The sequence below is a fragment of the Rhinolophus sinicus genome, linkage group LG18 (genome assembly GCF_036562045.2).
Source record: "Rhinolophus sinicus isolate RSC01 linkage group LG18, ASM3656204v1, whole genome shotgun sequence".
Taxonomy (NCBI): Eukaryota; Metazoa; Chordata; class Mammalia; order Chiroptera; family Rhinolophidae; genus Rhinolophus; species Rhinolophus sinicus.
In genome coordinates, this window is record NC_133767.1 from 17,334,491 (window position 1) to 17,389,201 (window position 54,711).

The 54,711-nt window shown below is 51.2% G+C and overlaps 4 protein-coding genes across 8 annotated transcripts; 1 reads left to right on the forward strand and 3 right to left on the reverse strand.

Annotated features, from left to right (window-relative positions):
- Positions 1-265: 265 nt before the first annotated feature.
- On the reverse strand, positions 266-17,310 carry LOC109459858 (eukaryotic translation initiation factor 3 subunit C). Of its 3 annotated transcripts, none has more exons than XM_019754744.2 (21): positions 17,234-17,310; positions 16,964-17,103; positions 15,529-15,594; positions 15,227-15,416; positions 14,717-14,842; positions 14,476-14,530; positions 14,235-14,344; positions 13,738-13,865; positions 10,971-11,130; positions 10,761-10,864; positions 10,185-10,326; positions 9,869-9,994; positions 9,643-9,736; positions 8,673-8,863; positions 8,253-8,477; positions 3,482-3,845; positions 1,116-1,275; positions 960-1,025; positions 791-878; positions 534-696; positions 266-434 (listed from the first exon to the last, which is right to left on the reverse strand). In XM_019754744.2, the coding sequence occupies exons 2-21, from the start codon at positions 17,062-17,064 to the stop codon at positions 352-354; spliced, it is 2,742 nt and encodes a 913-aa protein (XP_019610303.1). In that variant the 5' UTR covers positions 17,065-17,103; positions 17,234-17,310; the 3' UTR covers positions 266-351. The 3 variants fall into 3 exon arrangements, with proteins under 3 accessions (XP_019610303.1, XP_019610304.1, XP_019610305.1); XM_019754745.2 differs by having other exon boundaries at positions 17,238-17,290; XM_019754746.2 differs by having other exon boundaries at positions 17,189-17,266.
- A 12,436-nt stretch (positions 17,311-29,746) lies between these two features.
- On the reverse strand, positions 29,747-38,281 carry CLN3 (CLN3 lysosomal/endosomal transmembrane protein, battenin). 2 transcript variants are annotated; one of them, XM_019754735.2, is made up of 15 exons: positions 38,156-38,281; positions 37,934-38,012; positions 36,899-36,995; positions 36,037-36,108; positions 35,582-35,661; positions 35,360-35,445; positions 34,784-34,856; positions 34,558-34,701; positions 33,653-33,768; positions 32,820-32,866; positions 32,669-32,737; positions 32,519-32,574; positions 32,290-32,383; positions 30,181-30,321; positions 29,747-30,098 (listed from the first exon to the last, which is right to left on the reverse strand). In XM_019754735.2, exons 1-15 carry the CDS (start codon positions 38,202-38,204, stop codon positions 29,979-29,981), a joined length of 1,323 nt encoding a protein of 440 aa, XP_019610294.1. In that variant the 5' UTR covers positions 38,205-38,281; the 3' UTR covers positions 29,747-29,978. The 2 variants fall into 2 exon arrangements, with proteins under 2 accessions (XP_019610294.1, XP_019610295.2); XM_019754736.2 differs by lacking the exon at positions 29,747-30,098 and adding an exon at positions 32,088-32,193.
- Positions 38,282-40,683: 2,402 nt separating this feature from the next.
- On the forward strand, positions 40,684-45,805 carry APOBR (apolipoprotein B receptor). Its single transcript, XM_074322887.1, has 4 exons — positions 40,684-40,809; positions 41,164-44,454; positions 44,537-44,808; positions 44,902-45,805. Exons 1-4 carry the CDS (start codon positions 40,753-40,755, stop codon positions 44,969-44,971), a joined length of 3,690 nt encoding a protein of 1,229 aa, XP_074178988.1. The 5' UTR covers positions 40,684-40,752; the 3' UTR covers positions 44,972-45,805.
- Positions 45,672-49,749, reverse strand: IL27 (interleukin 27). Of its 2 annotated transcripts, XM_074322914.1 has the most exons (5): positions 49,610-49,749; positions 48,182-48,354; positions 47,999-48,097; positions 46,978-47,136; positions 45,672-46,196 (listed from the first exon to the last, which is right to left on the reverse strand). In XM_074322914.1, exons 1-5 carry the CDS (start codon positions 49,638-49,640, stop codon positions 45,954-45,956), a joined length of 705 nt encoding a protein of 234 aa, XP_074179015.1. In that variant the 5' UTR covers positions 49,641-49,749; the 3' UTR covers positions 45,672-45,953. The 2 variants fall into 2 exon arrangements, with proteins under 2 accessions (XP_074179015.1, XP_074179014.1); XM_074322913.1 differs by having other exon boundaries at positions 47,999-48,354.
- Positions 49,750-54,711: the final 4,962 nt, after the last annotated feature.

Genomic DNA, 54,711 nt, shown 5'->3' on the forward strand with positions numbered 1-54,711 from the left:
TTACGCTCTCTCTGATATGTGCCCAGTCACTTCCACCTGCTCAATATATCCACCACCTTCTTTATACCCGTCCTAACTCATCACGTCACTACAATCGTCTGTTAAGTGTGAAAGAGCAGCAAGCTCTTTGGAGGCAGAGGGACGCACACGTCACCCCTGCATCCTGAGCCTGTGCCTGTCAGGTGGCGGAAGCTGAACAATATAACGAGAAAACGAATGTGCCCAACCCCCTCCGTGGTGACGTGCAGGCAAGAGGAGCCGCAACGACCAACTAAATAGACCTTTAATGCGTAGGGCGCGGTTTAGGACTTAACGGCTGAAGGTCTAGGCCACAGGGACGGAGCCTTGCCATCAGTAGGCCGTCTGGGACTGCTGCTGACGGTACCCACCCCGGCGCATGTAGCCCTCGTTCTTCCGGTAGCCATCCTTCTGGTCTGTAGGCGAGAGGAGGGGAGGGGGTGAGGGAATGCCCGGGGGAGGGCCGGTGGGAGGGGGCCAGGGCCCCGGCAAGGACAGGGGATGGCGGCCCTCACCTCGGAAGTAGCCACCGTAGGTTCCCTGCTTGTGGTCGAACACGCGCTCGTTGTTCTCTACCAGGCTGCCCAGCTTCTCCGCCAGCTGCAGAGCCAGGTTCTGCTGGGCAGTGGGCTCGGTGCGGTGCATCACCACCGTCTGCGTCGGCTGGTCCAGGGAGGCCTGGCGGAGTGACAGGGGCCGGGACACACGCAGCTCAGCGCCCTCCCCTCCCACGTCCTCGCGGCCCCACCACCCACTTCCCCCCTGGCCTCACCATCAGCTCCTCGTTGATGATCATCTTGCTGATGATGGAGTGCACAGTGGGCAGGTCCAGCTCAAACATGTCGGACAGCGTCTCCATGCTGGGAGGAACATGGCGGGCAGCAGGTCAGGGCCCTCGGCACAACGCGGGGGGCCCCCCTGCCCCTCGGGGCTCATCCTACCTGATGGAGTCATAGACGCTGCTGTAGGTGAACAGGTAGGTCCGCAGCGACTCTTCCTGGATCTTCCTGGCAGGAGGAGGAAGAGGAGACGTCTCGTTCAGGGGAGGCCCACCCAGTCTTCTCCTTCCTGCCCCCCTCGGCTCGCTGCCTGCTCACCTAACCAGCATGCTGCGGACTTTGTCGGCCTCGGGGAAAAGGTCCCACACTTTGCCGTTCATCTTCTCGTTGATGATAAAACTGTGGCAGGTCTTCCAGTCGCCCATCTTCATGGCCTTGGAAGCAGCAACCACATGTTCCCTCATGGACTCAGGGGGACCTGAGAGAGAGGGAATGAGGCAGCGCCCAGGGAACTTGGGGTTGGGGCTCCCGGCCCCAAGCACAGGCCAAGAGAGAAAAGCACCACATCAGGCCTCTCCTCTCTCTACTAAACAATCATGTGATCGTACAAGTCTCTTAATATTAGAAAAAAGTTACTTAGATTTAGACTAAATCAATCCATGGTGGGCTTCAGGGGACTGGTGAGCCCCTTGAAAATGTTAATAAATTGTGTATTTATCCTTCTGTACATTTTCCTAGAAAAAGGATCCATAGTTTTCATCGCATTCTTTCCCCCTCTTCTTCCGCCTGCCCCCCCCACTCCGGTTCAAGCCATCGTTTCTCAGTCTAGTTGTGTAGGACACAGCTCCCTGGCCCGTGCTGGTGTTAGGAGCCTTGCGCTCCCCTAGCTGAGGCATTCGGTTGCCAGTTATGGGTTGGTTGCTCACAGCAGCTCACGGCAGCTCATGCTGGCTGCTGGCCACTCACGGAGGCACATGGTAGCCCGCAGCAGCTCACGGCAGCCCAGCTCCAGGGAGAGCCGTTGTTCACAATCTTAGCTGTAGAAGGCGCAGCTCACTGGCCCATGTGGGAATCGAACCAGCGACTGCGGCATTAGGAGCAGGCGCTCCAGCCACCTGAGCCACCAGGCCGGCCCTCATTGGATTCTTATAAGGCTCTTAGACCTAAAAAAAAAACCTGACACCTCAACTGGAACAGTATTTACCCAACTCCCTTCCTTTTTATATCACCTTCATGGTTTTTGCCTTATCTATGTATCACACTGTTACCAGCTTATTTTTCTTTAGAGGGGCTCACTCCTTTTCCTTAGAAGATTTAGCCTCACTTTAAATTACCGCTGTGAAATCACAGGTTTGAGGTGCTGGTTCTGGACTCAGGCCCCCAAACACCGTCCTGAGAGACAAGCCAGGAAGACAGACATGGCCAGTAAGAGTAGCGGGAACTCAGGGCAGACAACAGAGTATGAGAGTCCCAAGGCTGGAGATGAATGGCAGGTGTGGGGACACGGGAACACAGCCGAACCCAGGACAGGGCCGAGCCCCACTGTGGACACGGTCAGGCTCACAAAGAAACGTATGAACAGGGCTAAGCTTCCATTCTATCACTTTTGAAAGAGGCACAGTTTGGGGCGCAAAGAATATTTCTCTACAAACCAAATAGCAGTGCAGAACTGAAACAAACTGGCTTTTGGCCCCTGCAGGTAGTAACAGACGGCGGGACTATGGTGACCCACAGATTTTCACTGGAAATTATCCAATGAAACCAAAGTATCACTATATAAGCCAAATAAAATTTGCCTAAGGAGCACCTGCATTTAACACGACCTCCCCCCACCCACACACACACCAGGAGAGGACAGATCTGTGAGGGGACGTGGCTGTGGCTAGGGAGTCTGGCTCACTTGCCAAGTCCTTCCATGCACCACCCCACAGGAAGGGTGCAATTCAAATTCCTTTCCCGGTGAAATCACAGTTCACTCAACCCGTGGCTCGATCGATCAGATAGTTCAGAAGCGAACAAGGAGCCAAAGGTAGACTCTTGAGGGCCAAGGGTCTAGCTGGTTGGCTAGAAAATAATGTGCACGAAGGGAAATAGGAAAAGAGGTTAGAGAGGCACAAATTAGCTGTGTTAAAAGTTGGGTAAGTCAGTCAACTTCTGTGCCTCAGTTTCTTAATCAAGAAAAAGGGGTAATAACAGTACCTACACCACAGGGCTATCACTAATGAAGAGCAAACGAATTGTTATTTATAAAACGCTTAAAGCAGTGCCAGACAGGAAGAGAGTACTATGGAAACTTACATTAAATAAGAAGTACTGTTGGCAGTGGGTGATGAGAGTTTAACTGAGAGGCTAAGGAGAATGAACTTTATCCTGCAGGCAATAAAGGACTCGTAAGGTGCGGGGGTGTGTAACACCGTAAATGTGGTAGGAAGATAATGCTGACAGAGAGACTGAAGGGAGAGCAACAGGAAGCAGCAGGGAGTTTGATCTGCAGGCCAGGACTACGCAGCCTAAGATAAGAGACCCCAGAGATGCTGAGTAAGGAGGACGCCTCCAGGAGACGTCATCACATCAAACAGAATCACCCTGCGGGAAGCCATTCCCTTCCGCTCCCCCTTAATCCTTGGTGAAAAGTAAGCAGGGAACAAGTGATTCACGCCCGGCCCCCCAGCGCCCTCACTCACCCAGCAGGGGCTGGCGCTCGCCCACCCGCAGCTGGTGGTGGAACTGCTTGCTGATCATGCGCCGGCGGGCGTCGCTCTCGTGAGCCGCCATGTACGGGATCTCCAGGAGCATGGCCGACACCAGGTACACGCACTCGAGCAGCTCCAGGTTGATGTGCAGGTGGAAGGGCACCTGGCGGCGCCGCTCCACCTTCTCCTGCTCCTGGTTGCGCTCCTGCAGGCTGCGCAGCAGCAGACCCTGGCCCAGCAGCTCCTTGGCGCGGCCGCTCGACTGGATGTCCAGCAGGGCGTTGTGGGCATCCTTGGTCAGGCCCTGCCGGAAGGCGCAGATGCCCAGCTGCACCATGGTGCGGTTGTACAGGATCTGGGGGCAGAGAGGGCAAGGCGCTCAGGGGCATGGCCACACAGCACGTCCTCCATTCATCCAAGCACACACACGACAAACGATACACTGAGGTGCCGACGCAACAGACAGACAAGTCCTGCCCACCCATGGGGTGGCGTGGGGGGGCCAAAGTGACCGGAATATGCAGGTGGCGCTAAGGAGAAAGTAACGCAGGAGAGGGAAGTAAGGCGGCTGTGTGGTGGGTGCTCACGATTCAGATTTTATACAGGACGACGAGGGAAGGCCTCATTTTGAAGGCAATGTTTAAATAAAGAACCAATAAAAAAGGAAGGAGCAAGTCATGCAGATTCGCTGGGAGAAGAGCACGGTGCAGAAAAGAAAAGCAGCCACGCCCAGGCCCAGTGCGCGAGGAACCAGGAGTGTGACAGGCGGAGCTGGGACAGGTGTGAGCACAGACCAGAGGACGGCACGCACTCCTCGTACGCCACGCGCAGGCTCTGAGCACATAAGCGACACAACCTGACTTAACGTAACACGGTTACTCCAGCCACTGTATTAGGAACAGCCTGAAAGGACACAAGGGCAGAAGCAGAGACGAGGACGATGCTGGCTTAAGACCAGAGGGGAGCAGAGAAGTGGTAAGTGGTCAGACGTAGATTCTGAACAGGAACGGCTGGGAACGCAGACGCAGTACGTGAGACAAAACCAGAACCAAGGATGAGTTCCGGGCTTCCGGCTGAGGCAGCTGGAAAGATGGACCTGCCACTAGTTAAGACGGAGGACTGCAAGCAGCACAGGTTTTCTCTCTTTTTTGGTGGGGGGAAGACTAAGTATTGACGACAACGAAAACATAGATGTCAGTATCAGTCATGAATGTAATGCAAAGATCCTTAAAAAATATTAGCAAACAAAATCTAGCAACACAAGAAAATGACACTATGTCATGATCAAGTAGGATCCCCCTTAGGAATGAAAGACTGATATAAAATCTAAAGTAATGCTCATTCACCTTATGAACAGAACAAAGGAAAAATAACTATAATTTCAATAAATGCAGAAAAAAGCTTTTGATAAAATTCAGCATCTATTTCTGACAAAAATTCTCAGCCAGGGCCGGCCCGGTGGCTCAGGCGGTTAGAGCTCCGTGCTCCTAACTCCGAAGGCTGCCGGTTTGATTCCCACATGGGCCAGTGGGCTCTCAACCACAAAGGTTGCCAGTTCAATTCCTTGAGTCCCGCAAGGGATGGTGGGCTCTGCCCCCTGCAACTAAGATTGAACACGGCACCTTGAGCTGAGCTGCCTCCCGGATGGCTCAGTTGTTGGTTGGAGCGCGGGCTCTCGACCACAAGGTTGCCAGTTCAATTCCTTGACTCCCGCAAGGGATGGTGGGCTGTGCCCCCTGCAACTAGCAAAGGCAACTGGACCTGGAGCTGAGCTGCGCCCTCCACAACTAAAACTGAAAGAACAACAACTTGAAGCTGAACAGAACCCTCCACAACTAAGATTGAAAGGACAACAACTTGACTTGGAGAAAAGTCCTGGAAGTGCACACTGTTCCCCAATAAAGTCCTGTTCCCCTTCCCCAATAAAATCTTAAAAAAAAAAAAAATTCTCAGCCAGCTAGGATCTGAAGTGACCCGCGATCAACTAGGATCAATCTAAGACGGGGTATCTACAAAAACTCTACAACTAACATTAGATTTAATCGTGAGATGCTGACTGCTTCCCTACTAAGAATGGGAATGAGACAAGCTGTCTGCTCTCATCATGATTTCTATCCAGCACTGCACTGGAGATCTGAGTCATTCACTGTGGCAAGAAAGAAGAGAAAAGAAGTCAAGTCATAAAGATTGGTAGATGAAAGGACAACAACTTGACCTGGAAAAAGTCCTGGAAGTACACACTGTTCCCCAATAAAGTTCTGCTCACCTTCCTCAATAAAACAAATAAAAAAAGAAAAAAATGAAGATTGGTAGAGTAAAAAAAAAGAAAAAAAGATTGGTAGAGTAATAAAATTGTCTCTATATGCAGATGACATAATTATTTCAGTAGAAAATCTTCAGGACTCTATAAAATAACTACAGTCATGTGTCACCTAACATTTTGGTCAATGACAGGAAGCACACAGGACAGTGGTACACCATAGAGGCCACGTGTGAAGCAGGCTGGACCACCTACATTTGTGTAAGCACACTCTGAGGTTCACACAACCACAAATTCACCCAACAACGCATTTCTCAGAACCTATTCCCATGGTCAAGCGGTACGTGAGTGCAAAATGGTAGGGCACAGGATACAAAAATTACTTGTATTTTTAGATACTGGTAGCTAACAACTGGAAAATAAAATCACATAATATTCAAGAATAACTTTTTAAAAGATGTATAAGACCTCCAACACTGCAGAGAGAAACTGAAGAAATTAAATGAAAAGAGAACATGTAAGACTGAAAGATTCAATGTTAAGATGTCAATTCTTCCAAAATTGACCTACAAGTTAATATAATTCCAGCAGGTGTTTTGTAGGAATTGACTGGTTGACTCTAAAGTTTATGTGGAAATGCAAAGGTCACAGAATATCCAATGCATTCTTTTTTAAAAAAAAAGACCCACTCCCTGACTTTGAGACTTACTACAGGCACAGTAATAGACTGACATAGGCTAGACAAAAACATGAATGAATGGAACAGAACACAGCACCCAGAAATACACTCACACCTACAGGGCCATATGGTTCCCACAAAGGCACTAAACAATATAACAGGGAAAGAATGCTTTTGACCCTGACTTCGTACCATATGCAAAAATCACAGATCTCAATGTGAAAGCTAAAACCGTAAGAACTTTCAAAAAACACAGAAAAAATATCTTCATGAAGTGCAAGTAGGGAAAGGTTTCTTTAGCTAGGACCCAGGAAATAATAACCATAAATTAAAACAGAACCTGACAAGTCGGTCCGGTGGCTCACGTGGTTGGAGCGCCGTGCTCCTAACGCCAAGCAAGGTAGCTGGTTCGATTCCCAGTGAGCTGCGCCCTCTACAGCTAATATTGTGAACAACAGCTCTCCCTGGAGCTGGGCTGCTGTGAGCAGCCCAAGGTTGATATGAGCTGCCACGGGCTGCTGTGTGCTGCCGCCGCAAGTGGCTGTGGGCTACCATGTGCTGCCACGAGCGGCCAGTGGCCAGCATGAGTGGCCGGCAGCCGGCGAGAGCTGCCGTGAGCTGCTGACACAACTGGCGACCGACTTCCTCAGCCGGGGGGAGCACAAGGCTCATAATACCAGCAGGGGCCAGGGAGCTGTGTCCTACACAACTAGACTGAGAAACAACGGCTTGAACCAGAGTGTGTGTGTGGGGAGGAGGCAGAAGAAGGGGGGGAAAAGAAAAAACCTGAGAAATCAGACTACACCAAAAGGAATGGTTAAGAAAATGACTAGGCAAAGCACAGATTGGGAGAAAACATTTAGAAAACTTCTTTCTGACAAGGTGGCATCCCGGATATAAAGAATTGCTACAACTCAATAATGAGATGAATACTTCAACCTTTAGGAAAAAACGGGTACAAGTTGACCAGACATTTCATGCAAGAAGATACGTGAAGGACAAATAAACAAAAAAGTAATCAATTTCAACAGTTATCTGGGAAACACAAGCTCACAGCACGAGCTCCCACTATGCAACCACCAATATGGCTGAAACTCAGAGGGCCTACAACACCAAACGTTATTGGTAGGAGTATGAAGTGGCATAAAACCACTTCTGAGTTTCTTAAACAACTGCCCGTCACCTACCCTGCGACAGCAGCAGTCCCCTCTGAAGTGTTCCCCTAAGAGGTGAATCCACACACTGACTTATACACAAACATCCACAGCAGCTTCATTTATACGAGCTGCAAACTGGAAACAGACCAGCTGTCTATCAAGAGGAAACAGATTCACCCAATGGAGTGAAAAAGACCAAATGAGACTGCTACTTAAAAACCGCCACCAGACAGTTCACCGTATGTTCTACACATACGTATTTAATTACTTTAACACATACACTTAAAGACACAGCTTTAATAGTCCTTCTATATGGAAATGTCCTCACAACACAGCCACAAACAAAATGAGTCGTTCCGCTGTTACACCCAACACATCACACGACACTTGGGTCCCTGTCTTTCCAATTAGCTTGACAACTCCGTAAAGGCTTTTTTCATCTTCTGAAACAAGACAATCTCCTAACATGCTGAAGCAGACACAGTAGGTAGAGTAAATGTTAGCTGAACCCAAATCTCTGTCCTGAGGGCTCCAAGCTGATGGAACAGTCTGGGATACACTGACATGCAGGAGGATGAAAGCGCGCCGGCACTGGAGGGCCAGAGCACAGGGCCCGGCCTGCTCCTCCCTTTGCCACTAGGGCCCGGGCGCCCGTCCTCGCCCCACCTGGACTGGAGGGTCCGCGTGCTGGATGTTGTCCTGCAGGTGGCTCATGAGCATGAGGTCACGGGCCTGGTACCAGCGGGAGTGCAGGGCATGGTGGTAGATGTGGCAGAGGATGGCACAGGTGCGGATGCGGTCCGTGCGGTCCTTGGCGTAGATGTACTTGCACAGTCTCTCCATCAGCAGGGCCGAGTCCTCCCCTTCGTTCTCTGCCTGATCTTGGTCAGACTGGGGGTGGGGCAGGGGTGACATCGGAGGAGGTGAGACAGGACAGGGGCCCTAAGAGGCTCCGGCTTTAGTGGCCAAAGGCGTGACCCCACCCAGCCTCACCCGAGTCCCCCTGGGCTCCAGCTGAGAATGGCAGCTTTGCCATCACATCCTGACGCGTCCCCCTCCCCCGACAGTGACACCGTCCGCACTCACCTTGGAGGCGCCCTCGGGGAGGGTGAGCTGCCGCTGATGGGCCTTGTAATCAAACTTGTAGTAGGTGTGGAGGATGCGCCTCAGGTAGACGCGGCACACCTCCTCCGTGGTGCCCTTCTCCTCCAGGTAGCGCTGCACACGGTCGATGATGGCGCACACGGCCGCCTCGTCCTTCAGGTGCTCCACGTACTCTGGGGGACAGCACCCACCCTCAGCTCGGCCAGGCAGCGAGCCCTCCCAGGCACCTGTGTGTCCTCTGCACCCACCAGGAAAGTCTGCTCGCTGGGCCCTGAAACGCCGTCTAGTCCCAGAACACGCACAGCTCACTGTCCCCCTGCCGGGCGTTCTCTTCTGCCAATTCCTCCCGACTAACTGCCCCCTTCCCCACTCTGACCTCCCCTCAAATGGCCCCTCAGGACGCCCTCTTCAACCCTTATCCAAAGCAGCCACCCCCCAGCCACTCGCTACCACAGGCCCCAGGTGGGATTTCGAATTCACACTTTGTATCAACTGCAATTACCCCGTTCACTTATGTGTTGAACCGCCTGTCCCCAGCACCGAGGGTAACTCCAGCAGCAAGAAGGCCTCCAGTGCCATGTTCCCCGTTACACCCGACTCGGCGGGCACATGCGGGCATTCACAGTTTACCCAGGAAATGTCCTGTATTTTCTCCACCCCGATGCCTCCAATCCCAGCTAAACAAGCCATGTGAACAGAGGCCACACCCCAATGATTCCCAAAGGGTCCTCCTCACACCACCTACGTCGGAACATGCTAAAAAGCAATTGGGGGGCCCCACCCAGACCTACTGAATCAGAAGCTATGGGAGGGGGGCCCCGTATCTTAGGTCCCCAGAGTGAACGCTGGGCTGAGCAAGGGCTGGCTCTCCAAACACTCTCGGTTAGCATAACCCTTAGCTTTCCTCCTGGCACGCTTCCTCTCACCGACGCCCACACTCGCTCAAGCTCACCTTGGGAGTGAGGGTCAGTGTTTTGCATTATTTTGGTAAATTCTTCATCCATTCGTTCCACCAGAGTCAGGATGCAGCCACGGACGCGCAGCGGCTGCAAAGGTAAAGGCGGAATCAATAAACCAACCCAGCCCTCAGCCCCCAACTTCACTGCTTCTAACTCCAGCGAGCCTTCGAAGCAGACAATGCACACCTCTCCAGTCAGCCCGCTAATTCCTCGCTTTACCTGGTCAGCATTACTGAGGTTCTCACTCTCTTCCAGAATGTTCTCGCCAATAAAGATGTTGGGGTTTGCGAACAGGATGTCCATCAGCTCGTTGATGCAGCCCAGGCACTTCTGCCACATTTCAGGCTGTCGAGACACCGACGGCAGGCAGAGGGTTGCGGGTGGATAAGCCAACGCCCCCCAAGAGCCCCTCACCAGGGACCCCTGGGGACTTCAGCTCCCACAACTGCTTCCACAGCCCCCGAGTTAAGCACACGAGGAACTCGCCCCTGCCCCACCAGCTCAGCCCTGGGGTGCTCCTCCGAGCTGCGCTCACCTTCATGTATGTGGCCAGGTTGGGGTTGTAGTCATAGAGAGAGGCGATGATATTGAACTTGATCTTGACAGTGACACCCTCCCCAAGGTTGTTTTCAGAAGCAATCTGAACCAGCAGCTGCAATAGCTCAATCTGGGCTGCCCTGGAGGGGTACAGAACGGGGCGAGGCCTCAGCGACAAGTCAAAAAGCTGCCTCCTGGCACACAGCATAGCCCCTCCAGACAAGTAAGGCAGCCTGGTTCCCAGGACCCCGTCTTCCCCGCTCCCATCCTACACAGAAACAGCACTAATGCTAACAATCTACCATCCCCTCCGTCACAGAATAACTCAACAAGGTGAGCCCTATTCCCACTGTACAGATGAGAAAACAGTCCTACAAAGTTAAATGACTGAGTCAAGGTCCAAGGGAGAGTAAACAGCAGAAAACGGACCAGTCTGTTCTAAGTATACCGTTCCTTCTGCTGTAGCCACACACAGGTCTTCCCCAAACAGCACTGTCCGCCCAACAACCACCGCCCTGCGTCTTAGGGAAGAGCTTTCACCCTGTGAGCCCACAGCCAGGCCCACGAAGCTCACCGATCTGTTCCCTTCTTGCCTCGTGCCTGCAGGATCTCATTCAGCTTCTTGATCACAACAGCGTGGGTGATCTCAGTGCCCTTGGCGAACATTTTCGGTTTCTCCTAGGCGACACACACCCTGTCATGGGCACACCGGCAGGAACCCATCGCGGCCTGACCTTTCCTCCCACCCCGACCAGACAGCAGCTGTCGCTCCCGCCAGCCTCACCTTCACGAGGGGGGCCCCCCCCCGGACCCGCTCCCACTCCCCGCCTTCGTTGTCTTCCTCCTCTTCATCCAGGCGCTTGGATTTCCTGTCGTGCTTCTTCTTGGCTTTGTCCTCCCGTTTCTTCTCAGCGGCCTTCTTCTCCTCCTCTGTGGCGGGGGCCCTGCCGGGAGACACGGGAGAGGATGAAAGAGCAGCCCACTCTCCACCTGAGGGGTCTTCCTCCCCTGAACAACGTCTCCTCCATTGCGTCCTGTGTCCAAGTTACTTTCTACAAGAATAACCTCACGTTAACCATCACCGAAGCACAGACACGTAAGCACCTGAATTTGCCAGACCACTTACCAAGGTCTGCCCCCACGTGACACCTACTAAGAAACTCGTCCGGAGGGAACCCCATGGCCTGGTCTAGTAAGGCAGAAATGCTAACCAGGCCACTGTAGACAAAGAAGCAGCCATGTCGCTCCACAGCGAACCTCTAAGGTTTCCAGAGAATCCGTAAGAAACAGTTGTTCTCTGATACTAGTAGCTGCTCTGTTCAGACGGACCTGGGAACAGCAATTGTTTTTTTTTTTGGCACTTTATCTTTTTACTGATTTTAAGCTGATTAGTTGGCAGCTGCTAAAAAGGCTTCCTGAGTTCTGAGTGGTTCTAGCACATTACTGAACGTGAGGGGATTGTGGGAACTTTGAATTCATAGCTGGCTGGTCAGAAGTACAGATGTTGAACCTGGGACTTGTAACTGGGGTCTGAGGAGGGGACAGTCTGGGGGATGGAGCCCTTCACCTGTGGGGTCTGCACTAACTCTGGGCAGTTAGGGTCAGAACAGAAATGAATTGTTGAACTCCTAGGTGGTGTCCACAGCTGGAGAACTGGTTAGTGTGAGAAAAATTCACACACATACAGTATCAGACGTGTTCGGAGTAAAAAGACATCGGATCCGCAATGCTTCCCCGACTTGGGCACAGTGTTCTCTGGAGCGCACAGTGAAAAAAAACTTCTCAACAAGAAAACACTAAGGAATTCAGTACCACCAAACCACTATTACAAAAAACGTTAAAGGACTTCTCTAAGAAAAAAAGACAAAAGAATATGAGTAATAAAATAGCAACAACTACATTCCTATCAATGATTCACTATAAATGGATTCAGTGCTCCAATCAAAAGACACAAGTGGCTGAATGGACAAGAAAACAAGGCCCACACATATGCTGCCTACGTGAGCCCACTTCAGATAGGAATATACAGACTAAAAGTAAAGGTGATTTCATGCAAACGGAAACCAAAAAAGAAAAAAGCTGAGGCAGCAATACTCTTAGCAGACAACACAGACTTTAAAACAAAGACTATTGCAAGACACAATGACCCAGTAATCTGAAAAACTCAAAGCACTATTTCAGAAAGCCATGTGTGTCCCTATGTTCACTGCAATATTATTACAATAGCCAAGACACGGAAGCAGGGTTAAGTGTCCATCGATAGATGAATGGATGAAGAGGTGGTAGGCACATACAATGGAGTATTACTCAGCCACAAAAGTGAATGATATCTTGTCACCTGCAACAACTTGGATGGGCCTAGAGGAGATTATGCTGGGTGAAACAGGTCAGAGAAAGACAAATACCACATGATCTCACTTACATGTGGAATCTAGAAAACAAAATAAATGAACAAAAACAGAAACAAACTCATAGATACAGAGAATATTTTGATGATCGCCAGACAGGAGGGTTGGGTGAAAAAGGGGAAAGGATTAAAATGTGCAAACTTCCAGTTAAAGAAACAGTCACAGGGATGTAAAGCACAGCACAGAGAGTATAGTGAATAACGCTGTGATAACTACGTATGATGTCAGATGGGTACCACTAGATTTATCAGGGTGATCACTTCGTAAGTTATGTAAATGTCTAATCACATTATATATCTGAAACTAACATAACATGTCAACTGTAACTGAAAAAAAGAAAAAGAAAAAAAGCTCCTCGACAAAATGCCTGTCTAGACCCCTGCAGCGTTAGGTACCGCCCCCTGCAGCAGCGTAACCCTAATGGTGGAAAACAGGAAAGCAGCCCCACGAGCAGCAGTGGTTCTGCCTGTTAAAAGAGCGGTGTTTCTCAGAGCTGTACATTTGACCCCCGTGCAGCACACAGGGACAGGTACTGCCCTGGCTTCAGGGGAGGAAACGGAGACAAGAAAGCTAGGTCACTTACCCAAAGTTGTAGAGCTACTAAAAGACTGCGGGGCGGGGACCAGAACCAAACCACAACCCTTCCGCTTCTGCAACTATCCCAGTACATCAGGAAGGCTTGCCACTGTCTATATACTAAGACGTTGCCAGGAGAGTGACAGCTACCACTGAGAGCTCACCACGTGCCCGTCCCTACATCGTTCCCTGGACCTTGCAGCTATCTGGAAGGCAGGGTTGAGTATCACCCCATTTTACAGATGAGAAAATTAAAGATTGGAAAGGTTAAGCAGCTTGCCCACTATCACACAGTTGATCGGCACCAAAGTGAGATTCACACCCAGTCCGCATGCAGTGAATAAAGTCATGGTTAAACAGCTGGACTCGGGAGCCTTCAAATCCCATCCTTAAGACCCATCAGCTTGGGGACCTTAGCCAACTAACGTACTTGACTCTGAGATCCCTCTGTGAAAAGGGAGCAGTGGGCATTTCCAACCTGAAAGGACTCCATGGAAGCCACCACTTTCAGAATGACAGGCACCGCACCACTCGCAACGTAGCCGGAGGCACCACTGCGTGTCTTACTTTTTAAGGAATCTTGAGGCCAGTACAGTCTGTTTCCCTTCTTCTTCCTCCGAGTCGGAATTCGAAGAAGTCGAACTTGTGTCCCATTCCTCATCATCCTCTGAATCTTCGGAGTCCTCGTCTTCATCCTCAGAGGACAAAGAGGATCAGTGGGAAGATGGGAAACGGACTGGCCTCTCTGCTCCCCTAACACGTCCCAGGGATTTACAGGAGCGGTTATCCACGGAATCAGGACAGTAACGAGTGGGACTGGGCCACCAAGACCCAGAGAGAAGTAGTGACTTGCCCAGGGGACAAATGGCTCCGCACTGGCAGAGCTGGGCCCAGAATTCTTCAGATTCTAGTATGCTCAGTGCTCTTATCCAGGAGGAAGCCTATTCTGACCCCCTGCACTGAACCCAACCCCCCCTAGGGTTCTGTGAGCCTCCTCTTCTCCCCAGGGACCCAAGAATGGTCCCTGGGAGGCAACTCAACCCTTCACCGGGACCACCTCTTACTTCCATCTTTTTGAGGAACTTGCGACTCTCTCCAGAAGGAGCTTCTGATTTCTTCTTCAGGAAAGCGGCAGCACTGACTCCATCCTCATCCTCATCCTCATCGGAAGAGCCTGGTGAGAAAGGTGAGAGACAAGAGCTGGGAGGGTGAAGGGCAAGGCTGCAGGACAACCAAGGAAGCAGGGCGAGGGATGCCCTAACTTTGGGCCCCCTCCCCATCTGCAGCGAGGGTCTCCTCCCTCACCTTCGGAATCCTCCTCATTCTTCTCAGCATCTTCATCTGCAGACAGCTCAGGGTTCTTGAAAAAGGGAAATGAGGACGTAATGAAGGAGGCCTGCCAGCCACCTCCCCCTCCTAAACCCCCACCCCAGAGTTGTGTCATGATGCCTCCTCCAGTCACACCTCCCATGTGCAAAGGCTTTTTTGTCTCAGTCACGGCATCACTGTCCCCACGGTTGAAAAAGTCTGCCGTTAGCATCCCCACCTGCTTGTAATTGGTAATATGGGACTCAAAATCCCGGTTGTACTTTCGGATCTTCTGGCGCAGCGTGCTCAAGGCCTTGGCGTTGTTCTTATTCATCTTCTTCTTCCCCTCCTTGTCTTCCCAGAGCTAAAGGGCAGAGGGGGAGGAAGGGAGCACAGAGACCTGAGACTAAGTAGAATTTCCTGAACTTCAGGCCTCACCACCACTTCCGAGTCTTGCTCTCCATATACCATCTGCTACTTCTTAATCCCACGCCTTATTTTTTAAAGAGCCTTTACGTATCACCACTAAAAAAGCACAATACCACAAATAAGAGGTAATATAAAAATAAATGTAATTAAATTCTCAGCTGAAACAATCCTCCTTGCACCATTCCTATTTCCTGTGTTCTGGGAAACGATGCATGGAAGGCAAGCGACCCAGAGGAAACGTGGTCCCTGGCGGTGGGCTGGAAGCAGGCCCTGGGTCCCCAATCCCTTCTGGACCCCACACCACCCACAGGCCTCACACCTCATTAAGATAGTCCTCCAGGTCGGCCAGGATGCGGACATAGAAGCGCGGGACGCCCTCCTTATCCACGATGCTCTTAGCCTTCCCATATGCTTTTCCCAGGAGCTCAAACTCTTCCAGGCACTTGGTGACATCCCGAATCTTCATGGCGTTACGGATGGTCCGGATGAGGTTGGTCAGCTCCTCAAACCTGGGTTGGGAGTCCAACAGCACATTGGACCAACCAGATACCACCATCGCCCACCAGGAAACCTGCCACCGCTCCACAGACGCCCCGTCACCCAGGCGACCCACGGCCTCACCTCTTGTCCTTGGCACTTCGAACCACTCTCTTGGTGTCTTCTTCATCCTCACTCAGCAACAGTGGCCTGTGTACAAGGAACGGGGCCCATTAACCTCCATTTCTAGTTCCCCTCTTTCCAAGGGCTCTGCTTGTCTTCTCAGAGGGGCACAGGTAGACCTGAGAAACTCAAGCTGCTCATACCACTATCCTGTTTGGTTCTTCCTCTTCAGCCTCATCATATAAACTCCATCTTCTAAGCTGACTTCAAGTATAAACAAATGACTATGCTTATGTACTGTGCCAGAAAACTAACTGTGTGAAGACAGTCACTAAGAAGTACTGAAAAAAGGTGAAAAAAGGGGTATTTTGGCCAGGCTTCAAGAGGGTGGTGCCTGAATTACTGTGTTTCCCCGAAAATAAGACCTAGCCGGACCATCAGCTCTAATGTGTCTTTTGGAGCAAAAATTAATATAAGACCCGGTCTTTTTTTAACATAAGATCGGGTCTTATATTATTAATATAAAACAGGGACCGGGTCTTATATTAATTTTTGCTCCAAAAGACTCATTAGAGCTGATGGTCCGGCTGGGTCTTATTTTCGGAGAAACACGATGAGTCCTAGAAAGCAAGGTTCCCTGGAGAGTGAGAGGCCAAGAACAAGGAAAGTCTGTACACCTCCCTGACCAGTCTTTTTCTTCCACACTGAGAATCCAGACCACAGACAGCATTCAGCTCATAATCTCTCTCTTCTTTCTCTCCATCTTATTAATTTTTCCAATTATTTTCTGTTACAGCAAGTGATGTTGGTTTTCCACTTGTGGCAGTGACATGAAATCATATTCACATGAGCATACATGTATGCGTGTGCATCTATATGTATATTTAAACAGACAAGCATGTAGTAAAAATAACGAAGGTGCCAGGTGCATGACATAAGTTTGAAAAACAACATCTCACTGTTTCAAAGGGTGAAAAGAATTTTAATTCGCAGAGAAGGGTGTTTCCGTGGAGATAAACATCAGGAGTAAAAAAAAAAAAACCAGATGTTTAAGAAGCACCAGCCCGTAGCGCCAGGCGGCTGGGCTTTAGGGTCACATCAAGCCAGCATCTTGTGAGCGGGATGTTTTGGTGCTTAGTATAATGGTGACTTTCGGAGTCCGATGCCGAGCGGAAGGGGGGTGGGGGTGGGGTACAAAGCCTGTGGACACGGAGGCCAGTTGGGAAGCTGATGCAACAGACCCTGCCAAGGGGAAATCGCTCCTCTGGGAGTGGACTCCTGCCATTCACGGCACCCTCAGCGGGAAGTCGCCCCTCCGACGCTGCTCCATCCAGTCCCTTCAAATCTCAGCGTTCTCGGACCCCCGCCCCCATCCACCTCCCTCACACTCGGCCTCCCCAGCCGGCCGACTCCCGCCCTCCGCGAGCGGCCCCCACGGCGCAGGCCCTCCGCTCACTGTTTGCCGTAGTTGCCCCCGACAGGTTTGGTAACTAGTTCCTCCCCGGACAGGGACGACTCGGACTCGCTGTCGGAACCGGTGGTGAAAAACCGCGACATGGCGACGGCGCTGAGGGGCTGCGGTGGGCGCGGCCGGACCTGCGGGAAAGCCAGAGTCCAGCGCCCCGAGAAGGGGCGCGAACCGCACCTCCCAACCTCCGCCCATCACCGTCCCCGCACGTACCGCCACCCGGGTCCCCCTCCTCGAAACACGCGGCCCAAGAAGTACCTGCCAGCCGAGCTTGCGACGCACACCGCGGAACGACGGAAACGCGGAAAGAGAAGGCGGGACCTTGGCGTCATTTCCGGGGGCGCTGACGAACTAGACGGTGCGACTACAACTCCCAGTGGCCTTCGCGGCACGCAAGGGGCGGGGACACGCCTGATGGAAGCTTACGGGGAAGGGCAGCGCCGCAAGATTCCCAGATCCCACGGCGCATCGTCGTCGTTTTTTATTTCTCACAGACGCCCAGCCTCACCTATCATTTGCGGAATCAGAATCTCGGGGCCGAGAGTTTGCTTTTTTAAAGCGCGCACGTGATGCTGATGAGCTGCTACGTTTTGAAACTAGGCTTAGAGCGAACTTAGCATCAGTCAGACTTTGGGTTCAAATCCCAGCTCCCTAACTGTACGTGTGAATTTAGGCAAATGTCCTAACCTCTCTGAGTGCTTCCGTCTCCCCAAGCTGTAAAATGACAATAGCACCGACTTCAAAGGGTGTTATGAGAATTAAATGACTTAGTATATGTGAAGCATTTAGGACAGCGCCTTGTACAAAATAAGTCTGTATACATAATTAGTATGCACTCATTATTCCACAAATAACTTGTGTACTGAGCATTTATTATGAACCAGCAGCAGTGTCTAGGCACTGGATGCAGCAGTGAACAAAAGAGGAAAGATCCATAAATTGACAAGGAATTCACAGAGTGGAGTGGCGTAATGAGCAAGTAAACAAACAGATAATTTCAGGTAGTAATACGCGTCATGAACACGTTAAAGCGACTGGTTAGACAGGAAGAGGATTTTGGATAGGAAAGTGAAGGCCTCTTTGAAGAGGTGGCATCTGAGCTGAGCTCCAAAGGCCAGGAAGGAGGGAGCCGTGCAGAAAGTCATCTAGCTAAGAACATTCCCAAATCCTAGGGAAGGGGAGCCGTGAGTGCGAAACAGGGCCTCGTGCAGAAATGAGCAGGGCCCGGTTCTAGGAATAAAGAGGCCAGTGTGCTATCAACACAGTGAGCAAGGCGTTAACAGTACAGACGCTGACAATTGTACATCGCCCCGCAGGTCCTTGTAGCCCTGTGACTTTGAATCCACGTGAATTGAAGAAACCATCCGCAGGGGTTTTAGCAACGCAGGAACTGGTTTACATGTGTAAAGGGGGTTTCATTTATTCAGCATTTGCTGCGTGTCTGGGCCTGTGTTTTAGCCTTGGAGGCACAATGTGCCCCTAAAGGAAAAGTGTGAATGAGCAGATTGAGGGGAAAGAAGGCCACTTTAGGTAGAGAAAACAATATGAACGAAATCTGGGGAGAGGAAAGCTCAGGGCGTGGTCAGTGGCTGGTATTATGGGGTGAGAATGTGGCAGGACCTCTCCACACCTCCTGGCGTGACTCCCTTGTCCCCTGTCTCCCTCCCTGCTTCTCCTCTGTCTGTCTCTCTGTCTCCTTTCCTCCCTCCCTTTCTCTCCCTATAGATCCAGTTGATTCTGACCGCAACCTCTTCGCTTCCCAGAACAGAAATGGAATGCCCTGAAATTGCCAAGGGAGCCTCAGGGAAAGGGCAGTGCAGGTTGAGTAAGACAAAGAGCAACATCACTGAAGATGAAGAAATGCAAATTCACGCTAAAGTAAAGCTACTGATTTTAGAGTGGTTTCCTGTTACTCTCAAGACCCCCATCATTTGCAAAGGAAAAATCATATCAAATTCTTCATTTTGGGGTTTTTTTTTACTAATCCTTTACTAAAGTCATTATGAAAATTTTCAATTTAACAGAGAGGGGGCTTTTTTCGTAAACTTTTTTTTTACCGAGTGTGACATAGATTTGGACAAGTGACAGATCATAAGTACACGGCTTGATGAGTTGTCACAAAGCCAGCACACCTGTGTAACCAGCGCCCACATCAAGGAACAACATGACCAGAGCCCCCAACCAAACTCCCTTCTGGTATTCCCCCTGCAGTCACTCCCCAGCAGGTTTCTTAAATTTCATTTTTTCTCATGAAATATTTCAAACATAGAGACAAAAATAAAAGCTATTCTAATGAACATCTATGTACTCATAACCCACCTAGGATTGTCAAAAGTTAATATGATACCACGTTTGCTATGGCTCATTTTTTTTAAAAATGAAAAAATAAAAATACTCTTGGGACATCCTAGGTAAATGGAGGTCTTAATGAACAAGGTTCCCTGTAGATCCACAAATATCTGTAAAGCACCTAGCATGTGCCAGATCCTTTCACATGATAGTCTCTCTTTGTTTTAAAAATAATACATGTGCATGATTACAAAATGTAAATGATACAAAAGAATATACAGGGAAAACAATCTCCTTCCAATGCCTGAGCTCCAGTTTCTCAGCTTCTGTCCCCAGAGGGAAATGATTATCGGTTTACAGTGTAATCGTCCAAATGTCTCTATACATAGATATAGGTACATAAAACGATATAGTTATATGTGTGTATGTGTAAGGATTATATAGGTAACAACATAAACAGTAGTACCCCCTTATCCATGAGGGAATACATTTCAAGACCTCCACTAGATGCCTGAAATCAATAGTACTGAACCCTATACATACTATTTTTTTTCTTTGCATAGATACCTATGATAAAGTTTAATTTATAGATTAGGCACAGTAAGAGATTGACAACAGTAACTAATTATAAAATAAAACAACTGTGTTTCCCCGAAAATAAGACTTAGCCGGACCATCAGCTCTAATGTGTCTTTTAGGAGCAAAACTTAATATAAGATCAGGTCTTATTTTAATAGAATATAAGACCGGGTCATATAATATAACATAACATAAAATAATATAATAATGTAATACTGGGTCTTATATTAATTTTTGCTCCAAAAGATGCATTAGAGCTGATGGTCGGGCTAGGTCTTATTGTCGGGGAAACACAGAATTATAGCAATATACTGTAATAAAAGTTCTGTGACTGTCATCTCTCTCTCTCAAAATATCTTATTGTCCTGTACTCACCACTCTTGTGATGAGATGGAGCGAGGTGAATGACGCAGGCCTTGTGACACAGAATCAGGCTACTATAAGTTTACTTGAACACAAGCAGTATGACATTGTGACACATGATCTGATAGCCTAGTTGGCTACTAAGTGACTAATGGGTGGGTAGTGTATACAGCGTAGATATGTCCTGGGTGGGATAGAGCAAGACAGCGTGAGATTTCACCATGCTACTCAGAACAGGGCACAATTTAAAACTTACGAATTATTTGTTTCTAGAATTTCCCATTTAATATTTTCGGACCACAGCTGACCATGGGTAACTGAAACTGCTGATAAGGAGGGACTACTGTGTATAGATATCCAAAATCAGATACATTGGATATCTGATCTATATATCTATATATATGTATCCTTATCTATACATTATACATATACACATGTATCTATATCTTTTTACATATCTATATCTATATATGGAGACAAATCGATAGATTTATCAATATCTATATATAGATATCTATCTATATCTGTCTATATTTACACAAATCATAGCATACTTTACTTTATATGCTTTTTTTAAAAAAAAAATCTTTTATTTATTTTAAGTGCGTTTTTCCAGGACCCATCACCTCCAAGTCAAGTAGTTGTTTCAATCTAGTTGTGGAGGGCGCAGCTCACACTGTCCCATGCGGGAATCGAACCGGCAACCCTGGTGTTACGAGCATTGCACTCTAACCAACTGAGCTAACCGGCCTCCCCTCTATGCTCTTCTGCATCCTATTTCGTTATTCATGTATCTTGTAGCTCATTCTCTAATGCATTTGGATCTATCTCTTTCTTGTACCACTGGTCAAGATTATTGTACCATCATATCATGAACCACAAAACGCATTTCCTCGGACTCCTACTGAGGAATTCTTCTTTTAAATACCTGCAAGGCAGGTATCATTGTCCTGACTTTAAAGAAGAGGATGTTGACATCCTAACAAGTGACTTACCCAAAGTTACATGCTAGCCTCTGTTCCAACCCAAACATTATTTTACAGTGGCCTAAATGACTGAGTTTTGCTGTTTTCGGGCCAGATCCTAACAACTTTTGAGTTGACACCATTTGGTCTCATGAGTAGGATGGATGGGATTGAGGGCAGCAGAGTAAAGAGAACCTGAGAATGTCTTTCTTTACGAGTATAACTAGGCTCTGTGACTGGAGCCAAGCAGGACATGGGTGTTTTTAATGGGTGACATTAGTTCATGCCTAGATTTTGATGGGGTTCTTCATTGTCCCAGAGCAGGAAGCACACCCTGAAGGGCTGTCTCTGGTTCATGTGAGTGTCACATTTCCTTTAGGAGATCGCTTCTCTCTGAGTTCCTGTAATAGTGCAACCAACAAGCAAAAAAGTGCAAGTCGTTACTGGCATTGGAATAACAATTACAAACACATAAAGGTATTCGAAACTCACAACAAACTTGGGGTAGGCAGGAGAAGCAGCTATTACTAACCTCATTTTACAGATGAGAAAACCAAGACTCTGAAAGGGCAGGTAATGACTAACCTGGTGACAGAGTGAGGTCCTGAAATTGACCAGAGCGGGACACATCGTAATTGTGAGAGGCGATGGAGAACGGAGTGTGGAGAAGAGAATGGGGTGGTATTAGGACTCCTCTCTGGGACTAAATTCACTAACTCCAGCCACTGAGGCCTCAGCTTTGGCAGACCCAATACCTCATTTATGAAACAAATATCTTGAAACACTTTATAAAATTCACAGGTCTTATAACCTCTGACACACACTATTTTTATTTTATTTTGTGTGTATTTTATTTTCCCAAATGGCACTGAGCTCCTTGAAGGCAGGGATAGCATCTTCTGCTATGTCTTAGTATACCCCCTCAGTGTATTTCACACAGTATGTTTTCAATAATATGTTCTTTTATTATCATCATCATCATTATTGAAAGACAACAGACATACAGCTAAGTGCACTGTTTTGACTTCTACCATCATCTATTAGTTTTGCTTGCTCTTGAGCTTCATATAAACAGAATGATAAGGTGTGTCTTTTCTTTCAGAAGCCTGTTGAGATTCGTCCATGTTACACGTACCAGTAGTTCCTTCTTTTTTGATTGTTGAGTAGCCTTCCATTTTATAACTATGCCACGATGTATTAATTCCCGTTGATCTCAGTTGTTTCCAGTCTGGGGCTATTATGAATAAAACTTTTATCAACCTTTTTTTACAAGTCTTTTTGTGGACACAAATACTTATCCTCTTGGTGGGATAGCTGGGCCATACAGTAAGTGCTTCGTCAGCTTCAGTAAATACTGCCATGTTCTAAGTGTATTTATAAAGGAGAAAAAGGAAAATGTTTTTTATTCAAAACATGTACTTAAGTATGTAAACGCTGAGGCATGAAAAGAAGTCAGAGATTTGCGCCTACTTGTAATGACATAGTTTGGATTTATGAGAAGACAATCATAATACGAACAAATGGTGAACTTTTTTCTTCACATTTGGCATTTTGAAATAAGCATGTCTATGTATACTTGGCATTTTTATATATAGTAGTCTCATCTTATCCATGGTTTCTCTTTTTGTGATCCACCCTGGTCTGAAAATATCACATGGAAAATTCCAGAAATAAGCAATTCATACGTTTTAAATTGCGCGCCATTCGGAGTAGCATGATGAAATCTCACGCCATCCCACTCCGTTCCGTCAAGACTTGAATCCTCCATTTGTGCAGTGTATCCACTCTGTATATACTACCTGCCCGTTAGTCACTTAGTTGTTGTCCATTATCAGATCGGCTGTTGCAGTATTGCAGCTCTTGTGTTTGTGACCCTTATTTTACTTAATAATAGTCCCAAAGCACAAGAGTAGTGATGCCGGCAGTTCAGATATGCCAAAGAGAAGCCATGAAGCGCTTCCTTTAAAGGCAAAAGTGAGTACAGTACAGTAAGATATTTTGAGAGCGAGAAACCACATTCACATAACTTTTATTACAGTATATTGTTATAACTGATCTATTTTATTATTAGTTATTGTTGCTAATCTCTGACTATGCCTAATTTAGAAATTAAACTGTATCACAGGTATGTGTGTATAGGAAAAAACATAATATATATAAGGTTTAGTACAGTCCACAGTTTCAGGCAGCCGTGGGGGTCTTGGAACACATCCCCTGGGAATAAGGGGGGACTATTGTATACTTACAATCACAGTGAAGGAGGCAGCTACAATGCAGCCAAAAACAGTGGGGTTTGCTACGACTGCTGCGTTAGTGCGGGATTTTCCACATATCATGAACAGCTCTTGGTAAAGATACAAACAAATCAAATACAGTCTTCCTTCCGTGTACCTGGTAGCTGAATTCCTGGAAAATTCCAAGCTATACTTTGGGCTCATACATAAAATGAAGTTCGATTCTTGGCCCGTATTGATGGCCCACACTAGATGTCTGTGTGGACACCAAAAAGACACTCAGGCACAGGACAATTACTCTTCATATAGGACCAGATTGCACATGGCAGGATGGCTTGGCCCTCACCCCTCTAAGGGCACTCACTGCCTCCATTCACTGTGAGATTCAAAACACCCACGAACTCCCAAAATGACCATAGGGGGGCAGTACCACTCCACTGAGAACCACGCTTCAAGACCTGTTCTGTCCAATCCAGTAAACCATTGCCACAATGTGGCTTATTATATTTAACTGAACTAATTAATACCAAATAAAATTAGAAGCTCCATTTCTCAGGCATACGAGACATATTTCAAGTACTTAAAAACCTCCTGTAGGGGATGGCCGGTTAGCTCAGTTGGTTAGAGCATAGTGCTAATAACACCAAGGTTGCTGGTTCGATCCCTGCATGGGCCATTGTGAGCTGTGCCCTCCTTAAAACAAACAAACAAACAAACAAACAACAAAACACCACCATAGCAAAACTACCCACAACGAAAAGGCCTGATCCAGATGGTTTCACTGGTTAATTCTACAAATAGTTATAGAAGCATTTACACCAGTTCTTCACAAACTCTTCCAAAAAAATAGAACAGGGCACACTTCCCAACTTGTTCAATGAGGTCTGTGTTACCCTGATACCAAAACCAGCCAAAAATGACACAAGAAAACTACAGACCAATATCTCTTATGAATATAGACACAAAAATCCTCAGCAAAGTCCTAGGAAATCTAATACATAGACTAGGACCAAGTGGATTTATTAGGAGTGCAAAGTCAGTTTAACATATGAAAATAAATTAATATAGTGCACCATATCAATAGAATAAAGAACAAAAAACACATGATTATATCAATAGATGAAAAAAAAACAACTCACAACATCTGACAACATCCAAAATCCCTCCATGATGAAAACATTTAACAAACCTGGAATAGAAGGGAAGTTCCTCATTATGATAAAGGGCATCTACAAAAACCCCACAGCTAACATCATACTTAATGACGAAAGACTGAAAGCTTTTCCCCAGAAAAAAGACAAGAACGTCCACTCTCGCCGCTTCTATTCAATGTTGTACTGGAGGTTCTAGACAGGGCAATTAGGCAATAAAGTGCAATAAAAGACATCCAGACTAGAAAGGTTTGCAGAGGACACCATCTTGTAAATAGACAATCCAAAGGATTCTACAAAAAACTATTTGAACTAATAAGTTCAGCAGACAAAAAAAAAAATCAATTATATTTTTATACACCTGTAATGAACAAACCAAAAATGAAATTAAGAAAACAATTCCATTTACAAAAGCACCAAGAGGGATAAAACACTTAGGAATAGATTTCATAAATAAGGGCAAAATTGATGAAAGAAAATAAAGAAGACCTAAATAAGTAGGAAGACATCCCATATTCATGAATCAGAAGAGTTAATGTTTTTACGATAGCAACACTCTGAAAATTGACTTACAGATTCAATGCAATTCCCCAATGAACTCACAGCCGGCTTCTTTGCAGCAATTGACTCATCTTAAAATTCATAAATCAATCTTGAAAAAGAAGAACAACGTTGGAGGATTCACACTTCCCAGTTTAAAAAACTCATTACAAACCTACAGTCATCAAGACAGTGTTTTACTGGCATAAGAGTAAACATGTCAATCAATAGAATCAAGCTGAGAGTCTAGAAATAAGCCCCCACATTTACAGTCAACTGATTTTCAACAAGGTACCAGAAAGAATCAATAGGGAACAGTCTTTTCAACAAATGGTGCTAGGACAAACAGATATCCACATGCAAAAAAATGGAGCTGGACCCTGTGTTGGGGGTCCCTAAGACCACACCTGTCTCTATGATTTGCTAGGAAGCCTCACAGAATTCAGCAGAGACCTATTGATAGTTACGACTTATTACAGTGGAAGGAAGCCAAGGAAAATAAGTGAAGAGAAAAGGAAGGCACATGGGGTCAAGTCCGGGGGAAACCAGGTACAACCTTCCACGGGACCTCCCCCGGTGGGGTCACACAGGATGTACTTAATTCCCCCAGCAATGAGTTGGGACAACACTTGTGAAATATTGCCAACTAGGGAAACTCACTAGAGACGCAGAGCCAGGATTCTTACTGTGGTGGGTCACATAGGCAATGTGCTTAGCAAGCACCAAAATTCCAGACCTCAGAAGGAAAGCAGTTGTTCAGCATAAACCATATTGTCTGCACAAACTGTGTAGGCAGTGCGAGCCACTCTTACCAGTTAATGGTGGGAAACCTCCTGAAATCAATGTTACTCAACTCTAGCCAATGGCCATTTTTGCAAGCAGGCCTTTACAAGGTTAGCACTTTGTGCAGGATGTATTTTCTATATATGAGTATTTCTTTAGGCTACTGTCATGCAGGGTGTCATGCGGGGTCTCTGGTCCCGCTCCCCATATAAGAACGCAGGACATGGTGAGGCCAAAAACGAACACCCGTGGAGCCATAGATAGAGTAGTCAGACCACTATATTCTCTATGGCGGCTGGGTTGGACACACAGGAAGCAGGAGCCACATGATCCGCAATCCAAGGTCCTCTTCTCTGCCAACCACCCTCACTTGCTAACTGCAATCCGCACTTGCTAGCTCAGCCACGGCAGTTATATCAGTGGCCAATGGCTAACTGGTTACAGCTGATGGCCAGCTAGTCACAGCCGACGGCCGTCTACTACCCAAGCCAAAACCTTTCCACGTGAGGCCGAGAGCCTGGAACCTGCTCTCTGGGACTCTGTCCCCACAGCTAGATTCTCAGAAGTGAAATTTGTAGGGATGAGCATTTTTTTCAGATTATTGATAGATCACCACATAGTTTCGGAAAGGTTTTTTGTTTTACCAGTTTATATGCTGTAGTCACACAACAGCCTCGCCAGCTGTCCCCCCGTGTCTTTCCTTAAGGAAAGAAGAGTCTGTGAGACTGTGCCTTTCTGGGACTCTGTTCCATCCTTGTGTTTACACCTTATGTCTGTCTGGTCCCCAAAAGATGGTTTGCAGCCAAAGACGGGTAAGATATCTCACGGGAGATACAACCTAAGCCAGGCGGAACCAAGTGGGAACCCCCAATGAGCTGCCTTAGAAAAATATGGGAAGGGGCCTTGCCTCCCCTTCCCCCTGCCTGGGAAAAGCCATTGCTGGCTCTGGCTTTTCCCTGGCACCTGTTTGTGAGAGAAGTCATGAGGACAATAAAGGTCAGTTCTCTCCACTTATCTCAACGGAACCGTTATGGAACTGTTACAATATGAGAGACTTGACCCTTAGAGGGAACATACCTTAATTAAGACATCGTGGGACCTTGTGCTTCGGCTGTTGACAGACAAAGGGTGATTGGAATAAACATTTTTCTGCTATGATGTATGAGTCTCACAGACCGTGTAAGAAACAATGTTACTTTCTTGTATTTGTATACCTATCAATAAAAACCTCCAGTTGGCCTTATTCTGGGCTCCACTTCTCTGAGACTGAGAGACCCCTGTCCTTCTGAGAGATTTAACTACATTAAGTCTCTGTTTGTTTCTTTCTTAAAAACTTAACCCAAGCCACCCCTTCTCACACCCTCACTGCCGTGTTGCGCTGGACGCGACAATATGCCAGTTGTGTTTCACAACCCCCTCCTCGGCCCTGGGTATAATTCCAAAGTCTTTGCCAAGTGAGCAAAAACATATTCAATCTAGATTATTTTTAAAATTACTTTTAACAAATTACTTTTAATAGCATTGTAGAGATACACTTCACCTACCATGCAATTTGTTTTCAGTATAATCCAAGATACGTGTAAGCATCACCACGGTTAACTTTACACCTTTATCACCTCAGAAAGCAATCCTATAACCTGTAGCTACCACCCCCTGCCTCTTTCACTTCCTGCTCCCCACAACCCTCAGAAACCACCAGCCTATTTTCTGCCTATAGGTTTCCCTATTCCTGGCATTTCATATGAATGAAATCATATAATGTGTGGTCTTTTGAGACTGGCTTCTTTCACTTAGCATAATATTGTCAAGGCTCATCCATGTATCACTTTATTCATTTTGACGGCTGACTATCATTCTGTTGCATGGGATATACAACATTTTATTTCTCCATTCATCAATGGTTAGACGTTTGGGTTGTTTCCATCTATTGGCTATTATGAACAATGCTGCTATCAATATTTGTGTCAAGTTTTTGTGTGGACACAATGTTTTTATTTCTCTTGGGTAACACCTAGGAGGAAAATTGCGGGGTCATTTGGTAATTGTTTAATCCTTTGAGGAACCTGTTTTCCAACGTGGTTGTACCATTTTACATTCCACCAGAGCACTCTAATTCTTCACATCCTCACCAATACTTGCTCTTTTCCCTTTTGCTTGGTTTTTTGGTTTTTTGATAGCCATCTAGTGGGTATGGAGTGGTATCTCAGTGTGGTTTTGATCTGCAGTTCTCTGATGGCTGATTTTGAACATCTTTTCATTTCCTCATTGGCCATTTGTATAATTTCTTTGGAGAAAAATGTCCATTCAGATCCTTTGCCCATGTTTAAATTAGGTTATTTGCCTTTTTGTATTTTGAGTTGTAAACGTTCTTTATAGATGCTAAAGTTCCTTATCAGATACATGATTTTCAAATATTTTCTCCCACTTTGTGTTTTCTTTTTACTTTCTTGATGGTGTCATTTGATGCACAAACGTTTTTAATTTTGGTGAAGTCCAATTTATCTACTTTTTTCTTTGGTTGCTTGGTGACGTATCTAAGACACGATGACCAAATTCAAGGTCATGAATTACCCCCATTTTCTTCTAAGAGTTAATAGTTTTAATTCTTACATTTAGGTCTTTGATCCATTTTGAGTTACTTTTTGTATATGGTGTGAGGTAGGGGTCTGTGGTTCTCAAAGTGTGGCCCTGGAATTGCAGCAGAGCAGTGTGCCCTGGGTGACAGGAATGTGTATTCTTGGTCCCCACCCCACACTCCCTCAGTCAGACCCTGGAGGTGAGCCCAGCAATCTGTATTTTAACAAGTCTGGCACACACTTAAAGAGAACCACCTACATGATATAATATAAGAGGTAAAGGCAGGATTCAAACCATAGCATGATCAAAGCTAACTTTTACCGAGTGCTGACTTTGCTTTCCCATGGTCTCATGTAACTTCCACAATCACCTTAGGATGTGTTGGTACTATTATTATCCCCATGTGACAGATTGGGAAACTGAGGTGTAGAGAGATGAAGAGACTAGCCCAAAATCGTGGAGCTAGTGAATGGCGAGCTGGGACACAAAAGTCAGGTTTCTCGGTCTCCAAAGCCCATTGTGTTAGCATTTCCCCAAGTGGGGGGCCACAAACATCACCGGTAGTGATGGGTAGTCTCGGGGCAGGTGCTGGGTGTTCATTTTAAACACCAATAGTTCCGTATTTCATGTGTCATAGAAAAACACACATAACTAGCATTTGAAACTCATGATTTCAATAGTCACACTGTTTCCCTTTAAAATAACTAAATTTATAGTCACTTGAAGAGAAAAATATGAACTACAGGTGTTATGCATAGACTCGGCAAATATGACAGAGATGGTAACAGTGAAGCATGGGAACCACTAAGCCCACTTCAGTTACTTCAAAAATATGTTAACCCTTTGTACCTTCTACTGTATGTAAATTGTACCTAAAAAGGATTGCAAAAATACTGGATTCCAGTTAATAATGTACATGCTGAAGCATGTAGAGGGAAGTGCATGCAAGCCGGCCTCCTACTTTGAAGGCAAAAATAGGATGGACTGATGGACAGAGGGCGGGATCCGTGACGGAGCAGCTACGGCTCCGACATGGTCATTGCAGACCCCAGGCGGTGCGTACGAGTCCTCACTGTACAAATTCTTTCAATTTCTCTGCATGTTTGGAAACTTACATGTTGGAGAAAAATGTATATAGATTGTCTCATGGTGAACGAATGAATAAATAAGTCAAGACTCAAAGACTAGGTAGAAATCTCCTGAAATGCTTTCTTTACACTCTCTTGTATATTTCCAAAGTGGGCTTGTACTCCTTTTATAAGAATACCTTTTTCAAGGAGAGAAATGGCATCAATTGATAAAATAGGCCTTTATTCCAAGGGCAGAATGCCAAGAAGACACTGCCCAAGGTCAGCTGCTCGTCCAGGGATCTCGGCACTTTTGTACAGCCCAGCCCCCCGCCGTGCGGGACGCCTGTGGGCAGAGTTCATGGGTGGGCTGTGGGCTGTGCGCAGGGCTCTGACCTGCCTGCTGGTCAGTGTGGGCCCTGGTTAGTGTATCCTGTGTCCCAAGAAGCCCAGTGTCAGGAGAGTTGGCAGAGGAAGTTGTGCAGAGGGAGGACCACGAGTCCTGACAGGGAGATTCCCAAGGTGTCGGAGACACAGGCGGCCGCCATGGCAAATTCCCGGTGCCGGTCACTGGTCTGGGGAGGTGGGGTCAGGGGTGAGGCTTCGGTCCCATGAACCCCCGAGGAGCCGCCCACAGCCCCTCTGGCTGGTACTGACCTCCAGGGCGATGTTGTGGAAGGTGTTCACGTAGGCAGCGCCCCCCAGGAAGCCCTCGTACAGAATGATCAGGAAGACGAAGTAGATGCTGGGCAGGAAGCTGAGCACCACGTCCGCCAGCAGGAAGGCCAGGTTGAGGCACTGCGGGGTCAGGAGGGGGTGGGCTGAGCCGGGGCCAGGGCTGGGCGGGCGGGGAGGGAGGCTGCGTCCTATCCAGGGGCCCCGGGTCTGATGAGGGAAGGCTGGATCAAATCCCAACACCCCACGGGCCCACAGACCCTGGCATCTGGGGCCCGCCTCCTCCCTCCCCCATCCCAGCACTGCAGGTCTTGTGGGTCTCTCGCCCTCCCCCATGGCTCTGGTCATTCCTTCCCTCACTTGGGATGTCCTGGTCATCACAGCTCACAGCTCAGCTTAGATCAGGGTCACTTACACCTGTGATCTCATTCTCCTCCCAACGGGCTCCCCACTGACCCCTCCTCCCCAGCCCTTTTTCCACACTGAAGTGACAGGCCAGTGGTTCTCAACTGGACTTGATGGTGCTACCAACGGGACAGCTGACAATTTCTGGAGATGTTCTTGGTTGTCTCAGCTGGGGACAGAGGGTGCTACTGGCATCTAGTGGGTGAGGGCCAAGGCTGCCGCTCCACACCCCACAGTGCCCAGGACGACCCCCAACAAAGAATGATCCACCCAATGCCAACAGTGCCGAGGCCAAGAAGCTCTGGCTTAGATGCCCTCTTCTCTGCTCTCTTAGGAAGCCTCTCTGACTTCACCCACGGGCATGTATAGGTCCCCCCTCTGTACCCCAGTTCCTCAGGGGGCCCCTGAGTGCAAGGGTTGCCACCACCTGCTTAACAAACATGAGGACCATCTGGGGACCCTCAGAGCTTCTAACTCAGAGATCTGCATAAAAGCACACACCCTGTCAATAATACCAACGGGACCAGCCAAACCCTGCCGACACTTCATCTATAGCATTAGACTAGACACTTTTGTCGTGGAATTAAATGGTTACAAGCCACGATTTCTATGAAACAGCCTTGGTTAAAATGATAGCTAAAACCGAAAGCTACATTTCAGCAGCGTCTAATGAAAAACCCTAAGAACTCTGACATAATTTGGGACTTTGGGATGGCAGTACTGCTTAAAGAAATAAAGAAGAAAGCAGATATTTACATGCTGTTGCCATAACATTAAAGTGTCATCTATACTTAGTCTAGGTCTCGTCATCATAGATTTAAGTTTATTAAAAGGGGCCAGGAACTTTCCTACAATGGTTGAAAGTTTATCTTAACAGTTACCTTTGGGCTGTAGAAACAATGAATGCTGGTTAGGTAAACCTACTTTGCTTATTAGACTGTGGGAGGGATGCTGTCTGTTCTCTTAGAGCTGTAGGTTACTTTTGCCATGGGCAGTTGAATGTGCTCACCCGCCCTGAGATATATAATCTGTTGAGTACAATGTCACTGATTCTATAATTAACCATGCAGAATTAAAAAAACAAAACTGTAGGGCCGGCCAGTCTGCTCAGTTGGTTAGAGCACGATGCTCATATGACCAAAGTTGCTGGTTCGATCCCCACATGGGCCAGTATGAGCTGCGCCCTCCACAACTAGATGGAAACAACTACTTGACTTGGAGCTAATGGGTCCTGGAAAAACACACTTTAAAAAAAAAGATTGTACATTTTCTTAGTGTTACAAATGTTATTTGAAAGCCTGTGTCTCTGCATGAGGCTTGTGCACATAGTCAGTAAATAAGTAATTCTGATGAAAACATGCTACAAAATCTCGTTCTTTCATTCTTCTCATCTCTCTTTCTTACAACTCTGCTGAGAAGTGGACATCGGCTGTGCCCGATTTACAGATGAGCAAACCAAGGCTCAAACTGGTTCAGATACTTGCCCTACGTCCCACAGCTACTGAATACAGAAGTCGGATTCCCATCCAGGTTTGCCTGGCTCCCGAGGACACACTGGACAGGAGCCCTGCTCACCTTCAGTTCCCCGTGCTGAGAGAACAGGACAGTGAGCAATAAACACTTCCTGATGAGGGAGGGAAGCTGGGAGCCAAGGCAGGAAGGGAGTGAGGGCCAGGTGCTTGGTACCTGCAGCAGGGCCAGGGCCCAGGTGAAGCGGATGTGACAGCAGCGAAGAGAAGAACGGGAGACAAAGACACCGGCCTGATACAGCATCTGGTACCTGAGACAGGGGCAGGGGTCAGAGTAAGCCCCTCTGCTGCCTCCTCACGGGGCAGCCCCTCCAATGCCAGGCCCCGTCATCAGGGGGCCCTCCCAGCACACTGTGCATCCCGCTACCCACCCTCACTGTTCTCACCAGCGGTACTGCTGCGCGTGACTCAGGGACGTGTTCCGGAAGAAGAGGAGCTCAAACTGCAGCCAGGACCAGACAGAGGAGATGGACAGGGACACATGAGCCCTCGGCTCGGCCTCTATTCCCCCACCCCTTCCCACAGCCCTCACTCACAAGTCCCTGATTGATAAAATACTCAGCGAAGTAGACCAGGACCAATGGGATGATATAGCACAGCAGGCCCTGAGGAATCAGAAGACACAGTGTAAGGCTGGGAGGCGGGCACGGGCTGCAGGCGGGGCTAGGCCACGGCCACCCTCCATACCTTGAACACAGTCCATCTTTCCTGAAGGGAGAGGGTTGAGCTGGCATCTGCAGAGGAGCAGGGAGAGAAGGGCAGGTGAGGCTGGCACACTGGCCAGCAGACGGGTACTGGTGGGACAGAACCAGCCGGCACAACAGTGTGAATGCACTGGACTGTACAATTAAAAACGGTTCAGCTGGCAAACTTCATGCTATGTATATTTCACCATGGTTTAAAACAGAAAAGGATTGGCCAGAGGAGACCTCATCACAGCTCCCGGATAGCTTGACGGCCGTACATCTCCACCCCGCTGCCGCCCTGGCCCCTTCTTCCGGTTTCTTAAACACCCATCCAGGCTTGTGCCATCCAGGCCCTCACCATCTGCTGTGCCCTCTGCCTGGGACCTGCTCACCCCCCGTGTCCGCAGGGCTGACTCCTTGTCATTCAAACTTCAGCCCAAGGACACCTCCTCAAAAAGGCCTTCCCTGACCACCTTCTCCTCTCCACTTCCACCCAGGTGTCATTTTCTAGCACATCCCTGTTGGAGGTGCTTCCAGCACTTACCAGTATGGGAAAAGCATGGTTCCGAATTCAGTGATTTGGTTACGAGTCTGCCTCACTTCCTTACCTCGCTCGCCCCCTCCCCACACACACACTGGAATGCCTGGCACATAGGAAGAACTCAACAAGTATTTCTTGAATAGATGAATGCAATCGCTGTTACGGTAACCTGCAGACACCTACTTCCCCCAAATGTCCACTATAGAGAGGAAAAGACTAAAGCTGAGAGAGAGAGAGAGAGAGAGAGAGAGAGAGGCCGCCCGCCTGCAGGGAAGACCTCACGTGTCTCCCACCTGGCTTTGACTCTTCTGGGGCCTCACTGCTCATCAGAGGCTGCCGAGCTGCCCTCTCTGCCTCTTCTTCCCCTCCAGGGTCCTGGGGCTCAGGAGATGTGAGCAAGAAGAAATAGCTAGGAGTAGGCAGAACAAAGATGAGGTCACAGAGCCTGTCAGGCGGGCAAGGCCACGCCCTCCCAGGGCAGCCCCTGCGTTTCTACTCTCTCAGGCACCGTCCGCCTCCAGAGAGCTCCAACGGGAAAACGCCTCCTTCTCTGGAGCTGAAATTTGTCTCCTTGTTGCTTCTGCCCCTTCTTTAATGCCTGACTCACACCAAGCAAGTCAGCTGTTTTCTTGACACTAGTATTCGAAGGATTGCTCTAGCTACCATTTATGAGGTTTGCATTCTGGGCTAGGCCAGAACTCCCCAAATTTCAGCCACTTAGGTTTTGCCTTCATGCTATTTGTCGTATGTACGTTCTTCTGGTGTATAACATTTTTTTACTCAATGTTTTCCTGTGTTGATTCCCTTTTTCTATGTGGCTTTGTTCTGAGCAAAAATGTGTGAAGCCAGAGGTGTGAAGGGCTAGTTAAAACCTTTTCCTAAGATACATAAAATCGATAAAGTCCACCCCCGACCCCTCCAATCACCTCGGGAACTGCACTGCGTCACACCTATCCCCTCATAAGGGGAAAGACCATCATTTGAGATATGGGAAAACAGAGGGTAAGAGGGGTAATGCAACGTGTCCCACACCACAGAGCTAACAAGTGGCAGCTACAGACTCAAACCCAGGCCTCTCAGAGTCCAGGCTGTACCAAGAGTCCATCCCTCATACAAGGCTGTCGGGAATCTGAAGACCGGGATCCTGATCTAGTTCTCCCTCCTGGAATCCCTCTTCCTCCCGCCCAGGGCAGCTCACCTGGCCAGGAGCAGGGCGGGGATGCCCAGCATGGACAGCAGGGTGTGCTGCGGGGAGAGGCCAGCCTGCGTGAGGCCCAGGTACGACAGCGCTCCCAGCAGCCCCGCTCCGCCCGTCCCTGAGGACCACCAGGAGATCACAGCCCTGAGAAGGACAACACAGTCTCTAAGAAGGCCCGAAGCCAGCAGGGGGACTCCTCTCCCGACTCCCCATGTTGCTGGCTTACCTGGGATAGAAGGCGGTCAGTGAGAGGAAGGTGACCTCCCCCAGTCCCGAGGAGACGCTGGCCAAGACCACGCCTGGGGGAGGACAAGCAGGACAGTGGCATCCCCAGCCTTTCCCCAGCAGTCCCGATCCCCTCAGGCATCTGGCCACAGTCTCTTCTGCATTAGCTCAGCTCAGAGGGGCTGGAAATAGATGCTTAGACGGACGGGCGGGGCTCCAGATCTGCAGCAGAACCAACCCCACCCCCACAGGCCCTCTCACAGGGAGAGGTACCTCCATCCGCCAACTCATCAGACCAGAAGCCAGAACTCAACCTGGACGCCTCCTCCACCCCCGTCACGAAGTCTTGGTTCCTCTGCCCATCTCAGTCTCCACCTAACCCATCCATTTCCCCCCAGCTCATCCACTGCCTACCCAAATTGACCTCATCTCCCATTTCCTACTTGTGCAGTCCTAGAAGCTTCTGAGGCTTACAAAAAGAACCCCTTTCCTCCAGGGAGATGAGGAGACGACCCCCACATATGCTCTGTTGTGGGTCCTCCGAGCCCCCCCACCTGACACAAAACCTCATGCTCACCACACAGGCTCGTCACCACCGAGTGAGAAAAGGCAACCAGGATGAAGCTTCCAGCCGCACAACCCCCACTGATGAGAACCCGGGGGCTGAAGGAAGAGCAGGGAGAAGGGGAAGGTCACTTTCCGCTCTCAGCTCCCAGCCCTGCCCCCACCTCCTCTGTCCTCCTGGCCCCCCCCACTCTCAGATCCCACCGGCCTTTCCTCCCACCACGCCCACCCAGACCTGTAGGGCAGCAGATGAAGTCCAAGGGGAGCCAGTAATTTGATGATAAGCGTGGGGAGGATGTCTGCCAGGAGCACCGCCTGGGAAAGGAGAACAGAGTGAGAGCCCAGACCTTCCTGGGACAAACGTCTGAACACAGAGGCCAAGGAAAGCTATAAACCAGCCTATCAGACCGGCCACAGAGGCAGGCTCTGAAGTCAGATCTGGGCTTAAGTCCCAGCTCTGCTGCTCTTTAGCTGTATGTCAAGGCATTCACATTCTCTGAGCATCAGTTTCCTCATCTGGAAAATGGGGACGACTGTAGTACCTAGCTCACAGTACTGGTGTGTGAATTAAATGAGCCAATATATGCCACCCACAGGAAGGGCTCAGTAAAGGGCGGCCTTAATTATTATAATCAGGACAGTCCCAGCTGAGTGCTGATGGGGTGGGGAGGGGCTCAGGGGAAGACTCACAGCTGTGGAGACGGAGTTGCAGTCAAATCGAGATGAGTTACTATGGGGGGTGGGCAGTGGGTCTGGGTCCACCTGATGGGAGAGAAGAAAGTCTTTCATCCAGGGAGGCAAGAGGGTAGACAAGCAGGGCATGGCCCCAGTCCCAGCTCTGCTCTAATTGACGGATGGCCTTGGGTCAGTACTTCAGTTTCTCTATGTGCACAATAGGGAGGGGAAGGTTTCCATAGAAACGTCAAACCAACGACTCACAGGCTAAAGATGGCCCTGTAAATGGACTTTATCTGGGTAACACATTTAGAAATCTTTCATTTAAAAATTTGGGTTTCCAGAAAATCTGATCTTGGACCAAATTCCCTGTTGGATTTGCCAGATGGCCGCTGCTGGCCCAGGGCATGCACCCTCCAGTTCCTCACAGACAAGGGGTTCTTAGCGGGAGGTGATGATACCCCTCAGGGAACAGCTCACAAGGTCTGAGACACTCAGGATTGTCACAACTGGAGGGCAGGGACTGCTACTGGCATCTAGTGGATAGAGATCAAGGATGTTACTAAACATCCAACAAGGCACAGGACAGCCTACAACAAAGAATTATCCAGCCCCAATGGCACAGTGTGGGGGTTAAGAAACCCTCCCGGAGGCACTGGTGCCATCCAGCCAGCATCTGAGTTTGTACACTTGGCACCAACTGAGTCTTCAAGACCCTTCCTGAGATCTGGGAGATTGGGAACTTCAGCCCTCTTACGTCCTTGGCCACCCCATTCAATCCATGAGTTTTTCAAGAGGGCGTCTGGCCAAGGGTGAGTCCCTCATCTTACCCCAGGGACTAAACCCGGTGGTGATGGTGGTGCAGAGGGTCACTTACGAGGCTCTGGTTCCCGGGTGCTCTCTGGTGGCGGAGGATGTCGTGAGCAGCACTGAGCATCACCACGTAAGAGAAGTTGTTGCAAAGGCCCAGGAGCCTACAATGAGCAGGACAGAGTCCCCCCGTCCCCCACACCCAGCTGTGAGATATAACTGACATATAAGAACAGATCTTAACGTCCTTCCAGGCCTACCATCTATGCACAGTCCTAGCACCAAACCTGGAACTGGGCCCAGTGCCAGAGGCTTCATGTGTCCCTTTCATAGGCCTATGAAGTGGTACTACTGCTCTTCCCATTTCACTGCTGAGAAACTGAGGCTCAGAGACACTATGTGACTCTTCCAAAGTTACATGGGAAGCCACTTCCAACCCAATCTGCCACGTAAGTCCTCCACGTTTAGGGTAGTGCTCGAAGTATTTCCCAAGGCTCAGTAGTTGAATAATTTTAGATGGTAGATGAGCTTTCAAAACACAGTGCTGGGTTTATTCAAACGTGCATTAGGAAAATATCGGCTGGTGATTTAAAGTTTTATTTTAAAAAAAGACCTGTATTTACAAATCGAAAGGCTTAGTTGGTTGGAGCAAAAACATGAAGTAAATCCTCCAATAGGAGGATCCGGCCAAAACGTGAAGGTATAAGTAAATGAGTGAAGTTTGGGAAATTTACCAGTTGCCTCAGGGCAAACCAACTGGTTCAGTAAATACAGAGGGTGCCCCAAAAATGTATACACATTGTAAGAAAGGAAAAAACTGTATTAATCGCCATACTCAATATATACCGATAACAAAAGATGAAGACAAGTCACGTTTGATTTCTGCAATTAAAACAGGTGCTCTAAGTGGTTTCCATCAGCGTCCAGACCCTTCTGATGACGGCAAACTACTGCTTGAGCATAGATGACATCGCTTAAAATGTGTGTACATTTCTTTGGCACCCCTGGTATGTGTGGATTTAGCTCCCTTTTCGCAGCCCAACTCTGTCTTCTCTCTTTCTTCCAGTTGCTTCCCTCTTCCCACCCCATTTTGGCCGCTCACCAGAAGCCCATCGCGTTCTTCCAATGGGCGCCCTGACGATCCCGCAGAGGGGGCCGAGATTCCGGGGCGGTCTCCTCCCCTGGGAGAGCGGGAAATAGAAGGCATGACCCCCAGCCGACTCAGGTGCGTGATGGCCCCACGGGTGTTCTCCCGGGGTGGAGCCAGCTCCCGAGCTCGTCAGGAGGGTCGTGGGGCACAGTCACTCCGGTGAGGGACACTCACCCTCGGAATCCGAAAGGCGCCGCTGCCGCGAGCCGGCAGAGCCGCTCATGATATCAGGGTCAGGTCCCCTGAGGGGTCCAAAGGCAACGAGAGTTCAGAGTCGGCTTCGATGGGGCGGGTGAGGGTCTGTGACAAGTGAGAAGGATCAACGCCCCACTGCGGGTCCCAGCTGCGGCTTCTCTGCCTCACGCGCGCCCTGCGACCCATTACGCTCACCCGGGCCTCGGGCCTCCATCTCGCATCCGCGCACGCCCACCATGCCCCACCCGTCGGACTCTGCCCCCGCCCCCTCTAAAGCAGGGGGCCCGGCAGCCTGTACCTTTAAGAGCAGCTGAGCTTTCCGCACCAAGGAACAACAGGTTGGTGGGTCACGTGACAGCGCCGGCGGCTTCCCCCATCACGTGCTCGCAGGTCCTCACCACTTCCGGTTCTTCTCTCTGACTTCTTCGCTTCAGGGCTTGCCAGCTTCGGGGTGTAGGAACCGAGAGAGGCCGACAGAACCCGGGAAGCGCTGGTTTTAAGCTGGAGTGGGTGGGATCGGCGAGAGGCCTGACGTCAGGTTAGCAGCGCCCAAAGCAGGGCCTGTATGGAACCAGCACTAATCATGGCTGTCAGCGGCTTCAGCTCCTCTTGCGGCCCTCACTTGCCAGAAACAAACATGGCCGCCTGGTTACCTTTTTTTTGGTTTTTGTTTTGTTTGTTTTTTGTTCAGACGAGAAGGTTTGTGACCGGCACTAAGGCTGCCAACCTCAGGTCATACTTATTGCTGTTGCCCTTAGATTGCTTTAGAAACTGAAGATAAATATAACACCCACCTACGAGGATTTCATGAATTATTGACTGGCAGTATCCCAAGCATTGGTAATTTCCCAAATTACCCTAGAACCAAAGAATATCACCGAAGTAGTCCAATCCCTGGTTTTATAGATGAGAAAAAAAAGAAAGAAAAGTCACTGATGATCACTGTCTTGCGGGAGACCCTGCTCACTGCGCCATTTGTCGTGCGCGGAGGCCTTCTCGCCGCGCCATTTTTCAGGCGGGGCGGCCTGTGGGGTCTCTGCTCCTGCTCCCCACACAAGAACGCAGGATATGGTGAGGCCGAAAAGGAACACCCGCGGAGCCATAGGTAGGGGAGTCACACCACTATGGTCTCACTGGAGGCTGGGTTCACCGGATGCACGACCTGCCGTCCGCCTTTCCGCCAACCAACCGACCGACGACTCTCCTTCACTCTCCTCACTCTCTTCCGCTCTCTTCGGCTCTCATCTTCAGCTCTCCTCGGCTCTGCTCGGCTCTGCTCGGCTCCTCGGCAATCCTTCGTAGCCGCAGCAGTTATACCAGCGGCCAATCGGCTAACCGGCCACAGCCCACGGCCAATCAGCCACAGCCGACGGCCATCCACCACCCGAGCCAGCACCCCTCCACGTGAGGCCGAGAGCCTGTAAACTACTCTCTGGGGCTCTGTCCCCACAATCACACAAAGTTAGATGTAAAGGTGACCTTAAGAGACCCTTTTAGCAATAAGCAGTAGAGCACCAGACTGCTGCGGGATTCCTGCCAGCATCAAGGGTGCGTAGGCCCGATGATTCTAAGACACAAGATTCTGTGACCTCATCTAGTTTCTCTAATTGGAAATTTGGGAAGTGGGGCTCAGGCAGAGCTAGGGGAAGAGGTGTAGGTCGACATCACTTCCCATAGTCCCAAATAAGGAGTGGAATCTCTTACCTTCCTCTAAGCGGTGAAGCAGTGTTCTGTGTTTCTTCATCATGTCCTTCCCCTGCTATTCTCGCCTATGGGCTTCCAGTAGCTGGTACTCACCTCCACCAGCTCTTTCTCATCACCAGGTCCTCAGACTGCTGTTGAAAATGTGCCTCCTTTTGGTCTTCTTCCCAAGTCAACCAACCAATGAAAAATGGGGTTCAGTATCCATTTCAGGGCTCTAGAAATTCAGCAACCTGTCATACATGGCCCTGCCCTCAAGGAACTCACGGGAGAGTGGGAGGTAGACACAAATAACCACAGTACAAAGCTTAGCCAACCTGTGTTTCACAAGAATGACTACAGATGACGGAACGGGCTTTTGAAGCCACCAAGCCAGCCCCTTCTTCCCCTTGGGGAAGCACTAATGACCCTGAAATGAGGAGCCAGAGCTCTTACCGGCCCCCTCCTCACTCCCAGTCCTTGTCCCCGGGCAAAACAGGAACCACAAACCCAGCTTCCTCTCACAGAGTGGCTGTGGCTTGGGGGTAGGCGGAAATGGCTGAGGTGTGAGTACAAGACCTGAGTCACTGTAGCTGTATTTGCCATATGCCTCCTCCCCCATCACCAATTCTGAGGTCTCCTGCTCCCGTTTTTTCCTTTCTGGCTTCCTCCCTTGCCCTTTAGCTCGAAATGTGCACCTGAGTCCCCTGTGTGGAGCATACCCATTTCCCAGCCTGGGCTGGAAGCTTCTGTGGTTATGGCAGAAGGTGGGTAGGGCCTGGGGTGGGGATGCGTCAGGGAGAGACAGGGGAAGAGGAAGTGTCTTGGGTCCTGGCGAAGACTTGTCGTGGTGGGTGGGGACGGTCATTGCTTCTGGACACACAGAGACAGACAGGATGGATTTCCTCCGGCTACATCTCCCTGGGCTGCATCAGGCCTTGAGGGGGGCACTGGTGAGAGGGGCAAAGAGATGCCAGACACTTTCACCCTGCTCCCTGGGGCCTCACCTTCCCTCCTTCCCTTGAGCCTATCCTCAGACTTCAGTTTCCCTCACTAGGATCAGGCAGCCTCCTAGCCCAATCTTTCCTGGATTTCAATTTTCCCACCTCCACAAACACATCCACATACCCATAATCTAGGCTCTTTCCTATTCCTTCTGCGGGTCCTGTTCTCCTTCTCCTCCCAGATCCTAAAACCCCTCTTCAATCCAGAGTTCCTCTGGCTCAGGGCCCCCAGGGAGAGGGCTGGGCCACCTTTAGGCCTTTGTTCCCGCCCCCAACCCCCAACATACACACCTTTTTTTCTAGGATTCCTTCAGCACTTTTGTGTCCTACCTTATAGGAGATGAGGTCCCCACTGCAGAGAGGAGGGAGTCACGGGCAGCTGAGGAACTGGGGGAGGTGGCCACAGGAAGACCAGGGAAGGCTGTAGAGGAGGAAGCCCAGGAGGCCCTGGAGGGCCTTGGAGACAGGCAAAGTAAAGGCAATGGAGGACTGACAGGGCCCAGAGAGGCTAGAAGACGCTCGGAGGGAAGCTCAGCTACAGAACAGATCTGGGCTTGGGGAGAAGGCAGCTCCCATGGATCTCAAGCAGAGAAGCAGGACACGGGGGCCTGGGAGCCAAGTGCCCCTATGGAGGCCAGAAGGGAGTCTCAGGTAGCGTCTGAGGCTGGTGGAAGTAGGAGCAGCCAAGCTCAGGAGAGTCGGGAGCATAATGAGCAGGAAGTGCACAGAAAGGAGACACTGAGAACCTGGGAACAGGAGGAGGAGGAGGAAGAGGTCAGGGCAGGAGAGCCAGGGGGGGCCGGAGGGGTGGAGTCAGAGTGGACCTGGCACCAGGAGCCTGAGGGGAAGGCCAGTGCTGAGGGGCAGAAGGGGGCGGGGGATGGCAGGGATTTAGAAAGGGCAGCCAAGGAGGCAGTTGCAGAGGGGATCCAGAGGCCTGGGGCCAAAGAGGCTGGGAGGGAAGAAGAGGTCGTGGTGGTGGTGGTGAGGGAGGGCCAAGGCACGAGGGCACAGGGGACACAGGAGCCAGGGGAAGAATCTGAGGATGGGGCAACCTTGGGCAGAGAGGAGGCCTGGACATTCTCAGATGTAGAGGAGGCCAGAACCACCTCAGATGGAGAGGAGGCCTGGACAACCTCAGGCAGGGAGGAGGCTGAGACAACCTCGGATAGAGAGGAGGCCTGGACAACCTCAGGCAGGGAGGAGGCTGAGACAACCTCGGATAGAGAGGAGGCCTGGACAACCTCAGGCGGGGAGGAGGCCTGGACAACCTCAGGCAGGGAGGAGGCCTGGACAACCTCAGGCAGAGAGGAGGCCTGGACAACCTCAGGCAGGGAGGAGGCTGAGACAACCTCGGATAGAGAGGAGGCCTGGACAACCTCAGGCAGGGAGGAGGCCTGGACAACCTCAGGCAGGGAGGAGGCCTGGACAACCTCAGGCAGGGAGGAGGCTGAGACAACCTCGGATAGAGAGGAGGCCTGGACAACCTCAGGCAGGGAGGAGGCTGAGACAACCTCGGATAGAGAGGAGGCCTGGACAACCTCAGGCAGGGAGGAGGCCTGGACAACCTCAGGCAGGGAGGAGGCCTGGACAACCTCAGGCAGGGAGGAGGCTGAGACAACCTCGGATAGAGAGGAGGCCTGGACAACCTCAGGCAGGGAGGAGGCTGAGACAACCTCGGATAGAGAGGAGGCCTGGACAACCTCAGGCAGGGAGGAGGCCAGAACCACCTCAGATGGAGAGGAGGCGGACCTCCCAGGACTTGGGGAGACAGAATGTGGGGCAGTCCCAGGAGATAGGATCCCAGAGGGGACTGTGAGCATCTGGGCCCTAGAGAAGGCCTCTAAGCGAGACCAGGAGGAGGAAGTGGATGAAAATGGAGAGGCCGAAGTGAGCCTGTTACCAAAACAGACCCAGGTCCTAGGAACGGAGCGAGTGGAAGAAGCAGCCAAGGACCAGGCAGCAGGGAGGGAGGCTGCAGGCCAGCGGTCCAAGGGGGAGGTAGGCGCGGGCTTTGAGAGTCAGGCAGATCAGGGTTGGAAGGAGGCCAAAGAGAGGCGAGACTCAAAGATCAGGGCTGCTCCGGCCAGCCTGGAGGAGGTGTTGCAGGCACAGGAGGCCACAGAGGAGAAAGAGGGGTGCCTGGCCATAGAGGCTGAGCTGCCCCTGGACAAAGCGGTAAATGAGGCTGAAGATGAGGTTGGCTTGGAGGCCACCCCAGAGGCCAGACCTGAGAAGGAGTTCACGGAGGAGAGGAGTGAGGAGACTGCTCAAATGGGTCGAGAAGCATTGTGGGTAGAGTGTGGTGGCCTGGAGCACAAGGTCACTGAAGCCCAGGAACGTGATCTGAGGGGAGGCCCCCAGGCCCCAACAGAACAACCTGAGGAGGGACAAGGCAGTAAGGAAGAGCTCTGGAGCATTCCATCCCTGAGCAAAGAGGGCACAGAAAGGAGCCTGGAGGAATATCCCAGGAACATGGGGTATGGAAATCCTGATGCCTCTGAGGCAGAAGCCTGGGAAAGCCGGAGGAGAAGGGATGTAGAGAGAGGGAATAGCCAGGAGGAAGAAGCAGACACTGAAGAGGGGGAGGAAGAGGCTGCAGGAAGCCCAGAGTCTGCTTTCCCAGAAGTCCTGGAGGCAGGCAGAGAGTGGAAGAAGGCAAAGGAAGCAGGCTGTGGAGCAGAGAGCCAGGAGCTGGGTGGAAGGCAGAGGGCAGGCCAGTCACTGGCAGAACCACATGCCAGAAAAACCGAGGACGAGGAGGTAGAGGCTGCAGGGCCCTGGGAGGCAGACAGCACATCCAGGGGAGGCTGGAGGCTGGAGGGGGCGGCTCTGAGCCCCCAGGACAGGGAGGATACATGGGCCAGTTCTTTGGCTGCCGAGATTGTGGAGGCTAATGCAGCTTTGGATGGAAGGGCTGCTGGGACTGGGGAAGGGCCCGAAAGAGAGGCTGGGGAAGCTTGGGATGGGGTATTTGGGAGAGGCTGTGAGTCAGAAGGGAGAGAAGAAACTGGCAGAAGTGAGGAGCTGGTGGAGGCTGCAGAGGGAGACAACAGAGGTGGGAAGGAGTTTGGCCTGGAGGGCTCAGCAGAGAAGGAGGTTACTGGCAGAGGTGGCCAAGCAGAGGCTTTGGAGGCCCAGGAGGATGAGCCAGGGACAGCGCGGATGGAGGCTGGGGTACCTGCTGTGGCAGATGGAAGCTGGGAGATGGATGGCTTTACCTCAGGCCCCCAGGCGGCAAGGGCAGAGGGGACCATGGCCATCGTGGAGGCCGAGGGCTTCCCAGGAGGGCAGACGCTGGTAGCAAAAGAGGCTGAGGTATGGCAGACGAGGGACCAGGGGCAAGACTGCGAGGGGCAGCGTGGGGACCATGGCCCTGAGGGACAGGCACCAAAGCCCTGTGATGCGGAGAATGTCGAGCTGACTGGACGCAAGAGGGCAGAGGCCCAGGAGATTGATGCAGAAGACCTGGGAGACGCCCAGGGCCAGGAGGACCAGTCCACAAACCAGGACCCTGCAGAGGCGGAGCCTGGGCCACGCGGAGAGCCTGCCGGAAGTACTGAAGGGGACGATGCTCATGGCAGCTGGAGTGAGGTGAGGGCTCCAGGTGGGGTCCAGGGCCAACCAGGGGAGAAAGTCGAGCTAGCCCGTCACCCTCTGTGTCCCCTCCCTGCAGGCCCTGCTGCCTGGGTCTCGCCTGGATCTCTCTGTCCCCCGGAGCCGTGTCCTCCTCTCCCGAAGCTCCTCCCAGCGTCGTCGCTCCAGGCCTTCTTTCCGAAGGACCCCCACCCCTGAGCAGCAGGTGGAGCCTCCCAGCCCTCCACCAGAGGAAGAAGCACTGTCAGCCGTGGGGCAGAGACTTCTCCAGTCAGAGGAACCTCCAGAGCCAAGCCCCCCAAGGCCTGAAGGGACCCCAGTGCCCGCCAGGAGAAGACCTGTGGGCCATGGGTAAGCACAGGGTGAGGTGGCTGGGCTGGGATGAGCCGGACGGGACCATGGACCCCTGACAACCAGCTCCTACGGCCTGTCTTCCATCTCCAGGTTTGGCCTTGCACACCCGGGCATGATGCAGGAACTGCAAGCCAGGCTGGGCCGGCCGAAGCCCCAGTGACCGGGCACCTGGACGTGGCAGCCAGGCCCCGATAAGGCTCAGAGGACTCGGTGGATCCTGGCTCACCCTGACCCCCCTCAGCCATTTGGATGCACCCCTTCCACCTCGCGGACCTTAGTTTCTTGGTGTGTCATTCACGGGCAGACAGAACTAGACATCTTCGAGAACTATGAGCTTAAAGAGTCTGACTCTCCAATGTGGCTCATGGACCAGCTGCCCCGTTGGGACCACCTTTCACGGTCTGTCCCCAACCTGTCTCTGCAGCTGTCCAGAAGACGGAGAGGGGGCAGAGCCAGGCCTCCCCACGCCTTCTCTCTCTGACTACACCTCCTCCCCACCCTGTCCCCCAAACCCCTGCCCAAGCCCTTAGAAGGCTGTGTAGGGGTAACACAAGCTTTTGGGGTGGGAGCCAGTCCGGAGCAAAGGGATGAGGTGGGCCTGTGGAGCTCCATTTGCAATTGCCGACTGATGGAAAGCAGACTCGCCCCCTTGAACTTCCAAAATGGGAGCTTAACCTCGGAACTCGGCCGGTTACTATGGCAAACACCAACTGAGCGAGCCAGAGTGGGGGAAGGTGGGCCAGGAACCCCAAACATGGAGGAAAAGAGAGGGGTCCACAGTGGCCAGAGGCTGCAGAGTCCATTTCAGGCCCCCTTTAGGTGTCAGACACCCTTTCTCTGAAAAGAAGCTGAGGCAGAGAGAAGGTGAGAGCGCTTTATTAGGCACCCAGCATGGAGGCCTAGCCCAAGGACAGACAGCAGGCCCTGGAACAATAAATAAACCATCATTTCCCTAAACAATAAATAAATATCCAAGAAATAAATATCCAGCAAAGACTGGAGGGGCTTTAAGTTATTGGGTAGGGTCTGGGAAGGGAGGGCGGGGGAGTCCTGCCCTGTCTTAAGCTGGAGGCTGTTCTGTCGGCTCAGACTCAAGTCCTAAAGGCCTAACATGTGAAGGGAAGGGGCTAGAAACCACCCCTTCAGGCCCGGGAGCCAGCCAGTGTTGGACACCCCAAGACCTGGGCCGGGTTCCCAGCCTGAGAGAGCAGCAGCAAGTCCCACACAGTCCGAGCCAAGACAAGCTCCAGAGAGTGCAGCAGCTGGTAGGTGAACAGGATCTGGGGCCAGGACACCTGGGCTGACATGTGGGAGGGGCCGCCCAGAGCCCCTGGGAGTAGCCCCTTCCCCTCTTCCTCGGGGAGGTGGAGTCCTGCAGCCAGCACCTGTGAGGAGAGGCCCATCGTCAGAAAGTGGCCAGGCTGAGAGCCTGAGTGAGCGAGCGAGGGAGCCCTTGTTCTTTTATTGTCACTAATGGTGCCAAATGACCCCAAGCAAATCACAAGGCCATGATTTCCCTGGATGACCCTGGCTTCAGACCTTCCATTGTGACATCATCTTGTGTGTCCTGCCTGATTTTTTGGTTCAAGAAAATGGAAATCACAGCGAGATGATGCTCACAGAGGGAGCCGGCTCACTCATCCATGAGCACACAGGGCACTTGGGGTTCCGGAAATTCCTCTCTTAAGTGTCGTCTTAGGTTGAGACATGGGCAGAAAGATGATATAACTAGTTTTTAGGCTGCTTGCGTTTTCGATTCTCCTTTTAGTAATGGTAAAATTCCTGTTTCCCTCTGAAATGTTGAGGAGAACCTGGTGATGTCAGAGGATGAGAGGGAGAAGGGAACCAACTTTATCACAGGTCCTGCGGCTGTCGGATGCTATGATGGGTGCACCAGAGCTGTTCTCTCATTTAAGAGCAAGACCCCAAGAGAAGGCAGAGATGAAGAGGGCAGAGCCAGGGCCTGGTGCAGCTACACACACACGCTGGTACTTACACTCTCACGCACTTACACACACTCATACGCACACTCAGAGGATCAGAGAATCTGGAGCATCTCCCTCCAGACTTACCCCATTTGGGGGTACGGGGGTGTGTTTAAAAAGGGAGCCAATGCGCCTCAGTTTTGGTCTCTGGGGACCAGGGAGGGCGGGGTGGGCACGCTACCTGGAAGCGCAGATGCTGCTGCAAATCTCGGAGATCCAGTCTCATGGCCCACAGCTGCACGGTCTCTGAGCTGGCCCAGCCCCCCTGGCTCCCCAGCCCTCCCAGCAGGGCTTGGAAGGGATGAAGTGTCGTGGAGAGGAAGCAGAGGCGCTCTGTGTCCTGTGGGAGCAGAGGTGAGGGGTTAAGAAAGGCCTGCTGGCTGAGGATGGCCCGCTTCAAACCTAAGCCCACGTCTCTCTGGGCTCCATTCCCATCCCAAACTCCAGTCCCCATCCATCCAAATATCTGCTCTCATCCTCACCTCCATCTCCTTTCCCACCCCTCCCTTGCTTTGCTCCCCACCATTTCCGTCCCCACTGTCTTTGATCTCTAACCTATGGCCTTTCCCCACCTCATTCTCAGTCCCATGGCCGCTCCCATGTCTAACCCCAACCCTGTCTCCAGTGTCCATCACTCTCTACCCACAATCCCGTTCTTTTCCCTTCTCCATCATCTGGTCCTTTCTCCATCTCCTCACTTATTTCCAGCCTGTCTCCAACCTCTTTCCCGTCCTTATTCCCATTCCGAATCCCAATTCCATGCCTCGTCCATAGGTCCAGACTCACCGGCGTCTCTGTCCCAGCTCCAGCTCCATCCCAACCCCGTTCCAGGCCCATCCTCAGCAGCAATCCCATCCCTTTTCCGCCCTCCATTTTCACTCTCATTCCCAACCCTCTTCCCATTTCTCCCCTGTCCCCCTTCTCATCCCATCTCAACACCAACCCCATCCTTCATTGATATTAAACTCGGTCCCTGATCCCATTCCCACCTCTTTCCACACCCAGCTTCACTCTGACCCCCTTCCTAATTCCGTTTCTTTATTCAGCTTCATCTTTATGTCCAACAATGTACTCAGCCTCATCAGATTCTATCCCTCGGTTTATCCCAAAATCCATCTGTAATTCAATCCCTGACTTCATCTCTGTCGAAGCCAAGCCTTATTGCCCGCTAACCTCCCCCACCCTGCCAGCCCCCCACTCACCGAGAGATTGCGCCAGGCCTGGAAGGTCAGGGAAATGTTGGGGAGCTGCTGTCCCAGGGGCAGGAGGTCCAGGTTCACTCCTGGCAGATGAGATTCAGCCTGTGGGGCAACGGCTGTCAGTGGGGGCCAGAGTGGATTGGGGATCTGCCCATCCCCAGAGCTGGTTGCATTAGGGAGACTCACAAAGCGGTGGGCCTGGGCCCGAACCTCGGAGAGCAGTTTCCTGGCGAGAAGTAGGCTGACCTTGAACTCCCTCCGCCACTCCTGCAGGCTCAGCGTGGGCCTCCCTGGCGGCCTCGGGAATCCCCAAACACCAGCTTGAACAAGGAGCAAAGAGAGCAGCAAAAGGCTGAGCCCTAGAGAGACGGGGAGAAGGTGGGCGAGACGAAGGCAGAGCTTGAGAACTCAGGAGAAAGAAAGGAAGGTGCCTTTTCTGTGCCTCAGGCTCCCATCTGTAAAATGGGGGAGTGAGACCATCTGGTTTCTGACCGTGCTCCCTGCCCCGTGTTTCCTGAACAGAAGGAAAGGAGGCAATGGGTGGGGGGAGCTCTGGGAAGAGGACAGTGTCCCGTGGTTTCTCCCTCTGGGGGAGGAAATCTAGCAGTCACGGGAGTTACACAACGCTCCTCGAAACACAAACCAACACAGGCCCCTGAGTCCAAGTCTATTCCTGCTTACCCTCCTTTCCACGCCTCTTTCCCATCTGTTCTCGATCTCTAACCCCTGGGTTCTGCTCCTCGAAATGCCTTCTCAATAAAGACCAAAGGAAGTTTCTGGTTATGTCCACTTCCCCTGTGGACTTTCAGAGGGGGTGGGCAGTGCCTGTGCACTCTAGTGTCCAGGCACCCTGGCTTGGGGGCATCCTGGAGACTTTGGGCAGCGTGGGGTTCCTCCCAGCTGTGTGCTGAGGGAGAGTGGGGGCTCCTGGCCCTAGGGGATACTGCCTTCCCACCATCCACTTTCTGCCTGAGCTCTGGAGCCCCCAGACCCTTCCCTTGGCTGCTCCCTCCCCTCTGCAGCCCATCCTGGGGGCTTGCCACTGGCCTTGGAGGTTCTGTCCTGTTCTTGTCCTTGGTCCCTACTCGGACCCTCCCATCTGCTCCTCTGCCCGGAGCTCTGGTTCCAGCTTGAGTCCTTCATTCACCAGCTGCAGACTGGGCCTCCTTCCAAGCTTCCAACTGCAGACCCTGGGCCCAGGGAGGCTGTTGACGCTCTGGCCCCAGCCCTCCACTTGTGCCAACTCCTCCTGCTATCCTTCCTCTCGCCAGCCCCAGTTCTCAGCCAGGCTCTCTGGCTTTTCTTCATCACTCCAACCAAACTCTTCATTTATCTGCCAGGTCCTGGTACTGGTCAACTCTCCCCATTCATCCAGTCAAAGTGTGCCATCCTCTGCCGAGCCCTGGCCAGACCACCCCTCTGTCCAACTCCTCTTCCCAGTTCATGCCAGCCTCATCTTCATCCTCCAGGCAGCTGTATCCTGTATCCTTAGTCTGCCAAGCAGTTGCCCCTCAGCCCTTTGCCCCCATCCGCACCAGTCAAGCGCTCCCGTCCTCTGCCCAGTCTCAGCCAAGCCTCCCGCACCTGTGCCCTGAGCCCTGGCCTCAGACTCACGCCAGCCAAGGTCGCCTGCCTTCTGGCCCATGGCGGGGCCCAGCCTCTTTGGCCAGCCATCTCCTGGTTCGGGGGAGTCTTATACTGGGGGCTGTGCCCGGTTTCACTTTCCGTCCTGCTTGTACTTTCAGCTTTGCATTAACTCAGTCTTCCCTCTTCACCACCCCTTGCTGAAATGGGGAAATGTAATTTCCCTTCCCAGAGGGGGTGGGAGGTTGGGTGGGGGGGAGTGGCGGGAAGCTGGGGTTTTGGTCTATCCAAGCTCCTGACCCCCCACTGAGCTCCCAGGGCCAGCCTGCCCCTCACTTCCCCACTCTGCCCTATTTGCTGGTAGGTCCCAGAGAATTGAACCCCCTCCTGTTTCTCTGCTCTGGTTCCATCACCTGCCTACTGTCCTTCAAAAGATGGATGGCCAGGTAAGGGGACTGCTCATCAAAGGGGACTCGGGGTTTAACTCTCTTCTGGTTTACCAGATGGCTGAGGAAGGGACTGCAAGGGAAGCCAGGGCGTGCTGGGTGCCTGGGGTGGGGCTTTGTGGGGTGCGGGGGGCCTTAGTCTGGGCAGTATCATGGCTGTCCATAGCCAGGGTCAGGGCTGGGTGAGAGGTTTGGTTCAGGACCAAGAGCTCAGTCTTTGGCCAGAGTCAGATCTTGGGTGAGAGCTCACTCTCTAACCAGGATGGGGACATATTCTAGGATTGGATTCAGAGCTTTGTCTGGGGCCAGCATTCTGGCTCTGCGTTCGGTGTCAGGGCTAGCAATGAACTGGGGACACTGCTTGGGACCAATCGGGGTTGGGCTTAGCGCTCGGTCCAGATGGGGCAAAGGGCCCTGTCTGTGGCCAATGCTCTGAGGCAGCCTGTGACCCCGGGCAGGGCTGAAGCTCAGGCTGGGATAAGAGCTCAGGGTCAGAGCTCAGACTATGGTCAGGTTGGGGTTGTGTGAGGTCAGGTTTAGGGCTCAGCCAAATCCCAGAATAGCTTTGGTGTTTCTGCTCTGTAGACAGCTGTTAAGGCTCGGTTGCATCAACCACACATCTCCCAGCACAACCCGCCTTAAGCCCCACCCTGGATTTCCCATCTTCAGGGAGAAGATGGGGGTTTCTTGGTCTTCCCTGAGGCCAACTGCTGCCACTTTCCTTTTGGGACCTCTGGGGTTTCCCTTTTGGGTCCCTGCTGTGAGACAGAAACCAATGGGGCTTCCCCGTCCTACACCCTGCCTCACTAGCCCTGCCTGGGCACCGCTTACCAAAGTAGCCTGGGACCAGTTGCTAGGGAAGTACCAGCACCAGCCAGCGACCAATCCCAGAGGGCTGCCGGAGGAGGAGGGAAAAGAAGAGCGCTGGCACCTGCCTAACCCAGACAGGTTTCCTTTCAGTGCCCCCCAGTGGTGACAGCTCATTCCCCTCCATCCCAGGGCCCTGGGGCTCCCTGCTGGGAGGCTGATGGTGAGAACAGACAGAGACCCTGTCTGGTCTTCCTCACATCCCCAAGTCCCATCAGCATCCTAGAGGCATGACCGCCCCGTTCACCCCCCAACCACAGCCACTCCTGACCTTTCGCCATCACACAGCACTGCTGTGCCTCTCAAACCTGGGCCCCCATCTCCTGCTCTCTGGCCACAGCTTCCTGCCCCGACCTTCTCTCAGGGGTTCCCGAGACCTCCTGTTCCTTGTCCTTCTCTGTCTCCTCTTGCCTCCTCTCACTCCAGCCCTGATCCTGCTTCAGCCACTGCTCCTCCTGCCTGAATGGATGAGACGTCTCATCGTCCCCTGCCTTTGTCCAGGCTGGTCTCTCCGCCTGTAATGCCCTCATGACCTTCTCTGGAGTTCTCGCTCCTCAGCCTTCTCTGTCCTCCCCGAATGGCCCCTGCCATAAATCTTGTCCCCAATGGACATTTCACATTTGTTTATCTTGCTCACTCTATCCTCACTCATACCACTCTAGCCATACTGGTCTCCTCATTTCTAGAACATGCCAGCCATGCCCGTGCCTCAGGGCCTTTGCACTGGCTCTTTCTTCTTCCAGATATCTGCAAAGCTCACTCTCTCCTTAAGACCTCTGCGCAAATGTCACCTCCTCCAATAGGGTCTTCACTGAGCACCTTGCTAAAGAACACAATCCTGCCCCAGACCCTCTCTATCCCCTTCCCTGCATTGTTTTACTACACAACAATGATTAGATATCTGATCATTTTAGCTACTTAACATTTTCTCATTTATTTTTGTCTGTCTTCATGCCCTAGAATCTGGGTTCCACAGGGGTGGGAATTTTTGCCTGCTTTGCGTGCTGATGTAACCCCAGTAGCTAACAGTAGCAGGTTCTTGATAAATCATCCAACAAATCTTCCTTCTGCCACAAGCGCCTCATCCAGTTTCTGTTCATGGCTGGTGATCTGTCAACTGCCCGGATGGAGCAGCAGGTCTGGGGCCACCTGAGCCCTGAGGTCTCATGGTCAGCCTTCTCCCACTCTGGCCAAGGCTCCAACTGAGGGATATAAAGGGGGAACCTGGGCAGGGTCCTGGGCTGACGATCTTGGCAGATCCTTGGCAAAAAGCTAGAGGGCCAGTGAGGGCAGTGCCAGCCTCTGCCCATATCCTTGGAGGATGGACCTGGGCCCATCCCTACCTACCTGGGCCTCAGTTTCCACAAGTGGATCCTGGATGGTGGGCTGAGGCTTGGGCTGGGGCCAGCAGGAAATGGAAGTGATGTGGGGAGGGGTGAGAAGGGCTGGAAAGGAAGCCAGGAACCTGGTGTGTAGCTAACCCTTCTGGTGAACTCAGGTGAGTTCTGCCCTGGACCTCATTTTCCTCATTTAAAGTGATAGCAACTTGCAAATGCTGCCCCTCTTATTATGTAGAGGTATAGAATCTAAATGGTTGTTAAAAAGAGAAGAAACCATCCACAGATTTTCTAATCATTTTTCAAGCCCTAATACAGCTCTGGGCCTGTGGGGCATTCCATGGGGTTGCTTGGGAATCCTGAGCTTAGGGAACAGAAGTTTCAGATGTGACATCAGGATGGAACAGGGAGGGGGAAATCTTGATCAGTGCCAGAATGAAGATGGCAACTGGAGTCCTCCATTTTCAGTTTGGGCTGGTGAGGGGAATCCCTGGGCCCTGTAATGTCAGTGTGAGGCTTGGAACTAATCCCTAGGAGAAACCAAGATGGGTTTTGGTGAGGGCAGGGGGCTGGGGAAAGGGTGAGGTTGGGCTGGAGCTGGGGCCGGACCTCTGAGTCTCCCAAACCCAGGAGGTGAGACCCGAGGGAGGCCCAGCACTCACCCCGTCCCAGGACAGAGGAGGTGGATGAGCCCCAAGTCCTGAGTCCCCATCCCCACCCCCAGGACAGTGGAGGTGGATGAGCCCCAAGTCCTGAGTCCCCATTCTCCCTCCCCCAGGACAGTGGAGGTGGATGAGCCCCAAGTCCTGAGTCCCCATCCCCCCTCCCCCAGGACAGTGGAGGTGGATGAGCCCCAAGTCCTGAGTCCCCATTCTCCCTCCCCCAGGACAGTGGAGGTGGATGAGCCCCAAGTCCTGAGTCCCCATTCTCCCTCCCCCAGGACAGTGGAGGTGGATGAACCCCAAGTCCTGAGTCCTGGCCTGATCACTGGACCCCTCTTCTATTGTCCACATGCCCTGTACCCCACCTGACACCCAGGGTCCAACAGGATATTGTCCTGCCGCCTCCTACCACTTTCAACGCTGGGAGGGGGGAGCCTGGTGAAGGGAACAGGCCCCATCTCTTTTCCCATAAGGCCATGGCAGGCATCAGGGGAGAGCTGAGGGAAAGCGTGGGGTGAGTGGGGGGCAGCTTCCCAAGGATAGTTGGTCATCGCTGAGCATTGTATGTGAATGTGGCCACGCCAATGCAGCAGCCAGAGTACTGGGCTGTGAGAAGGCGGGAGGCCAGGTCGGTTGAGTGCCAGGCAGGAAGAATTCAAGGCCTGGGGGGAGAGCGCCGAGGAAAAATACCAGCCTGAGGACGAAAAGTCCCCAGTCCAGTCCCGCTCTGCTCTGCCCTTTCCCACGTGCGCCCTCTCCAGCGAGACGCCCAAACACTGCGTGCTTCAGTTTCCCCGTCTGTCAAACGAGGCCCACCTCTCGGTCCACACATGAAGGTAACTGGGAGGATGCGGGGTTTCACAGGGCACAGCCCATTCGGTGTCAGACAGATCCCCACCCCTTGCACAGCTCCAACCCTGCCTAGTGTGACCTTGGTCCAGACGCAAAAACTCCCTGTGCTTGGCTCCTCTACCTGGAAGGGATGCTACTCACACCTGCCAGGTAAGACGGCTGTGCTGGCTGTGCGCACACGGCGGCTGGCACCGTACTGAGCAGCTGTGTGATCTGAGGCAAATGACTTCACCTCAGTTTCATCATCTATGACATGAGGAAAATAATATAAACCCGGTAAGACTGTTTAGAGGATTCGATGAGCTAGTGTTTGTAATGTGCTTAGAACAGGGCCTGGCCTGTGGTCAGACTGTAGGTTTTAGCTATTATCAATAGTGTAAGGCCTGAGCCACACGAAAGCTCCCAAAAATATTAGTTGCCATTAATCCGTACACGACGGCGGTGATCAATGGGCAGAGAAGGGCTGAGGAGAGTTGGAGGAAGAGGGTAAGGAACAGAAGGGGCTGCAGTCAGAGCTTAGGAAGCAGGGATGGGTAAGGGGGGCAGGTAGGGGCGGCACGACACAGGCAGAGGGGCTGGATGACGCAGAGACATGCATCAGAGCAGAACTGGAGCCAGAAGCAGAAACCTCAGGGAGCCGGCCAGTCAGGCCTTGGGCCATAGTGTGGACATGCGCAGATCTAAGAACCACTGTGGGACTCGCTCCCCAGGCCAGGAGAGGCTTCCTGTGAAGAGGGCTTGGAGTGGAGACAGGCCCTGGGCTGAGCCCCAGGACAGGCCTTGCCTGGTGTCTGAGAGAGGCAGACAGGCCCTGAGCCGACACCAGGTCCTCAATGAGCCCTAAGCGCCGAGGCTGAAGCTGGGCCCCATTCCGGTCCTGGGACCTTCACCTCCACAGCCTCCACAGGTGTCAGCCACCCCTGGCCACCATGTCCTTTGCTCGTCCTGCCTACCCCATGAGGGACCCC

What these genes read in the sequence shown, in the direction of transcription:
- LOC109459858 (XM_019754744.2), bottom strand. Translation starts at nt 17,064, where the DNA reads ATGTCGCGGTTTTTCACCACCGGTTCCGACAGCGAGTCCGAGTCGTCC. An exon ending in GGGGGCAACTACGGCAAACA is followed by an intron (nt 15,595 to 16,963) that starts GTGAGCGGAGGG and finishes CCTTGTACACAG; the next exon opens with GCCACTGTTGCTGAGTGAGG. An exon ending in TCATCAACGAGGAGCTGATG is followed by an intron (nt 697 to 790) that starts GTGAGGCCAGGG and finishes TCACTCCGCCAG; the next exon opens with GCCTCCCTGGACCAGCCGAC.
- APOBR (XM_074322887.1), top strand. Translation starts at nt 40,753, where the DNA reads ATGGATTTCCTCCGGCTACATCTCCCTGGGCTGCATCAGGCCTTGAGG. An exon ending in AGGCCTTGAGGGGGGCACTG is followed by an intron (nt 40,810 to 41,163) that starts GTGAGAGGGGCA and finishes CTTTTTTTCTAG; the next exon opens with GATTCCTTCAGCACTTTTGT. An exon ending in CTCATGGCAGCTGGAGTGAG is followed by an intron (nt 44,455 to 44,536) that starts GTGAGGGCTCCA and finishes CCCTCCCTGCAG; the next exon opens with GCCCTGCTGCCTGGGTCTCG.
- CLN3 (XM_019754735.2), bottom strand. Translation starts at nt 38,204, where the DNA reads ATGAGCGGCTCTGCCGGCTCGCGGCAGCGGCGCCTTTCGGATTCCGAG. An exon ending in CTTCATCTGCTGCCCTACAG is followed by an intron (nt 35,446 to 35,581) that starts GTCTGGGTGGGC and finishes CTCTTCCTTCAG; the next exon opens with CCCCCGGGTTCTCATCAGTG. An exon ending in AAAGATGGACTGTGTTCAAG is followed by an intron (nt 32,738 to 32,819) that starts GTATGGAGGGTG and finishes CTGATTCCTCAG; the next exon opens with GGCCTGCTGTGCTATATCAT.
- IL27 (XM_074322913.1), bottom strand. Translation starts at nt 49,640, where the DNA reads ATGGGCCAGAAGGCAGGCGACCTTGGCTGGC. An exon ending in GGCAGGCGACCTTGGCTGGC is followed by an intron (nt 48,355 to 49,609) that starts GTGAGTCTGAGG and finishes CCGTCTCTCTAG; the next exon opens with GGCTCAGCCTTTTGCTGCTC. An exon ending in AGCAGCATCTGCGCTTCCAG is followed by an intron (nt 46,197 to 46,977) that starts GTAGCGTGCCCA and finishes CTCTCCTCACAG; the next exon opens with GTGCTGGCTGCAGGACTCCA.